General features: G+C 37.5%; 6 protein-coding genes across 8 annotated transcripts in view; 1 reads left to right on the forward strand and 5 right to left on the reverse strand.

The window, feature by feature from the left end:
* Positions 1-423, reverse strand: part of LOC129238657 (uncharacterized) — a 1,655-nt gene extending 1,232 nt beyond the window's left edge. Inside the window, exon 1 of the mRNA XM_054873760.1 lies at positions 1-423. This exon is cut by the window's left edge and continues 574 nt beyond it. Within this exon, the coding sequence (XP_054729735.1) occupies positions 1-252 (252 nt within the window). The 5' untranslated portion in view covers positions 253-423.
* Positions 424-14,769: 14,346 nt separating this feature from the next.
* On the reverse strand, positions 14,770-29,603 carry LOC129238835 (mitochondrial 2-oxodicarboxylate carrier). The gene is made up of 3 exons (XM_054874034.1): positions 28,941-29,603; positions 15,685-15,867; positions 14,770-15,526 (listed from the first exon to the last, which is right to left on the reverse strand). Exons 1-3 carry the CDS (start codon positions 29,181-29,183, stop codon positions 14,957-14,959), a joined length of 996 nt encoding a protein of 331 aa, XP_054730009.1. The 5' UTR covers positions 29,184-29,603; the 3' UTR covers positions 14,770-14,956.
* Positions 29,604-31,620: 2,017 nt separating this feature from the next.
* Positions 31,621-35,427, reverse strand: LOC129237259 (eukaryotic translation initiation factor 3 subunit C). 2 transcript variants are annotated; one of them, XM_054871875.1, is made up of 4 exons: positions 35,320-35,427; positions 34,873-34,996; positions 32,862-34,813; positions 31,621-32,803 (listed from the first exon to the last, which is right to left on the reverse strand). In XM_054871875.1, the coding sequence occupies exons 2-4, from the start codon at positions 34,963-34,965 to the stop codon at positions 32,080-32,082; spliced, it is 2,769 nt and encodes a 922-aa protein (XP_054727850.1). In that variant the 5' UTR covers positions 34,966-34,996; positions 35,320-35,427; the 3' UTR covers positions 31,621-32,079. The 2 variants fall into 2 exon arrangements, with proteins under 2 accessions (XP_054727850.1, XP_054727851.1); XM_054871876.1 differs by having other exon boundaries at positions 34,873-34,993; positions 35,320-35,413.
* A 1,034-nt stretch (positions 35,428-36,461) lies between these two features.
* On the forward strand, positions 36,462-37,981 carry LOC129237614 (chromobox protein homolog 1-like). Of its 2 annotated transcripts, none has more exons than XM_054872465.1 (4): positions 36,462-36,595; positions 36,819-37,009; positions 37,067-37,187; positions 37,298-37,981. In XM_054872465.1, exons 2-4 carry the CDS (start codon positions 36,947-36,949, stop codon positions 37,621-37,623), a joined length of 510 nt encoding a protein of 169 aa, XP_054728440.1. In that variant the 5' UTR covers positions 36,462-36,595; positions 36,819-36,946; the 3' UTR covers positions 37,624-37,981. The 2 variants fall into 2 exon arrangements, with proteins under 2 accessions (XP_054728440.1, XP_054728441.1); XM_054872466.1 differs by having other exon boundaries at positions 36,462-36,575.
* Positions 37,982-38,421: 440 nt separating this feature from the next.
* Positions 38,422-40,421, reverse strand: LOC129237613 (N-acetylglucosamine-6-sulfatase-like). The gene is made up of 4 exons (XM_054872464.1): positions 40,017-40,421; positions 39,442-39,958; positions 38,742-39,385; positions 38,422-38,691 (listed from the first exon to the last, which is right to left on the reverse strand). Exons 1-4 carry the CDS (start codon positions 40,227-40,229, stop codon positions 38,539-38,541), a joined length of 1,527 nt encoding a protein of 508 aa, XP_054728439.1. The 5' UTR covers positions 40,230-40,421; the 3' UTR covers positions 38,422-38,538.
* A 313-nt stretch (positions 40,422-40,734) lies between these two features.
* LOC129239251 (transmembrane emp24 domain-containing protein 2) lies at positions 40,735-41,943 on the reverse strand. The gene is made up of 3 exons (XM_054874618.1): positions 41,659-41,943; positions 41,246-41,580; positions 40,735-41,180 (listed from the first exon to the last, which is right to left on the reverse strand). Exons 1-3 carry the CDS (start codon positions 41,795-41,797, stop codon positions 41,031-41,033), a joined length of 624 nt encoding a protein of 207 aa, XP_054730593.1. The 5' UTR covers positions 41,798-41,943; the 3' UTR covers positions 40,735-41,030.
* Positions 41,944-71,430: the final 29,487 nt, after the last annotated feature.

Raw genomic sequence — 71,430 nt, forward strand, 5'->3', positions numbered from 1 at the left:
AGTAGGCCTTGGGCGCCTAGTTGTGGCTGGTGGGCGCTTAGCCGCGACAACATTGCGTGTGACATTCGCTTTAAGATCACTCGCAGTGGCACTGTTTAGCAGCAGATTGCGCAGCAGTAGGCCGACATCAAAGCTGCGGCGGTCACGAGCCTGAAGCTCAGGACTTGCCAGCGAACCGACGTTCAACTCCTGCGCGTTGCAACAGCAGGCGACAATAAACGCGATGCTAAAAAGGACTTGTGCGGCAAACATAGCGTTTAAACATAAAAAAATACGTTAGCGTAAAATGAAAACAGGCCTTCTCACGCTGCTTTACTAAGTTTGCGAACTCGAAATAATACAATTCAACTTCTCGAACTGTTTTTTTGTTGCGCACGCGCGTTTTAACTCTTTCAACGATTTTCGGCAGCATACAACCGTTTGTTGCGGCATGCAACAAAGAACTGTGCGCAGTGTTCGTTGCGATTTTTAGCAAAAGGTTGATGTTGCAGTTTTGACCAGACACCGAGCGGACATTTACTATGGCGTGCTGCAACTAGTATAACGAGTTCTCAACACAATCGGTTATTATATCATGCGCACGAATAGCACAAAAAGCTTAGGCCGCTACAGCGATAGGTCGTGCAAATCGGCTGCTGACATAGAAGTGGCCATTGGTGCATACAAAGTTATTTGCATTTCCCTGAATCGTTTTTGTGTTGTACTTGCACTGAGCCAATAGCGAGCGTGGCGCACATTTTTTCGGTATTGCATTAGAAGACATAAATTATGTAAAAAAATCAACGTGTGGATAATTATCATAAAAGTTAACATTTACGATGTATTTAATCGTTGTATTTACAATAAATAATAAATATTTTCGAAGAGTTACGATTTATTATGTTTCGGCTAAACTAGGAAACTTTCTGCTTCCTGTCGTTTTTTGATGTGAACTTTCCCATGCTAATAGCAGTAAATAGTGGCTGGTTTAGTCAGCTGCGCTTGCGCTTGGCACTTAAGTCGAAATTTCTGCGTTCAACTCCATTTTTTGTTTGTGTTTTTTATAATAAGGATTACTGAAAGAAAAAAGATGCTTGTAAACAAGACCCAACCACTTCGTAATCTCAACGGCTGATTCTGTTATATTTATTGAGACTCGAGTGGCGGTACTACGGTATGCGCAGCCGGCTTTATTCTCGCAACCATGCAGTTATTATGGAGTCTGAATAGAAGATGTATCGCAGGCAGCAAATACGGTTATTAGCTGCCCTGATCAAGGAAGATAGAATACCAGATTGCGCCTTCCGAATTCGCTGTGTCGTCAGAGCCCATGAATAAACCAACTAAAGGAAGGGGAATCACTTGTTTGTAAAGAGAAAGAGTAGGCGAAATCAATAGAAACAACAAAGCACAGAAATTTTACTAATTTGTGCTTTCACATTTTAACACGTGGCACTTCGATTCCATCAGTTTAAATCTCACAAATCACAAATATCAAGCCATTCACTGAATTTCCACAAACATGTAATTTCTCCTTTTTTGTTTCTTTTGTTTTGGCAAGGGACCGGATGTCAGAGTTATCAAAATCGTGAAAACTAAAGTAAATGTTTTGGGAAAACGCAACCGAAGAAATAAATATTTATTTAAAAAAATATCTTAAATTGCAATTTCTCAAACTACCTCGAAGTATCAAAACATTTAACGTAACTGTGAACGTGTTAGTGCAAACTAACATTGCATCCAGTCTTCATTATTTTTCATTCACAATAGGTATAAACGGTCATTTTTCGGCTTTTTTGCCTTCGAAAATTCTTAATCCGCTTAAATTGTGAGAATTAAGTTTAGTTGTCAGTCCGTATTAGTTGCACTTATTTCCTGAGCTAATTCCGAACTAAGTCGTTAATCCCGATTAACGCCAAGGTCTGTCTAGGCTATTACCCTCCAACTTTCTTAACTTTCATAAGCACATCACAAATTTTATTTCTTCCTTCCCCCAATTCGACAATTTTTCAATGAAAACCTTGAATTTTGCTTTTTCTTCCCTTAAAATTCACTGCACTTTAAAAACCCCCTTCTTCTCCATTAATTGCAGATCATTAAGCGCCTTAAAGTTCAAAGTTATGGTGCCCTCAGCTGCTTAGCCTATCATGCCAGCATACTATATGTTACGATGTATTTCTCTTGGGTATGATATAACGGTACCGGCCACAAGAATCATTAAATGGATTTCAAATGAATTGCAAATGAAAGCAAAAAGCTATAAAATCAACGAAAAACGAAAACATGCAACAGATAGCAATAAAAAATTATAATTTTTCGATCGCGCTAATATGCCCCATTTCAAAGTGGCTTAACAGCATTTTAAGCTATAAAGATTTGATAATACAATTGCATGCGGTTGCGACTACAAACATGTATGTATGTATGTATATGTGTAGGAATTTCTATTATTTCATTTTGATTATTTTTGCTCTTTGTGTCTATCAAGCGGCCCGACCAGCCTGCAAACTCCGCGCAAGTCGACCAGCTTGACTCGTGTCCTTGAGCGTCAACGTCGGCTCTCCGTTGGCTGCAATGGCAGACTAGAAGCAATCACTTCAGCAATTTTCAATTCGTTCACTTTCGAATTTAGCATAAAATACTGGTTTGTTGTGTATCAAATTGAAAAAGCGCTTGTTAGCACTTAAGACAGATGTCATATCTGCTAATAAGTGGATTTTTAAAATGTCTGTAGTTTTTGGTTAATTTTTACATTTGAGCGCGTAAACCCCGAAGGCCAGCTAAGAAATATGATTGACCCTAATATCTTTGGTTGCGCTAGTGGTAAACTAACCTTTGAACAAGAGTTTCACGGCCTTAAAATAACAGTAAAAAAAAATACTTTCAAAAATCTAAGCTTATCTGAAGCAGGCAGTTCAAAAGGCATATTGGTGCAGTTTACGCCTTATTTGAATGAAATTCGGTGCACTTATGAAATATCGCATGCGCAATCATTTTCTGTGTATATTTTCTTTTGCAACACGTTTCTAACCATTGAATCGACTGTAACTTTTTCTCTAGCCAAGGTCTCTTTTTATTCTGACACCTTGCATTTATTCATTTCGTACAAGACTCGTCCGGATATTTTCTATTACATGTAGACTTCGTCAGCGTGAAAAGTATTCGCTTATAGCTTTGTCAGATCAGAGAAACCATTATAAGCCCCATTTCATACGAAAGAGGTAGCTGAAGATGATGAAAGGCTGCGACTACTAAGCTAATGCAAGCTGAGTTTAATAGTCTCAGCCATTATTTGCAATGCAGCAATGTACATACCATCAAAGAGGAGCACAGCCGAGAAAAGGAAGGGCTGTGGGACTTTGCCAAAGTCTTTGCAATCTCAAAGTATTCAGACAATTTATAAATTTCCCTAATAACACAGATCGAAACCGTACTGGCAGCCCCATGGGCCATCGTAGTCATCTGAAGAAGTTCGAGATATAATCAAACGACACTTGTCGGTTCTAAGGCTCGTCCCCAGAGCCACCAAAGCACATTCTGCTCGAATGGGGTACGTCTAAAAAAGAAGAATGAAACATCTCGTTTTGGTAAAGATAAAAGAAATGCGCATACATTTTATTCAGCAGAATACGATCTTAGATTTTATAAGAGAACTAGCGGACCCTCACCCGCTTCGCTGGGCGAAAGAAGAATATAAATGAAAAGTGTTCTTTGTTTTTTTCTTGTTTCATCATTTAATTCATGTCATTATTTTAGTGACTTACTCTAATGATTGTAAACTAACAACTTATTCTAAAGCCTTCTGATACACAAAACACTCGAGAACATCCTACATACAGTTGCCCATGTCCAAAGCATGGATAAGTTAGGTCAATTCCACATAATTAAAGTGTTTGACCTTGAGACTTATTGATTGTAATAGCAAAAGCAAGGCGAATGAGGAATTGAAGTCGCTTAAAATCAAAAGGCAAATCTGTTGAAATCATTGGAATGCGCGGAATCAAAACATCTTCACCTTTAAATTTGCCTTTCAAAATTGTTGCTTCAATTATATTGTTCATTGTCCGTTTCACTGCTAATCTTGTCCCATTGCATAGTTTCGGCTGATTGATATTTCGCAACATAATGATCACTGCCCCGACTTTCAATTGCAAACGATGTGGTGGCAAGCCAGGCAAATTAAGTGAATTCAAAAATTCAATTGGATAATTCACTACATCGTCGGGATTAGTGATTGAATCAATTGATTTATAGGTGACAACTTCACCTGGAATTTGAGTCAAAATACTGGCATTGATTTCATTGACATCGAAATTTTTGGCAGCTAATATAGCTCTCTCGCTTAGCCAATCTTGATTTCGATAGTTTTGTGCAATATTTGGGAATACATTTTGCACTAATTGTACTCTTGATTATGTTACGGTACCAAAATTAGTTGGAAGTGTGATCATGCCTGTATTCTTATCAATTGGCTTTCGTCCATTTCCAATTTGCAACAAATGTTCGGAAAAAATTCAGCAGCTGTTAGATCATTCTGTAACTGCACACGAACATTAGTAGTTAATGTGAGTTTTTGAACATATCTCCGCAGATTAGAAGATTTAAGGCACGCTCTCAATTCATCAGCTGCTGTTGATTTGGGATTAACAGGCAAAATTTGTCGAAAATCACCGGCCAATAGAATTAGTGCACCACCAAATATGTTTGTGTTATTTCGAAAATCTTTCAGTGTTCTATTTAAGGCTTCCAGTGATTTTTTATGAGCCATCGTACATTCATCCCATACAATAATTCTACATGTTTGTAAAACTTTTGCCATTCCAGAATTTTTAGAAATGTTGCAAGTTGATTCTTCATTTACTTGCATATTTAATGGTAACTTTAATGCAGAATGTGCAGTGCGACCGCCGTCCAATAAAGTTGCCGCTATTCCAGATGATGCCAAAGCCAATGCAATATTATTCTGTGATCGAATGGTGGCTAAAATTAACGACAACAAAAACGTTTTTCCAGTCCCACCTGGTGCATCTAAGAAGAATATTCCTCCTCTTTCATTTGCAACATTGTCTATAATTGTGTCATATGCCTGCCTTTGTTGTGTGTTTAATTTTGGTAGGTTTGTTGTTACAAATGTGTTCAGATCATTTCGATCATATTCTTTTTCACGTCTTAATTCTGCATTGTATGCATCATGCATCGGCCGATTTGGTGCGTTCATACCTAACTCACTCAGAGTTTTATTTGCAACCATCAGGCAAAAGTATTCGATTTTAATTAATGCCTCATTATATAATTCATCTGTATAATTCAAATTTGGATTTGCAGTAATGCGACGTACTTGATGTAGGATATCTTCTGTCATGTATTCTTGGTAAGTACTTCACAATTCTTTTGGGTTTGCTGGGAAACATGTAGCAATAATGATGGCAAATAGTGTTCTTATAGTTAGTGTGGAGAACTTGTTGCACATGCATCCATAAGAGTTGCATCCCACTGATTATCATTTTCAAGCAAATTCAATTCTTTGCATGCTTGCTGATAAGTACAACAAAGATGACCATTAACTCGTTTCAAACTTTCGAATGATCTTGGGCCGGGAATATCAACCAAGAGTAAACGTAAATAGAAACATTCCACTTTACTTGAATGCACAGTGTAAAGTCGTCCGATTGCATCATCCAAATGAACACCTGGATATCCATCTACAGGTATTCCTCGTTACCTTCGTACCCAGGACCTTCATGATGCATTCCAAGTATAATATTTAGGAACATTTGAATAAAGCAATGTTCTTGCAAATGAATCTGTTTCACATAAGTTGAAAAATGCAGCTAGTGTTGTTGCTGGTGGTCGTTCGGCCATTTGTTGAGCAGTATTTTCAGTGACATAAACACTTTGTTCATTTTCTAAATGGACTGACAAATGAATAACAGCTGGATGGCGATCATGAATCGGAAGTGATAATATTCTCCAAACTGCTTCGTTGCTACTAATGTATCTTCCCATTTGGTAATTAGTAATTTCATCATTTCGATTTACAACTCCAAATCTGCCATGTCACTTCCTTTATTGATATATTTGCATATGTATTTGATGGATTTTACGGAGTTACAATATTCAACATTTATATCGCACCCTAAATACAAAAGGGTCACAACTCAAAATGAGCAGAAGCTCAAATATGAACGAGACGTTATCAATAAAACGGTCCGCGGATGACATATGGCAAAAATAAATTTTTTGTTTTTTGGTAGGACTGTTATAAGCTTACATGGCAAATTTCAGCGTGAGTCAAGCTCGAGTGTGGAAAATTTTGAGTTGTGCCCCTTTTGTATTTAGGGTGCGATATGTGCGTTAAATGTTTTCGATAATAATTTGGAATACGGAACTATCCAACGGTTATCGATCTCCACATCTTGATTATTTATTTTCACAGTGACTGTTTTTCCATTATCTTCTGGTGATCTTCTACGGTACAATGGATATCCATCATTTCCAGTCATTGTTTCAGCAATTAATTGCCTTGGGTAGTTTTTTGAACATTTACCATCAACCATACATGGAGAATTTTGATTTAACGTACCACACGGTCCATGAATCATGTTTTTGGTTACAGTAGTATGTAATTCTGGATCTTCATTTATATCTGGAATTTCAGCACATATATATTAATATGATCAATTTTATCTGTGGTTAGTTTTTGTCTTAACCAAATCAAAATATGCGCATGAGGCAAGCCTCTTTTTTGCCATTCCACAGAATACATGAAACATCGTACATCTCCGTAAACTTTATGTTTTACAATGAAATCCATTAGAGACTGTAGCTTTCGTCTAAACACTCTTGCAGTAATGTCATTCCTATCAGTAGCTGATTGCCCAGTATATAAATGATTCTTAATATCATCCCATTTCGGATTGCATGTGAAAGTTATGAATAAGTCGGGTCGACCATAATTTCTGACATAACACATTGCATCTTGGGCGTATTCATGCATATGCCTTGGACTGCCTGTATACGATGAAGGTAATATTACCATTTGGCCAATGTTATTAACTTTGGTATCGTTGTTAATTGCATCTCGTAAATGTATGTATTCGTCACAGCGTAATTTTCTTTGGTTGAATCTAATGTAATTCAATCGTTCTGTTTCTATTTTCGCATACATGTCAACAATATACTGATGAAATAATTTACGACATTTTAAATTGTGATTCTCTTGATTTTCTCTTATCATGATTCTGTATGCATAATAATTCATTGCGCTTACTGTTTTATTTGTTTCTTTACCATTTGCTGGATTTATTTGTTTTGTATCAATCGAATAACCATCTTCACCACGACAGAACATAAGAGGATATTGTAATGCAACATATTTTCGATGCTTTCATTAACACGTTGCAGTGTATCATTTCTTCTTTGCAAAACAATATCTCTTGGCTGAAATTCATCTCCAGATATAACATTTGCAACCTCGTTGTTTGAAGTTGGTTGAGTGTATCTTCCCCGATGTTCGCCGGCAGGCGTTTTATTTGCATCAATTTTAATTTTATGATTATCAGATGACAATCTTTCGATTGTTGTTTTAAAAATTTGCACCAAAACATTGTGTGTGTGTAATAAATCTTGTAACTCTCTCATAATGACTCTGTTTATATTTCTGGAAAATGCACACCGTTCTTCAAGTTCATCATCGTTGTCATTAATGAAATAAATTTGCAAAAATTTTTACTCTTGATCGGGTAGTGGTAGTAATGAACCTATTAAGTGATATGCTTGCCCTTGAATCTGAAAAAAACCATAATTTGTGTACATAAAATCTAATGATTCATTAGATGTGTCACCGAATGTTGTTGAACGTTGAAGTATATGTATTACCTTGAACGTTCCAGCACCAAAAGATGTCATTTGAAAACAAGAATTATATGTGGAAATTTTTTCAAGAAAATGTTTGGAATCGGGTGATGTTCCCGATAATAATGTAGCTAATGGTTCGGGCGGATATTGTATGTCTGGTAAACGAACTTTTCCTGCAGTGCAGCACATGCCTGGTGTTTCAGTTTTGAATTTCAATGCTTGACAAAATCCGCAAATTTTATCCATACTTCCAATGACAACGTATTTGTGAGATGAATAATCAAGTTGTGGATTATATTGAAATACTGCAGCATTCAAATTTACAGAATTGATATTTATTGGCCGATTTTGAGAACGTGACCCAGTACGATCTCTTTGTTGACTTAATCTATCAGCATGATTTTCCTCACTTTCATTTTGTCTGTGATTTTGCACATTTCTATTGTGACGTGTACTACGTCCGATGTTAGCATGTCTTCTACCTCTTGGCATTTCTTTTAGCGAATCAAAGTGGTCTTCTTTATGTCACTCTGAGCTCTTGATTGCTACTTTTCTTGTTTTTAAACTGGAATTCAAATTAACATACTGTTAGCGCCATCTTTTAAAAATATACTTTATAATATATATTTTTGAAATTTTTCTTGAAAATATCTACGGAAAGTGTGAAAACAATCTCTTTTCTTAAATATCTTAAGTAAAAACTTCTAAAATATTTATTTTTGCCGATTTCTGTTGTGTATATTTTTCACACCATTTATTCACTGTTTCACTTGTTATCAATCATTTGCAAAATTAATATATATTTTGTAAATTTTTCGTGAAAATATCGTTGGAAAATGTGAAAACAATCTCTTCTCTTAAATATTTCTGACGCACTTTTTGTATCTCTTTGGTTGATGCCTGGAAACTGCTTCACTTGAACACTTGAACATACTTGAACGACTGGTGGAACTGCGCATACGTCAGAAGTCGCTGAAGGCTCACCCTCTGTCTCTATTTCAGCATGCCTATCAGAGTGGAAAATCCTGCGAGTCGGCACTGCAAAACCTTGTTGCTAGGGTAGAGCTGGCCATCGACAGGAGGGACTACGCTATGGGTATCTTTTTAGACATAGAGGAGGCGTTTGATAATGCCACTTTTGATAGTATGTGTAACTCTGCTAGTAGGCACGGCGTAGACCGGGTGCTAGTAAATTGGATTCGTTCGATGCTGGCTCAAAGAATCGTTTCGGTGCGAGCAGAGGAAGATCTGCTGGTGTCATCTGGGGTTAACAGAGGCTGCCCCAAGGCGGTGTGCTGTCTCCATTACTCTGGTGCATGGTAATCGATCCTCTACTCACCACCTTAAACGATTCGGGAGTCTACGCACAAGCATATGCGGACGATGTTGCTTGTTTGGTAACAGGCTCTTCGCTTATGAACATCTGCAGGAAAGTGCAGAAAACTCTGGATCGGATTGACACTTGGTGCTGTGCGAACGGGCTGTCGGCAAATCCCGCCAAGACTGGTATTGTCCTCTTTACCAGAAGGAGGAAGCTTGATGGACTCGTTCTGCCAAAGCTAAAAGGAGTCACAATCTAGCTATCCAAGGAAATTAAATATCTTGGAGTAATCCTCGATAGTAAGCTCCTATGGAAATCACACGTTGAAACAAAGGCATCCAAAGCGCTGACAGCTTTCTGGCAGTGCAAAGGCGTCTTTGGGAAAACGTGGGGTCTCTCTCCTAGCAAGGTCCTATGGATCTACACGGCTATGATAAGACCCATTATCACCTATGCATCAGTGGTCTGGATGAGCAGACTTTCCCTAGTGGGAGTCAGGAGGACCTTATCGAGACTACAACGCACTGTGGCCATCTGTTGCACCGGAGCTTTTCCGACTACTTCAGGCCCGGCACTAGATGCTCTGATTGGTTTACCACCACTTGATGCTTTCATCCGAGGAGAGGCCTTGAAGGCCATCTGCAGACTGAAACACAGTGGGAACTGGTACGGCCCTTGCCCGGCATTGGAACACAGAGAAGGCATGGACATCGATCCAACGATTCTCTCCATCCCCTTGACTCCATGTCATCAAGGGTCGTACTTGAAAAGAGATACAGTGTAGTGCTACCAGAGGCTCAGTTGTGGAGAGACTCAGAAAATGAGCCCGGCAAACACTGTTTTCGCATTTTTACGGATGGCTCCAGGACCGGCTCTGTGTGGACTATACGGCGGGTGGGGTAACACTTCCCAGCCAAGCGTTCCAAGGTATTTTTTGACAGGTTGAGCAACATGCGGCCGAGCGTTGTCATGTTGCAAAATAACCTTGTCGTGCCTTTTTACCGTTTCCGGCCGTTTTTCTTTCAATGCCCGGCTTAAACGCATCAATTGCAGTCGGTAACGATCCCCCGTGATTGTTTCGCCCGGTTGGAGCAGCTCAAAATATACGACGCCGACCTGATCCCACCAAATGCAGAGCATGATTTTCTTGCGGTGAATATTCTGCTTGGCCGTCGACGTTGATGCGTGGCCGGGCAAACCCCATGATTTTTTGCGTTTTGGGTTATCGTAGTGGATCCATTTTTCGTCGCCAGTCACCACCCGATGCAAAAAACCCTTCCGATTTTGTCGCTCGATCAGCAATTCGCACGTAAAAAATCGCCGTTCGACGTCGCGCAGCTTCAACTCGTACGGGACGCAATGTCCTTGCTTTTGGATCATTCCCATCGCTTTTAGACGCTTGCAAACGGTTGATTTATCAACGCCCAATGATTCAGCAAGCTCTTTTTGGGTTTGGCACGAGTCCTCGTTTACCAATTCCCCCAATTCCGCGTCCTCGAACTTTTTGGGCTGGCCAAGACGCTCCTTGTCTTCGGTGTGAAAATCACCACTTTTGAATCGTCGAAACCAGTACTCACATGTTGAAATCGACGGAGTATGGTCTGGGTAGGCCTCCTGCAGCAATTCACGGGCTTGGGCTGTATTTTTTTTCAAATTGAAGCAGAAAAGCAAAGCTTCCCGCAAATTGCGTTTCGACGGCACGAAAGTTGACATACTCGGAGTACGAAAACACTGCGTTGTTTATACTTCAGCGAAATGACAGATACTGATAAACAAAGCCTAGGGATGAGGCTTTGTCATGAATATATATTCAGTATTGCCAACGCGATAAAGTGATAAATAGCACCATCTGTGTGTCACCTTTAAAACTAATTCAACCTCCTATACTACCCACAAGCGAGCTTGGCAGGCTGAGAGAGGCTGCAGATGGACAAAACTGATGTTACCGGTCATGTCCGATCGAGTGTCGCAATCCATTCTGTCATTAAGCAGAGGGGAGTGCAGACGGCTGGTTGGACTGATGACGGGCCACTTTCTGTGGGCAAAGAACATGGAAAGGTTGGGCATCTCAGACAGTGTACTCTGCCCAGCTTGTGAAGAGGAGGATGAGGCGGCGGACCACTTCCTGTGTGTCTGCCCCGCCTTCGCTCGAATCAGGTTTGAGGTCTTTGGCACTGATGTGTTAAGAAGCGACCATCTTGGCTCCTTGGCACCACAAGATCTACTCAGATTTCTTCGGAGATCGGGCAGATTTAAAGAAAATTAAAAGGGAATGCAAGTGTAGTACAATGGACTCAATTAATGTCTCAGTGCTGCACTTGCTAGTTGTCCCGACAAAAAAAAAAAAAAAAAAAACACTTTACCAAATAAAACACTTTCTTGTTAGTTTTAACACTTACTTTCACTATGCACTATTACTGATAACCTTTGGTAATCTTCTAAGAAAACGGCCTTGCTTAAATACTTTTTTAGCGACGACCTGTTCAGGTTCGTTTAGCTAATGGTTTTGCTTCGGTTATCCCGGTGGGTGTAAAGAAGAAGTATTTAAGCAAAGTGTTAAGTTAGTCACAGCAGCATTGTGTTACGATTAATTATTGCAGGCGGTCAGCTACAGCTGTGCCTGCTAATTTGTATGTTTCTATTCTATGCGAATGCAGGCGTGCAGCCACTGCTGTATGAATATATGTTTATGTATGTATGTTTGCATTCCATTGAAATGTATGTAATGGAATGAAAATTTAGGCATAAATACTGCTGCGTTAACTTGTACATATGTGAGTAAAATGTACGCTCCATGCAACCGTTTACAATAACAACCACACGCGTAAAAAGAACGCTGCCTCGTGTATACCGTGTGTTGACGAAGAAGTAAAGGAGATTTTAACCAAACATATTTACAAACCTTCTCCACATGTGTCTCTTCAATGTGGCAAAGTTTGGTTAAAATCGGTTGAGCCATTCTCCGTAAAGTTCATCACAACGCGAAAAACGGCTGAATTTTTATATATATAGATGTGATTGAATATACCATTTTAACTGGTTGTGGTACATAAGACTACAATCTCTTAACCTAAAGGCGAGTTCCCAAGTGGTATATATTTGGAGTCCTTAGTTACACAGCGAAAAGAAAAGTCCTCTTTTCATTAGCATTTATCAACAACTTACAATGGATACTCATGTGGTTCAAACACATCCTAGGGTATCCAGGTCCACGTTTTGATCTATATCTCGAGACCCTAGTTACGGAGGGGCATTAAAAATACTCTATACTATAGCAATCATCAACACCTCCCATTTGCTACCCATATTGTACAAACACATCTTAGGGTTACCCGGGTCCACGTTTTGGCCTATATCTCGAGACCCTAGTCACGGAACGGTATGAAAAATACTCTATACTATAGAAATCATCAACAGCTTCCATTTGCTACCCATATTGTACAAACACATCCTAGGGTTACCCGGGTCCACGTTTTGGCCTATTTCTGGAGACCCTGGTATCCGATTCTTAAAATTTCAAAACACAAACAAAGTCTAAAAGTTTGGTTAAAATCGGTTGAGCCATTCTCCGTAAAGTTCATCACAACGCGAAAAACGGCTGAATTTTTATATATATAGATTGTGTCTGTCAGTAAAGTTCTCTCTGGGCAAGTGGGCGTATTATAACCGTCCTAATGTATGATATATCGCCGATAAGACAGCTCTTCGATTTCTCAAACTAAAAGTTCAGCGAAAAAATTCGTGCATTTGCGTTTGCAAAGCCACAAAGCGTGGAGCTATTGGCTGAGATAGTTTTATGTCTCCTAGGTGAGTTTGGGTATTAGCTGGGAATGGATGCAAGGAGTGCAACACTAAATAGACTCACTTAGCCGTACATCCTTTGCTGAGCATTTGGACAACTTAGAGTTTTACGCCGTGTTCGAATGGGTGATAGTTTTTTATGAGGAGCTTTTTCATGATAGAAATATACTCGGATCACTATTGGAAAAAAAAAAAAATTTTCTAGTACGCATATATCCATTCAGCAGCTCATTCGTATATATATATAGGCGCTTAAACCTTTTATCGGGAGTTGGCTGAGCTAATCCTTCTATTTGCGATGTGTGTCTTGATGTTGTTCCACAGATGGAGGTACCTACAGTTTTAAGCCGACTCTTAACGGCAAACGTTAAAAAAAGAATTTTTTATGTCACTTAATCTTCATGCCCGGGGTAACCAACCCATGTGCTTCCGAATGGTAGTCACGTACCAACCCTTTTAGCTACGATGGCCGCCAGATACTTGTTAATTTGTGGCTGAGTTTAGACAAATTGTAAATTATGCAAAATGGTAAGCTCTCTTCATCATAGAAGCTTGTCGTATCTGCGTTAGTTCTACAGTTCTACTTACGCCGAAGTGGCAAACTAGAGCCTTTATTGGGTTCTTGCCTGTTATTGTTAGATATAAAGCTCAAGAAGTGATTGACTGTGACATCGTGACTGTCACCTCATCGGACGTATTTCATCAAACTCGAAGCTAGATCGGAAGGATCGTCAAATAGAATATTTTTAAGTTATCTAATGCAGCTAAGGGGTAAGGTGCGGTGCACAAGACAGGGCTAGTTTATTGGGGCGACAACCCTTGGTCGGAAAAAACCCGAGTCATTCCGGTAACGTAGAAACAGCTTAGTCTACTGTAAGCTCTGGAGTGGTGCGGTACTTTAACCAAATCTTTAACAGAGCTTCAGGCGTTCGCCAAAGAATATTTTAAAAATATTGAATAAACTTCACTTAGCGTTACAGGTACCTCTTATCAACTCTCCGAGCTCTCTACGTCAACAAGGAATATTTGCAACTCGCCGAGAAAGAGACATCGCTGATACGGACCTGCACATTTAAATTGACGAATCAAGCACTAACCCCGGAAGGCTGATGTCGAAACTATCCACATCCTGCAGTCAAAGTATACATTTTCTTAATAGCTACATGCGTTCTGGAAATCTGTATCAATTGACGCCAGTTAGGCGGGGTGTTGCATAAATCAAAATTAAGCGATTTTTCAACAAAATTACGAACTATATAATAACAAGTATTTGGAATTTTTACACAATATTAAATATCCCAGCGTATCCGTAATTGCATACATCTGCTCTAACCTAAGTGTAGTGCATATGAAAATTGCTCATGCTGCGCAAACCTCTGAGCAGCCAGCAGCAGAATTTCATGAATTTCAATTCGTTTGCGGCTTAGTGCAACAACAACGTCAACATCACAAATAGTTAAGTGTACAGGTAACCTATCCGTCACCGAAGTCTCCGACGTGTCTAAAGAGCGACCAAATAACCAAGCGGCCAACCGAAATAACGAGCCATGGGTCCGCCCATTTGCCGCTGTGGCCATTTAAACCTGTTTCGATTTTTAATAACTGGGGACAGGGTTTTTAAAAAAGAAAAAAATAGATTTATTAAAAGGCAACAACGTCATTGGAAAAAAACGAAATCGCAGCAATTTGTTAATTATACACAGCTTTGCTCCAAATTTGACGCTACAATACTTGTACGAGTAGCAACCACAAAAGTCATAAAAAGTTAACAGGAAAAATGAAAATTGGCAAATTAAGTTCATCCATAAAAATTACCAAAAATAAAAACATTACTTTTTATTACATTTCTTAGGTTTGTATGTATGTATGGCATAACAATAAAAATTAAACAATTTATCGAATAATTAATATAAAAATCACATTTGTATGTACATATGTGTGTATTATTTGTGGGCAGTAATTACAAATGTTTTCACAAATACTTATTGAGTCTACTCATTACAAGTTGGCCTGTAGAAATTCGTAAGCATACTCGAAGACCAAAAGCATGATGGCACCACCGGGACCCAAGCGCATCACCTTCGGCACGAGTCCCTTGTAGAGTGCACGGAAGCCCTCCTCTCTGTACACAATGCCAATGGAACGGAAAGTGCCCTTGTACTTGATGCTGCCCACTTGTGGCTGGGGACCCTGTATGCGCGATTTCGCCACATCGAATGGTATGTTTACGAAGCAGGCCAGCGTGCCGGATGTGAAGCCGATCAGCACTTTGCGGAAGAATTCGTGCGTGCTGTCCTCGAAGGCGGGCACATAATTCCTGACGCTGTGGTAGAAACCGAAATAGACCATGTTGAAGACACCGTTGCGGCCCATTGTCGCGGTAACGCCTTTGTTGAGGCCACGAAAGCCTAAACCATCCGTTTGTACGATGCGACGCGCCACCGACCAAGTACTGGCAGCCTCCATCATTTTCGTGCGATCGGCTTGTTGAGCCACTTTAACCACCTCGAAGGGATTGACGGCAATAGCTTCAATAAGACCGGCTGTAAGACCAGCAAGCGAGAATGTCTGTTGGAGAGACATGGAGAGGTGATGAAAATAAGGCACACAATTTGATATAATTTTTAAATAAAACTAAACAAGAAAGTGACGATGTTCATGGAGCTCATTTTATTACTCTTGATTATTTTTTGTTTAATTTTTTAGTTATGTGAAAATACACTCACCAGTGGTGTAGGCGCTGATGCTCCAAAGAGGAATAGCGGCTTCGTTTGTTCGAAACAGACAAATTTAATGGCGCGCTTCGGTGTCTCGGCTATAACAGGCGGCAGTATACCCTTCCAGAAAGAGAAAAGACCTTCTTGACGGTACATTTTGGCAAAGCAGTCGAAAACGCCATTGTAGTGGGTCTACAAAGAGAATAGAAAACGAGAGCTATATTAAATAAAATAAATACTTTTATTTAACGATAAATGAAGTACTGTTAGCGTCAAAAGAAAGCTTACATCCCAATTGACAAATTCTGATCATTTATTCTTCTTTTATTTCTTTTTTACAGAAATATAGTTTATAAAGGGTCTTTCACAAGACGCGTCTACAATTTGCTTTAAAATAAAACATGTACAAATTTAGGTTCTCTCAGGTCTCACTATTTTTGTTCAAAATACAACTCTTAACATTTTAAGTTGAAAAAGTATATAACTTAAATGTCCATCAAGAGCGGATTACGGATAAAATCCGTCAAATCGTCGATTCATGAATGCCTAATTGTTAATAACGTCGAGATATCCATGTTGAAGGTTGTTTAGCAACTATTTGCGCTACAGCAGAAATATTCTTAACAGAACGTCCACTTTTTGAATTGTCGACTCCTTCGGACGATTATTTTCTCTAAAAATAATCACGTATTTTGCGATTTGTTGCTCTTAAAGATCGGCCATTTTCATAGTAAGTTCCAATAATTTTAACGGGTTGCTCTATCGCGAAAAATTGTACATCTGGCTACTTGACAAATGTCAAAGACGACATCAGAAAAAGGTACCTTCTAGGATTTATTCACTACTGACATCTAGGCGCCCTTTACTACAACAAAGCCCATAGCACGCAAAGTTTCAAACTTTGTACAAAATTTGTAAAAATTTGGCGCCTTTACTTTAAACATTTTAGTCACAATTTTTAGATAAATTCAGGTTAAACTGCATAACCATATGGGCCATTAAATTTTGATATAACGAAGTGCAAGTTTCTAGTGGTTCAGAATTCTCGTTGATTTTCGAAAATATTTTCGCTGAGGAATTGCGCAGTTTCTGCCACATAAAAAAATATCGCGTGTTATTACTATTTTGTTGTTGCTAATTTTATTCAATTTGAAGACAAAGTAAACAACTGCATTAGTTAGTATCCATATATTTATCACAAACCAGGCCTCTGACTTTTCCATAATTTTTTTTAATACCCAATTTTTTTATTATTATGTGACGTTTACACCAACGTTGTAATTATGTGACATTTATTCAATTAGAAGGCAAAGTAAAGAGTTGAATATATGTATTAGCTTACGTCCCTCCTCCCCTTTCCCTATATTTTAATTTTATACACGATCGTTGTTATTATCTCATAATATTAAGTGATGTTCACACCGTCTTATTCTTATTGTATGAATCGAGGAAAACGTAAACAACTGAATTAGTTAGCACGAAATCACACATCCAACTGGAAATAAATCACTTTCAAATGTACTTCGTTGGGCTGCCCTCATTTCGCTTGTATTGCAACAATCAAGAACGCACAGCAAACCATCGACATGGGCCAATCCTCTTTAGAAATGTAAATAAAGACATACATATATACATATATAGTTGAAAATAGAAAAAAATTTGTTTTGCATATGGACGAGTGTGCATCGGAAGTATCACCACTTTCGATTGAAAAATATTTTTAGACCAGTGAGAAGACATACACTATAAATAAACACATAGTACATACTATATGAGATATTCATTAAGCAAAATTTATTGCGATGAATAATGGCGACGAAGCATTAATTAATGAAAAAAAACCAAGTGCATGATTTCAAAAAGTAAATAAAAGAACACTTTTTGAAAATATTTCCAAAAACGAAAAAAGACGTATGGCTATGTGACGAATACCTCCTACAATTTCACCACTCTACGGCAGTATTATAGGCAGAACAGTAGCATATATGACAAATTTCTTCTCGGTAAAAAAAATTGAGCTCAAAAATTAAATTTGGAATGAGCCCGAACTTCGAAATACTGGCGTGCTTGTCTCCAAGATCGACTGTGATGCCGGCCATACTAATATTTTACGCCAGCAAGAATGTTCCCCCTCAGAACTTTGTCTCTGGTTGTCCTCAAGGACTTTCTAGGCGAATTTGAGAAGAAATAGACAGAGAAGAGAAGAGAAAAGATATCAAACACTTCTTAACCTTACCAGACATGCGACTTGACTAGTCAGAGATTGGTCACTGCAGAGTAAGGTCATAGACACATTTTGATTTATGAGAGCTCTGCTTACGGAGAAAAATTAAAACAACAGAACAGATTTGAGTTCCTGTAAACCTCTTACTAACTCCGGTCTTTAGGTCTAAGGATCGGCTTACCTGCAAACACATTACAAAAAAGGAAAATTCTTGCCAATAATGAGTCAAAATCTTCAACTAAGTAACGTTGAGTCACAATATATCCACATTGACCACCATGACTAAGACCAGACTAGATTCAACCACTAATGTCAAACTAATCCAATCTAATACATAGAACACATCGCATGCCTGCCTCAAACCTGATCGTACATTTAATATCGACAATTTGCCTACAAATTACTTGCCGTCTTCGTTGAGCACATTCGTAATTAGCCAAAACACAAAAGCACAGAGAAAGAGGAAATGTAAGAGAGCGGCATGTAATGGCATTTGTTAATGAATGGGATAATCTCTAAGATGTCATGGGATTATTTATACGCGATTTTTCATGTCCCAGTGACACGAAGAGTAAATAGCGTTTAACCCGTCACTTACATGAGTGAAAATGCAGCCATGAATAATAAAGATATAATAACGATAATAAATATATTATTGTGCATATGTATGTGTACTTATTTGATCCTGCTGGCACTTCAATGAAATTATTTTCTTTCGAACGAATTAGTGAATGATCTTAATCATACTACGATTACGCTTAAGATTAAATCTTAAGCATGTACAATCTGGATAATGGGCCAAAATAGTATAATTTTTTTTTTGTTTCAATCAGAAGAAAATTGCGTGATATTTGCCGAGACCCCCCCCCCCCCCCCCCCTCTCTCCAACGTAAGATTAGATGAGATTTGACTCGACCCCCTTCCCCCTTAAACATCTCACGTAATTTATGGACGCCCCCTTAGGAGAATCCCGAAAGTCAGACTGAGACTCCCTTCTAAAGCAGCAGGATTCACAGAGGTGGCGGTTCAGCCCCGCTTGCAGAATACAGGAAATCAGACGGGATTACCACGTCAAAGCGCAAACGTGCAAAGTCGCGAGATCTTTTTGTCCAAGACTAGATCGAGCGAAGTTCTAAGGCTAACAAAGCCACAGCTCTCGAATTTGTTGGGTATCCTTACCGGGCACAGTTCGTTGGTTGTCCATGCGGTGAGACTTGGTATTGTTTCAAGTCCTTTCTTTAAAAGCTGTCTGGGGGATGAGGTGGAATCATCTCAGCACCTTCTCCTCAATTGTCCTGCTTTCATCGGGCTAAGATTCAGACATCTTGGCTGCCGCTTTATGCGGATATAAGAGGCTTAAATATCACACACCTGGCGAATTTCAGCTTGAAGTGGTTAACGCACTTGTAATTGGTCACCGATTGTCCATCATCTTCGTCTAATACAAAGGTTCCTCTTCCTTTTTCTCCCTTCGGTTCTTCTCCCTCTTTCTTGACCGATTTTTTTAATCGATTTTTGAGTTTTTGCATATTTTGTTCCGTAGTTTTGAGTCAAAATTTCAAGCAAATCAGAGGAAAACTGAAGGAGTTGTAGAAGTTTGACTGTAAGAATTTAACAAGGGCAACTTGGTACTAGTCAGGCTTTAGGCTCATTTGGCCGATATTTTTATTGTCAAATGAGAAGAAACGTCAAATTCAAGAGCATCGTTCCAAAAGCAATTGGCAAATTTTGGTAAGTAAAAGTAAATAAATTAATATATAAGTACATATATGTATGTATGTATATTGACACAAAAATATAAAGAGAAGATCTAATTACACTCTTTGCGAAGACATTCCGCTTAAAAATGCCATATCTTCGGAGTATAACTCAAGCACTTCACTTGTAAACGAACTATGAGTTTTCGCTCAATTTTAAATAGGTGTGAAAAAATGTTTCTGTCACTGTTGCGCGGTGTTTTCGCGGCGTGAACTGAGTGCTACAATATTTTGCCGTGAGATACATATGGAATCTCATGCATATTTCACGGCAATGCAATTTGTATGGATTTTTACTGTCATTTCACATGAAACGAGAACTTAGTACTATGCTTATTTTGGTATTTACAATAAAAAAAGACAATCATTTTTTATCAGCAAAAAGTTAATATTTTTGAAGCGAGAACCTCCATTCCCGCTTGTCGTCTCCTAATCATTTAATTTCGTATTCTAATGCATTACTAATCCATTATTTTTACTTACATTCATACATACATACATACAAAGCTTAGTAGAAAAGTGAGAGAAGAGACAAAATTCGAGCAAAATATCCAAGTATTTTTTGTTTTGTTTATTAAATCGCACGCGTGTCGAGTTCTAAGTGGGCTGGCTGGAGGTTCGCAGTGAAAAGGGGAGCGACTGAGGCAGCAAATTGTCGAAATCATGGTTAGCGTTACAAAAGCATTCACATGCAATTGTACATATGTTTGTGTGAATATTTTTTTCAATATATTTTTAGCATTTTTATTGAAGCATTTTGACTATTGCGCCTTGTTTGCGTTGCGTTGGCTCGTTGAAGCTTCTGATAGCAAACATGCGAATACTCGTTGAACTGATAACGAAATAATAAATGCATATCTGTATGTAAATATTTTTTAACTAGCGGACCCTCTGCCTGCTTCGCTAGGCATATCAAAATTAAGAATGAATAATGGACACTCGATTTAAATTCACTCTATGTGTATTTATTCTTTTTTTAGAATATAAAATTAATGTTAATTTTAAACTTAAACTAACGCAAAGCCTTTTCGTAAACTACATTTTTTGTTTTGCCCTGAGTTGTGGTATAAATAAACAGAACTGATGGTTTTCCTACACGTGAACATGATACATATAATTGTCCGTGGGAGAAGCATGGACATTCTAAGTCAATTCCGCATAATTCTAGCGATTGTCCTTGTGCTTTGTTTATTGTGTTTATTTTAATCTATCTTGCTCATTACGTTGTATACGTTCTTCAGGTGAATGGCCTGAACGTGATCTGGCTATACGTTCCCTTTGATTTTGGTTTTGAATTTCTCGCTCTTCTTGTGATTGATTTTGCCTTTCATTTGATCTATTTTGCGTTCTACGCGACCGACGGCCGATATCATTTATTCGCATTTGAATTTAATCAAAAAAACATGAAAAACTCACAATGTGCATTACAATCGCTAACAACAACAACGAAACCACCGTTTTTTTATTTTCACTGATTATTAAAATTTTACGCACAATATATTTTATTTTTATACATTTTTTCCCAAAAAAAAAACAACAATGAAAAACGCACTTTAAAATTGTTGACCACTCATCAAATGGTTTTGATTCAGTATATCCAGTAAACAAACTGTGGTGAAAGTCCTTTATAAGGACCAAGTTTATAGTGGTGAAGTTTTAGGTACAACACAATTTTCTGTACGCAAGGTTGCTCTTGGGCAAAAATAAAGTAATCTTTAGAAATCATAAAAAAAAAGTTGCAAATTTTAGATTAATTTCTTAAAGAAAAACTAATACATGCATTTACTTGAATAAGTAAACACCAAAAGTATACTAAAATGACTATTTAATGCGTTGTTTGATACAAATTTATATTATTGCTCAAAACCCTCTGCGCGCTGTCGCTGTCTTTTTGTTTCTGTATCGCATCGCGGTGAATTCACGTTTTTCAGAAAGTTGGCAACAGAAGAAAGTTGAAGAAAGTACATATTTTGCTCATATTGGTTATTTTAGTTGTTAAATGAAAATGTGTTTCAGCAATTTTTTAATGTTGCAACTATTCTTTGGCTTTGAAACCGCTTACACTCACAAAATAATCCAACTCTTTTAAACACACATACAAATATTATATAATTATTTATTTTGGTTTTTCCACTCGTCAAAGCAGAACATAAGGTTGCATTATTTAATTATTACCTAATACAAACTTGTTCTCTTTTAACAATGATAATATTACTATGTGAAATATGCATTTTTGTACTATATCCTGAGCATTTGTCTTCAGTGCTATACCTTTATCTCGTAAACGTACGTTTGCCCATATAAAATTGACTACCTAAATGCATGAAAAAAGTGTTAGCATAACTTTTTCGAGTATATATACATACATACAGGAGGATTTATTTTTTACATTTTGCTCGTCGGCTTTGAACTTCGAAAAATACAGTCTTATGGTTATTAATGGAATCAAATATATTTAACGAATTTTTACTTTATCTAAATCATAAAACGTTCAAATGAAGCTCAAAATATTTTTCCAGTTTAAAAAAAAGCAATGTGCTTTGATGCCGTGTCACGCATGCATAAAAGGGAAACAAAAGAGAGAACAACTATTGCGTTACGAATAATACAGTCCCATACGTCACTCGACATCGAAGCAATGTTATTCATGTCTGTGTATATTCTATTCATTCGCGTGTATTTTCATTCCGTATACCTAATGTCCGTATAAGGGAAACACGCAAATATTGCATTTTTCACACTTACACAACGCACGCATACTTTTACCGATTTCTTTAAAACTTCACATAAACCATCTATGGACCAATACCAATGATCTGTGAAAGTTTGATTGAAATCGGTGAATGCGTTTAGGCGTGAATCGGCGACTAACGAACACAAAAAAACGTCTCCATTTTTATATATAAGACTAGCAAACCCGGCCCCCTTCGCTGGGCACACTAAAATAGAATAGATATGGTTTAGAACAGAAAATATATGGTTTTCATATTATTTATTTCTTTATTCTTTATTCAAGCGCTTTGTTTTTGAGTAAATATAAAATATAAATTGAAAATCAGGAAAAAGGAAGATTGTTTTTAAATTTCAAATCAACGCATATGAATAAACAATCGTCTTTTTTCCTGATCATCCATGCATTTTTCGTTTCAATTTATATGTTTTATTAAGCATTGGAGCTTTTTTAACCATTATCCATTTATATTTTTCAAAAAAAAAAAAAAAAAACGAAAAAAATTGTTTTTACCACGAACACATAATTTCATTCGGATTTCACATTAAATTCTCAAATTTCGTAAGAAATTATTCACTGTTCCAAAATCCACTCCAAAAAAATTCACAAACAATTTTTACATGTTGCACTTACGTTTTTTCCTTATGGCATCCAAATCAGAAAGAAATATTGACACATTGTAACTCACACTGTCAATTTGACAGTTCAGTTCCGCCCCAAGCGTTAAAAAAGTAAGCAACATTATGGCTGGTTCAAAAGAACGCTGTACCCGTTGCCACTGCTCCGAATTACAACCAAACTTTACGAAACCCATTTTCAATACTTACTTAACAATGTGTGTAAGTTTGGTTTAATTCGGTACAAAGACACGGCGGGTCCACGTTTTGGCATATATTTCGAGACCCTAGTCATCAATAGGTATGAAAATTACCCCGTATTAAAGCACTTATCAACAGCTTTCGTTTGATACCCATATTGTACATACACAACCAAAGGTTATCCGGGTCCACGTTTTGACCTATATCTCGAGACCCCAGTCACGGAGCGGCATGAAAAATACTCTGTACTAAAGCATTCACCAACAGCTTCAATTTGATATCCATATTGTACAAACACATTCTAGGGTCCACGTTTTGGTCTCTATCTCGAGACCCTAGTCACGGAGCGGATGGAAATACTCTGAACTAAAGCATTCACCAACAGCTTCCATTTGATACCCATATTGTACATACACGTCCGAAGGTTACCCGGGTCCACGTTTTGACCTATATCTCGAGCCCTATCCACCAATAGGTATCCAAACTATACGGAAACCATCTTCAATACCTCCTTAACAATGTGTGTAAGTTTGGTTTAATTCGGTGCAAAGACACGGCGGGTCCACGTTTTGGCATATATTTCCAGACCCTAGTCATCAATAGGTATGAAAATTACCCCGTATTAAAGCACTTATCAACAGATTTCATTTGATACCCATATTGTACATACACAACCAAAGGTTACCCGGGTCCACGTTTTGACCTATATCTCGAGACCCCAGTCACGGAGCGGCATGAAAAATACTCTGTACTAAAGCATTCACCAACAGCTTCAATTTGATACCCATATTGTACATACACATCCGAAGGTTACCCGGGTCCACGTTTTGACCTATATCTCGAGCCCTATCCACCAATAGGTATCCAAACTATACGGAAACCATCTTCAATACCTTCTTAACAATGTGTGTAAGTTTGGTTTAAGTCGGTGCAGACACGCCCGGTTAGCGAACACACACAAAAAGTTGACTTTATTTTATATATAAGATTTTTTTCAGTTTGTGTCCTAAAAATCCAAATATCTTAAGGAACCCTATTTTTTTCCAAAATAAAATGTAATCCGTGTTACTCGTGGATAATGTAGTTTTCGAATGGTGAAAGAATTTTTAAAATCGGTCCAGTAGTTTTTGAGCCTATTCGTTACAAACAAACAAACAAACAAAGTTTTCCTCTTTATAATATTAGTATAGATAAGCGCTCAACAAGTATTTTGAATGGAATCCACACGAGAGTGGCTGGCTAACTGCGCTGAATAAAAGTTTTTTGGAGTGGAATTTGCTAGATCAAAGAGCGAAAAAAGTTCTACCCCACTAATTGCGTTGTTCCGCTGGCAAATGTATAAATAAATAAAGCTACATACCCACATACGTAAATGTATCATACACATAATTTCAACAGCAGTCCCTTTCGCTTTTACCTATTGTTCGATTGATTATACATACACACATGTGTACATATCTCCCTGCATCTCCACTGATTTCTTATTGGTTACACCAAAATCGCTTAAATTTACAAAAAGGCTGTTTAATTGTTGGCTTTTATAAATATTCTTTTTAAATAATAATTAATAACTTCAAGCTTTTGACCTTGACATGCCCTTTGGCGAAAATGTATGCATTGGTTGATAAAAGCAAAACAAAAATGGAAAGTAGTCCATTACCAGCACACACACATACACACTGACAGGGCGATTGCTTTAACCAGCGTAAAGTTCAAATAATTGAATAAAATAATTCAACCTTTAATTAAACTTATTAGGAAATGCATTTTGAAAGGCGAAAACGTTTACAATTAATAGGGAACCTCCCCTCCGTCTTGAGCAGTCGATTGTTAATGAAGAAAAATATTTACAAATTTTCATGATCTACACAAATATGTAATAGGCAAATAATTTACAACAAATATAGGTCGAATTTAATTTCATTTAAATTTAATTATTATCCGACCCAAAGCTTAGTACGAAAATCTTGACTGGTTGCTTACTCTGTAACTGGAATTTTATAGAACTGAACGAAGCAAAGTGAATATGTTATATGGAAAATTTCGATATCTCTATTCGAACTAAGGTTATTGACGTGATAACGTCTTATAATTCGATTTTACTGGCTGCACGCACGAAAAAATGTGTCGTTACCTTACTCATTAGTGTTACCTTACTCATTTGTCGTTACCTTGCTCATTGCCGTTACCGTGAATGAACTGCAAGCGAATTTGTTAATAATACCTGTTGTTTTAATGTTATTATTATTTTTTGGCGTGATAACGTCTTAAAATTCTATGTAGCCGGCTGCACGCATCAAAAAATGCGTCGTTATCTTGCTCATGCGTCGTTACCTTGCTTGAACAGCATGTTATGTTATGTTATGTTATGTTATGTTATGTTATGTTATGTTATGTTATGTTATGTTATGTTATGTTATGTTAAAGTATATTATGTTATGTTAATGTTACCTCATTCTCTATATCCATACAAAATATCTATCAAACAAATAAAATTAAAATTTTTTTTTGAAAAATGCAACCATTCAATCAGTATTTTCTTATGACGTTATCACGTTAAACTATCGTCAGTAAACCGACTTTACAGACAACCTCTTTTTTATAAAAAATTTAGTATTTTTTTATAAAAATTGTTTTATTATTAACAATTAATTTTTCTTTTTATAAAAATAAAAATAAAATATGTAGGTAAAGGGTGTTTTTTTTAGAGGTTAGGTTTTCAAGATGAAATAAAACGTATATAATTTAATGTTATGGCCAAGAATTTAGCTTTATTATAAAGATAAGGGTTTGCCATTATGTTTTAAAAATGATTTCGGGCAAGTGGCCGCCGCGGCTGGCTCGAATAAATTCCAGCCGAGAGGCCCAATTTTCTACCACTTTTTGCAGCAATTGGGGCCATATGTCAGCAATAACGCGCCGAATATTCTCTTCCAAGACGTCAATCGTCTCGGGCTTATCTGCGTAGACAAGCGACTTCACATAGCCCCACAAGAAATAGTCCAGCGGTGTTATATCGCACGATCTTGGAGGCCACGCCACAGGTCCACGGCGCGAGATAATGCGCTCACCAAAAGTTTCCTTCAATAAATCGATTGTTGCGTTGGCTGTATGGCATGTAGCGCCGTCTTGTTGGAACCAAAGGTCGTCCACATCAACATCGTCCAATTCAGGCACGAAAAAGTCATTAATCATGGCTCTATAGCGCTCTCCATTGACTGTAACATTATGGCCGGCTTCATTTTTAAAGAAATATGGACCAATGATTCCCTCTGCCCATAGAGCACACCAAACAGTGACTTTTTGAGGATGTAACGGCGTCTCAGCAATGGCTTGTGGATTATGTTCACTCCAAATGCGACAATTTTGCTTATTGACATACCCATTCAACCAAAAGTGAGCTTCAGCGCTGAACAAAATTTTCTTCGATGCGTCGCGCGAACCGAACCATTATTTTCGTAATAAATTTGCACGATTTGCAAACGTTGTTCAGGTGTAAGTCTATTCATTATGAAATGGCAAACCAAACTGAGCATAAATCAAGTGACAGCTGTCACTAAGACCATCTACGAAAAAAGTAGTGCCAACTTGAAAACCTAACCTCTAAAAAAACACCCTTTATATAAAATACAAAATGAAAATATTTTTTTTAAAAATAAAAATAAAAATATATTTATAAAAAATAAATTAAAATAAAATAATAAATAATAAAATAAATAAAAACTAAAATTTTTATTTTAATTTATATTTTATTTTTTAATTGCAGGTTAATTTTTTAAGGAGACACAAGCGTATAAATTTTTTCAAACAAAAAATATTAAAAAAAAATTTTTCAATGCTTAAAAAATATTGTAAATATCCATATTAAGACTAAATACTTGAAAAATATAAGACTAACAATTTGATCTCCATTTTTCTTCTAATAGGCGAAAACTTGTATAATAAATAAAACGAAACGATCAATCAATTACAATTTTTACTCCAAAAAATCATATCAATATTAGTTTAAATGTGTACTATTTATGTGTCCATAGCTGTAGGTACCTAGATATGTACATTAGATTAAATTATATTTGATTTGAGGTTTGCACCTCGACCTCATGGTCTTTTGTGCCCTCTACTCATCACAGTACCTCATCCAAACTCAGTTTCTTGGGTTACATACATATATAGTATATGTATACACATACTTTTTAGGGAAAAATGTTTTAATATTTTCTTATAGGCAATTTGTCAAATTATTTTATAAAAAGTGTATTTATTTTTTTTATAAAAACTATTCTTAATGATTTTTTGGTTAAATTAAAATTAAAAATTTAACGATTTCTTTTATACAATTTTTTTACAAAACATTTTTATAAATTTATTTCGGTAGATTTTTTGATGAAAAAATGGTTTTAATGATTTTTAAAAGTGGTTTATTTTATAAAAAGCTGCGCACTTTTTGGTAAGATTTTTTTTTATTTACGAAATATTTTTATAAATTCCTCTGTGCATATTTGTACGTCCATAGCTTTTAAGGAAAACACATTTTTTGGTACTTCTTATAATTTATTTAATTATTTTATACAAATTTGTACATACATATGTATGTGTACATATATATTTTTTGTTTTCTGTTTTTATATATAATATATAGATAAAATATGCCACCGATAAGAATTTTCAGCTTATTTTGTACAATATTTCATTTTAATAACCTGAAAAACTTTTTAATTTGTTTTGATCGCAAATTGCCTCTAATTGTGTGTGGGATCGATAAGACATAACTTTTTCCACTTTAAAAATGAACACAAATGATAAAAAGAAACACACCACTATACAGACATGCCAAAACAACTGAGATCGCGCTTCTCCCCCTTTACTCCCTTTAACTAGCAAACCCAAAAAACCGGCTCGTCTGCCTTTCGCCTTATCAACCAACAAATAAGATTAAGCGAATTGGCTGAAAGTGCCACGCGGTGGCGTCATAAAAGTCTTATTACGTTTATACGTGCAAGCTTTCCGCCCACACACATACATACATATCTACATATTCGTACGTACGCAGCCAATTTGCTCTCTCTTTGACTTAAGCATTTGCTCATTGCTTTGTGCCCATTGTTGTTGCTATTGACGATTAAGGACAATGTCAATGCTGACAACAATGATGGACAGCTAAGTAGGAAGATAAAAATGCAAAGAAAATCGAATGCTGGGTGGAGAGTAAAGGAAAAGGGGTGTAAAAGTGCAAGTGGGAGGATATCGAGGCTATTCGATGTGGGTATTGAGGATTTATTTTTTTTTCTCTGAGGTGATTTATTTGTACATACATTCAAAGTTGTTACGGTGTACAAACTTTTCGTACAAATTGTCATAATTTCTATATTACTTTTGTAGACAAATTAATATTTTGAAATTCAACCACGACCACACCATTACATAAGACACCTTTCGGAGCACAAGCGTCAATATGATGATGGAAATATTTATCTTATCAGCAAAACTCTAGAAGTGAGCGTTTGCCTTAAATCTCTTAGAAAAGCCAACCAAATAAACAAATCACACCACTTAAATATGTATATATGTATGTATGTATTTAAATACAGTCATTAACTTTCATATGGACGTACACATAAATTTCAAACACACACACACAATCCTAGACTGCTTTACCTCCAATACTGACTTTCTTACACAGTCGATCTTCGCGCTCATTCTCTCTCCACACACTCGCTCTTTGGTATTTTACCCACCTCTCCGATCGCTTTGGTCGTATTCTGCAACTGCATGCGCGTCTTTACCACATCCAGTGGCTGCATAATGCAAACCTCCACAAAACCAGCCGATCCGCCAGCCATCACTTGCAAGGCGGCGCGTTTCAGCGCGGGAATCTCTTTCGGTGATGCTTGTTGGTGTTGTTGTACCAGCGCAGCGGGTGGCGCTGGCGACACCGCATTCGTGCCTATTGTTGATTGCTGCGTGGGCGCGTTCGACATTTTTCCTTTGTATTAAATTTGTAAACCTTTAATTGAACTAAATATTTTTCTAGTTAACTTAATTTTTCTAGTCTTATGTTGCCTTCTCTTGCACTGTGAACCGCGTGCGCAATTTCCTATTTTCTTTTTAGATTTTCGCACTCAATTAAATATTCAGAGGTCTACACCGTATACTTGCTGACGCGTCGAGCTCAACCGTAGAACTGCCGGCGGGTGATAGCTATTTTGCTGGCTGCCGCTACGTTAAATGGACGTGAATTGACATCATTTGGTGAGCGCGTGCAAAGAAAGTACATACGGAGAATTCCAATATGCCAAGCGTTTTAGGAGAATCTTCAACCATACACACATTCAAACGAGTGGCCAGAATTTACCGGCCGGCCTTGCGTCGCGCAGGGCAATATGAACCGCGCGCATTCAGCGGATGTTACAGAAATTACCGAGTACATATTTGTGTATTTACGATAACGGGGGTTTTTTATGTACTATATTTTCTGCCTTCAAACTGACATTTAATGTGTCTATATTTCGAGCGTGACTGCTTGCATCGTGACTTATCGGTCGCGCCAATTTTGTATAATTTTTTTCAGTAATCATAGACAAATGACTTTACATATCCAAAGTAATCATAGGCATGTATGTACTTTATTTGAAATGATTCGAACGACAAAAGTGCGCTCCCGAAAAATAATGAAAATGACGGCCACCACCCTAGTAAACTAAACAGCAATTATTTTACCCATTAAAAAATGTTTTTTTGCTTATATTAATTTATTTCGGGAATCAAAATACTTAAAACTATTATTTTCCGTAGAACTGAATTTTTTAAACATTTTTCAAAAAATTTTGTTCCATAACTCTCATTTCACTTACAATCTCAAAACCCAAAATTTACGTAATTAATAGTTAAAAATGGTATAATAGTTTGCCTGGGCAGCTGATTTGCAGATACGTCCGTTGAAAATTCTGTGGATCTAAAGAATAACCCGTTACTTAATAAGTACATGCCTATTGGAGAATTTACAGAATTTGGCGCAGCTGCGCAATACATAAATATTCTACTACTTACTTATTCGACTTTTTAGCTTTTGCTTCTGTTCCTCGTTATTCAATTTCTTAGGCTCTTGGTTTTGGAGCTAAAGTAGACGCATGAAAAGAAGCGGCGAGGGTTTCTGCCTCAAATTAAATTACTGCACTCTTTAAAGTGTTTGTGTTTGGCAAAGAATGTGCTCTTTTCGCTTGTAGTATAAAGAGAAAGCGTTTGTCCACCCCACCGGAACACACACATATTTACAAATATCAACACTTAATGGCAGAGTGCAAGAAGGCAAGAAGCAATTATTGTTACAGCAATAAAACAAAAACTAATCTGATAAGTTACCGATTCTCTCTGTAGATTTTACAAATCCGTATACACATACACACATATTTATATACGCACAAGAAGAACAGCTACGGTCTTTACACTGTGGGTCTTTAGTCGGCTAATACATACTGTGCCCAGCCATAGCCTGAATGATCTGAGCAAGATTATCATTGTAACTGTTTGTAATATTCATGCGCGCAGATCTTTGCCGCTTGAAATAAAAATTTAAATTGAATTGAACAATAATATGAAATGGAACATCTTCCCCATACCGCTCCCTTTGTTCGCATTACAAACATCATTTCATTTACTGCTGACTTTTATTACTACCGGGTAGTGAGTGCTCCTGTCAGTTTAAGATTTTCTTTATTTTAACTACATTGTCCTCATCGACTTTATCTTCCTGGTAGATGTATATGCGTCCATCAGCTGGTGTAGTCCAGTGGAAGTCTGAAGTGGTGCTATGTAACCGTTGAGACAACTGCCCCATCTTAAGAGGAGCTGGGTTTGGGTAAAGGTAGTGCTCCACTGTATTCCTGTATTTCATTATTTTTCCTTTTGCTCTTTTTCAAATAAGACATGAAGGACTACAACTTAACTCAAGATATAAAGAGACATGCAGTTATCGTCGCCATATGTGCAAATCACAGCGATTTAGATATCTTTAATTTTTTTAAGTGCGCTCGTTCATTCATTCGTAAGATTCGCTGTGAATTGAAAGCATCAAAACACCTTCTAAACAAAATGAAACACCCTGAAGCGCCTGAGCAAACCGAATTTATGACCGCCTAACTCTCCATAATTTAATCCCTTGTATTACTACGTATGGGGCCTAGTGGAACGTGAAACCATTGAGCATCCTCATAACACCATTCCTTCTCTGAAGACTGCAATTAATACTAAAGAATTTCTTGCTCGTCACTTGCTAAATTTTACTGTGGTGTTTTCGATAAACAAAGGCCCTAAAACGCGGTAAAACGACTATTTAAAACAGAAGCCTCAGATTCTGTGCACTTTTGTGGGTTTTAATATCGCTTACTAAACAATTTTTTTGATCAGATTTTTCCAATATTTCAATGTCTTGCATATATGTATTTCATCTTGTCGATTGCAACATTATTTTCATTAGTATTTTATTCTTTACATTTCAAGCAGTTACCTTAAAACACAAATTCGGTATGTCATCAGGAAGAAATAAACAATTTGATTTACTTAGAATGCACATCTGCATTGTGTAAAAACAGATATTTAAATAATAAAAATATACTATAGAAAATGTGTGAGTTTATGCACTCAAAATATTTTATGTGGCGCACTCCCGCCTCAATTGGCATACGTTGGTACGAACGCCTCGCCACGGGAGTGCGCCAATAGCAGCTTAAGCTACTAGTTTCTTTGTTGTTAATTTCTTCGCCTTTCACATTTGTTCTCATCATTTAAGTTTTTAGTAATAATTAATTTATTCTTTTGAGTTTCTCTTCCGCACTCTCTGCTTGATGTGTCACGGGTGTGCCGTAATTGCGCAACGGCTTACTCTTCCTCGATAATGTGCTGTTGCTGGTTTTGTTGGTCGTGGTGTTGCTGTTGTTGCTGATGTTGCTGCTTATGATGATGGTGCTGATTGCGTTGGTTGCGATTGCGCTGATTACGATTGTCGCGACGTTGGCCGCCCCAATTGCCACCCTGGTTGTTCTGGTTGCGGTTGTAGCCGCGATCACGATTGCCCATATTGCCTCGTTGGAAGAAATTACCCAGTTTCATATCGAAGACCTTCTCATTCACATCAACCAAATTGGTGACTTTATCAACGAATTGCATAGCGAGCGCTTGAAGGCGCGATGGCTCTGAACGGTGCATTACAACAGTTTCGGAGGGATCATCCAAACTGGCCATGAGCTCTTCATTAATAATCATTTTGCTGATGAGTGAATGCACCTTTTGTACAGGCAGTTCGTACATTTGAGCCAATGATGGAATACTCAGTGAGGTATACACGTTGGAGTAGGTGAAGAGATAAGTGCGTAGCGACTCTTCCTTGATGAATTTCACCAACATTTCACGCACGCGATCAGCTTCGTAGAAAAGATCCCACACTTTGGTATTCATTTTCTTGTTGACAATGAAGTTGGCACAAGCTTGCCAGTTGCCGCAACGCATGGCTTTGGCCGCAGCGACGACGTGCTCACGCATCGATTCAGGTGGGCCTACCAGTGATTGACGCTCGGAAGAACGTAATTGTTGATAGAACGTTTTGCTAGAAAAGTATATTCATTAGAAAAACTGTTGCAACTGATACATGAAAAATTAAATACCTAATCATGCGACGACGCGCATCGAACTCATGCGCAGCAATGTAGGGAATTTCCAGAAGCATAGCCGATACCAAATAGACGCATTCGAGGAGCTCCAAATTGATGTGCATGTGGAATGGCATTTGACGCTGCTTTTCGATCTTCTCCTGCTCGGCGGAGCGTTCATGTTGGCGCTGCGGCAGCAAACCTTGTGCCAACAATTCCTTAGGTTTGCCAGTTACCATCAAATCCACCAGACAGTGATGCGCGTCCTTGATGTTCTCCTGACGGAAAGCACATAGCCCCAAATTGGCCATCATGCGATTGTAGAGGATACGGGTTGAGGGATCGGCCGCATCGATGGTGTCTTGCAAATGCGACATGAGAACCAAATCACGTGCCTGGAACCAGTTGTCGTGCATGGCATGATGGTAGATGTGCGCCAGTATAGCGCGCGTACGTATACGATCAGTGTCGTCATTAGTGTAGATGAACTTACAGAGACGATCCATCACCTCAACTGAGGTGACAGTATTTGGTGGCAGCTCACCGCGTTTCTTCTTGAGTACTTCCGGATCGAACTTGTAATACAAGTGTTCGATTTTGCGCAAATAGACACGGCAGCGCTCCTTATTGCTGCCAACATGTTCGAAGTACTCAAGCACAGACTCGATGATACGCGTAACGGTAACTTCGTCCTTCAAACGTGACACGTAATCATTCGTGTGGGGATCACACTCCTTTAGGAGCTTGGTGAACTCATCATCCAGACGTTCAACGGCGGCTAGTGAACAACCGCGTATGGCATACGGGGGGTTGGTAAACTCTTCGTTTTCTTCTTGCACCTCTTCGCTCATACGGATTTCGTCATTAGCTAACAATATCTTCATCATACTTTGCATGACGTCAAGCAATTTGCTCCAGTGCTCCAATTTCATAGGTTCAGAGATTTTCTGGTTGTAGTCGAAAATGGCCGAGATAATGCTGAAGTGTATTTTCACTGCAACAGGATTACCCAACTGATGTTGTTCGGCAATATCACGCAGTTCAAACAAAAGCTCGATTTGCATGCGACGATCCGTACGTTTTTTGCCGCGTGCCGCCATAATCTCGGACAATTTCTGTAGCGTCAGGGGCACATCGATTTCGGCATCCTTGTCGAACATCTTCGGCTTCTCAACAGTGTGTGGGAACACAGTTTCCCATTCACCTTCTTCATCGGCATCTTCTTCAACACGCTTGCGACGCGATTTGGCCTCTTTAGCGCGTTTCTCCTTCTTGCGATCATCACGATCCTCCTTTTCTTCTTTATCTACAGTAGTGCGCTTCAAAAAACGTTCGCGCATGGTTTGATATTGGTTCTCATCATCCGACGATTCAGATTCCGACTCCGAATCAGTTCCCCAGTCAATGGAATCATCCGAATCATCATCCTGTTCAGCAGATTTAGACGGCACAGCCGCTTTAGCTGACTTTGGTTCAGATGGTTGCTTCAAGTCTCGAAAGACATCTTCTGAACCAATATCGTTCTTGTCCTGGTCGGAGTCATAGGCTTCCTCCTCTTCGACATCACTTTCTTGATCGGGTGCTTCACGGAAACGTGTCAAGTCCTCCTCAAAATCTTTAATGTACTTGCGCACTTTCTGACGCAATGTACCCAACGACTTCGAATTGTTCTTTGACAAGTTCTTACGTCCATCACGATCTTCCCACACCTCGTTGATGAAGTCTTCCAACTCAGCAAGACAACGAATGTAGAAGCGTGGCGTTACACCCTTCTCCTCCTTGGTAATAACCGGTAATGCCTTTGTATAAGCACGTGTCAAGTCTTCAAAACTTGACAAAATGCTTGACATATCCTTAATTTTTTTGTGATTGCGGATGCTCTTAATAATAGCGGTTAAATTTTCATAGCGCTTCTCCTTAGTGGAGCGTACAATACGCTTCACTTCCTCTTCATCGTCACTAAATTGCTGAAAATGTATAGTCAAATAAAAACATTTTCTCTTTTTTTAAATTCATATTTGCTCACAAAATTGGGCGCTTTGCTGTACGCTTGTACTGGAACCTCCTCATCACTGGATTCGGTCTCAGAATCGGAACCGGTCGCAAAAAAACGTGACATGTTTTGATTTTAGTAGTCCTCCGATAACCTGCTTTTTCGAAAAACAAGAAATTCAGATTAATATTCATTCAATATGACCAACTTATAATAAGTAACCAAAAATAATCATTATTCTGTGCAGTGTCTTGCTATTTGAGGTTAGATTTTATTGAATGCAATTGCGAATGGCCAACATGGCGCTGTCATTCTGCCACACCACACACGAAATGTACAACCCATTATTCACGAGACATTTTCCAAATTAATTACTTAACTCAAGTTACAATTTTTATTATAATTGGATGACACAAACTCTCTTCTGTGCAAAGAGCGAAATTGAACTCAATTTATTGCTAATAAATGAAGAAAACTTACAATTTAAACGGCGAAGCAGATTTTCACCGTAGATGAATATACCTAGGAGCTGTTTGAAAGACGTTGCCAACAGTGAATTGCGAACGTTTGGTGTGTAGACAAGGGTAAAAATGTATTTTATACATAATAATATGCTTCCACGCAAACACAATTTGGAAAACGAAGCTTAAGACAAATAAAACTATGTATTTATTAGCTATCAAAAAGCAGAAACATTGTAAGGCAAATTAATCGTGTCAGATTACGGGAACGTTGTAATGTGGCTTGCCGTGAGTTGGAATATTCATGACCATTAGTCTCCCTTCCTATTCAATATTGTCCGCCCAAGAAACATATAAGTCAGACTTTAAGCAATCAAAACAAGGCCAATTAATAAGTCCCACAAATAAAAAGTAGAATGCGAAGTCCACGTTTTTCGATCCCTCGCCTGAAGAAGCGACTGATATGATATGAATGCTGATGTGTTGGAAACGTTGGGATACTATTTCAAAAATTTCTCGAAATATATACACAATTGCATTGATCTTATAACAAGTTTTCCTATAGCTAGATTATCTTCTTTTTCGAGCTTAACTCTCAATTATGAAATAATCTTAGAAAATAAAAATATTTTGTTCAGTGCATCTCTGAGTTATCGATTATTTTTGCTATAAATGTAAGGAGAAGTGTCAAAGTAAAATCAAAATAAAATGACCGCCGTCAAAGAAAAGAGATTTGTGGACACACTTCTAATAAAATTTTTGTAAGATATTATTAATTATGCATTTATATTACAGATAAAAGCGTGTGTCCATAGACGCTTTGGCCTATTATTGCTTATTTTAAAAAGCAATATCGAATTTCGCATGCATATTGCTGCCATAATTTTTTGTGACCTCAGTTGACGTCATTTACGGCGTCTCTCCTTAATAGGAAATATTTTGATGAATATGAAGAATTATGGAGGCAGGAACACTCGTATCTGATCCCATTATTTAGATCTGTACTCTTTCTGTTACTTTCAAAATAGAATTATTTAGTATAGCATGTTAAAAATATAGTTATTTAGGAAAGCCTCTGAAAGAATAACATATCAGTTTTACGTCCTAGTCATTACGTTTTGGTTTTGTCTATGTTTCACATTTGCTAAAAAGCGCCTATTTCAACAAACACAGCTAACTTCAAGTTAGAAAAACGGAATTTAAGAAAAGGATAGTGAAAAAGACGCACTCAAATAGCGATTTGGAAAATTTTGTGCGAAAACCTGCCTATTTCTTGTAAGAAATATATAGAAGAGGTGAAAAAATACATTTGAAATGAAATACAGTTACCGTTCCTTAGAAACATAAGATAACCCTTCACCACATGGTCATATGTAATATCCATGTAGAATGCGTTTGGTTGGCGATTACGGTGCTGCCGCTTCGTGTTTCTATAGCGAATGGGACTGGATTGTATTTTTAAAATTTTAACAGAGCATGTAAGAAGCGGTCTTAAAAATAATACTTTTTACTTTTTAGAAGTAGGTGTCTGTAAAAGAAACATTCACTTTTTAATAGAAAGTGAATTTTGTCGAAGCACGTTAATTCGGTAAAGCAAGTGTAACAGCATCGGCAGCATCAAAATCGCCAGCAACGACAACAACACTATGTCCGAGGCGGGCGAGTACTCTGTGGAACGCATTGAGGATAAGCGTATTTGCAATGGCAGAGTAAGCTGGGCCAGTATCAAGGCAATAAAAAATAGTAATAATTTGTGTACTTTGTAGACCGAGTACTTTTTAAAATGGAAAGGATACCCGCGCAGCGAAAATTCATGGGAACCCGTAGAGAACCTTGATTGCCCTGATCTGATCGCAGCATTCGAGGAGTCACTGAAAACAAAAAAAGGTAAGGGGTTTTATTGACCAAGAGTAGACATAATTGAGTGTTATGGGAATTTCGATTAAATTAACAGCAGTTTTTACATAAATGTCTTACTTTTTATTCAACTGCAATAGAGAGCAAAAAACGCTCTTCCACAACACCAGTAAATGATACAAAAGTCAAACGAAAAACTGTTGAAGAAGAGAGAGAAAACCGCCGCACAATGGGCTTCGATAGAGGTCTAGAGCCATCTAAAATACTTGGAGCTACCGATTCGTCAGGTGAACTGATGTTTCTCATGAAATGGAAGGGCAGCGACGAAGCCGACTTGGTGCCGGCAAAGCAGGCCAATGTAAAATGCCCACAAATAGTCATACAATTCTATGAGGAGCGTCTCACTTGGCACACGGCTAATGCAGAGGAGGATAAAAATTCCACTAGCAAAGAACCGACCGAGTAAGACAGTAGTGTAAGAACAAGTTAAGTGCAAACGGCGGAGAAATTAATATGAAATGCAAAATCAAATAATCTAGGTACTGCAATGGAATATTCAGGATGCACATTAACTGAAGAAATTGCAATACGAATAACAAGGCGCGAAAGCGCCAAAAATCAATACAGATGTAGTGTTAAAATAAAAATAAGATTTTTTTTTTAATGAAATAAAACAAAACTTTCGAGCTGCAATTTAATTAAAAATACATACTGATATGTAGTAATTTCCTCGATTTTTTCTAAACGAGCTCATATAGTAATGTACTTTTTTAATTAGCTACGGCGAAATTTGAATCAAAAATATAAATTGAGTTGGTACTTTATCTTTTTCTATTTCTTTTTATAATGATAACCTTCAGAAAAATGGTTTTAAAAACCTAAAGTAATGAATACAAGTATATCCATGAACCATTAAATTTAAATACAATTAATTTAAATATAAAAAATAAAGTTCAGTTTATAAGGACTTAAATAAAATGATGTGAGATAATAAATCCCATGAAGCGAAGTCCAACATAAATATTACAATTAATAAAATTACATAATTTTAATCAAATTGTTTATTGTTTTATGGTCAACCGTGAGCGTAGTAGTGTGCGCCAGGATAAATACTTGGGCACAGAAACATCGTCTAAAAATTGCAAAAACGAAAAAAATTCACTAGCTAATTGACTATTTTCATCCTTTCGTCCCTAATTTAAATTTGAAAATTTGGTTCTTTATAACATTATTTGAGCGATTGCAACTGAAATTTTAAATGGGGTAGGTTTTTTACTAAAGTACATTCTTATTGGCTTTTGAAACCATTACATATTCTAAGAAAATATTGTATTTAATCACAATTCGAGATCATTCTACGTATCCCATCAGTGCTGATACTTTAAATGTTAATATCATTGCAACTGCTCCCTGCGCAGCGCGTCAAATTGGCCAACGCCAAACCATAAAAGGCATGTTCGATGGGCAGCAGATCATAGCCGATATTGTTTATTTGGTGCGGATCGTCGATAACGTCATACGCTTCCACGAAATTCTAAAGCAAATAATAAATTATATATGCCTACCATTTTGGATGCTACTCACCTCCTTATCATCAAATTCGCAATATAATCGATCTGTTGTGCCCCTAAAATGCCTCACACAGGCGTATGTATTATTCCAAGCATCTTGGCAGTGGCAATCTGCCTCTGGTGTGCATTGCGATAAGCGATCCGCCCGTGACCATGGGCAGCCTGCATTGTAAGTGTTGGTGTTACCTTCTCCCCAATACTGCACTAGCAAGCTGCGTCGATATTCTCTTATCCATTTACCTTCGCTTAAATTTTGCAACCCTACTTGGATGGGCAGGCCATCCATTTCCGAATGCGCATGCAGTCCCGTCCATTGCAATATTGATGGCAATAAGTCAAGCAGCAGGATTGGTTGTGGTACAAAGGCGCCTATTGGTATGTCAGGTCCACGCAAAAGCAGCGGCACGTGTATATCGGTCTCATAAGGCTGGCGTTTGTCCCAGGGTTGGGCATTTTGGCCCATATGATACCCATTATCCGATGTGTAAATGATGTAAGTGTTGTCCAATTGTTGCTGCTCCTCTAACATCTCAACAATTGCCGCTACCATTTCGTCTACAGCTAGTAGGGTTTCCCAACGTTGCTGGTAGAAATTATCAAGTAACTTGATGGTCTCACTGGGCATAGATCGTGTGGCGGCCACAAGCCAATGCTTCTCTATAAATATTATTAATAAATAAATTGTATTAACAACGAACCCCGATAGCGCTCACCTTGTGGTAGAGGTACGCGGTTGAAGTTGGGCGTGCGCAAAGCCTTGAGGTTCGCGAAAGCACCACGATGTCGCTCGGCCGGTGTATAGGGCGCATGCGGTGCCGGTGGAGCGACCATGGCGAAAAAAGGTTGCTGCTTATTGCGCCCTTTCAAAAAACCCAACGTTTTATCGCGCAGTAGATCAGTTAAATAAGTGTCCGTGTAGCTAACATTGTGTTCGTTCTCACGCAGCGTATAATTGTAGTAACGTGAATTGCCATGCAAGCCGTAGAATTGCGTCCAACCCGGCGGTACGCGTTCTCCTTGAAACTCATTCAAGTATTTACCGGCAAAGAAGGTCTCGTAGCCACCATCGGCCTGCAACAGCACAGGCAAGGCTAGTGGTTCAATTTGTGTGCGCCAACGGTGACCGTTACAACCGCCACTTATCGAGTTATTGGTAGTGCCGTGATTATGTGCGTACATCCCGGAGAACAGACTAGCGCGCGAAGGGCAGCAAAGTGGCGAACTTGTGTACTAATCAGACAACAAAGTTTTACTCTAAAATATATTTTTTATCATACTCCATACCCACCGCATGGCCGAATGTAGCGCCAGCATTACCAATAAGCTGCTGCACATGCCGCAGCGGTGTCATACCCTCCAAAGTCAGGTCTTGGTCATCGCTTAGTATTAGCAGAATGTTTGGTTTTGTAGTTACCTCGCCGGCTTTGGCAGGCGTCAAGGACACCAGCAGTATGTAAATGACAATAGTCAAGGTCAGCATTGAGAACTGTGTGCGCTGCATAGCAACTTCTCTTCTTTGCCCAGGATTGCTTTAAATACTCGCGACGATTTAGAAAACCTTTGAATTTTAATCGTTTTCTTTGGCGTTAATTTTTTAACTGCATCCAATTGAAGTCGTAATATATCTACACCGTTTAAATGCTATATTAATGATTTGGCAAAACAAAGCCAAAAAGCAAGAGTAGTATGACATTCAAATATAAGAGGAAAGCTTTTTCAAAAGAGAGTGCTGTATGAAAGAGATTTGAAACAGAAAGTTGCCAGATGAACGCAAATTATTTTCGAATGAAAGACGATAATTTCTCCACATATATTTTTTACCAGAAAGAGAAATAGAAGAACGCAATGTATTCAAAATTTCATCGATTTTACGACGCTTAAACATTTTTCGGAGATGTTTAGTTATTTCCATACTCATATAGTTTTAAAATTTTCAATACTGGCCCCGTATTGGGGCAATTTCTTTAATCTAACCATACCACATTATCCCCATTATATAAAAACAGTTTTTTATAGTTTTTATAAGTCTTAAATTTATTTTGTCTAAAAAGTTTACGGAGTTACATATTTTATTCAAGTAAGAATGAGGCAAATTTAAGTTTGACATTTGAGAAGAATGTACGGTATGAGTGGAGTTGATGTATAACATAAACCGCATTGTGTAGAGGATGAATTTGTTGAAATTCCCACGACCATGCAGGAATATAAGTTTTTTTACAACAAAATGGCAAACTAAAATGTTTGTTATTAGAGGTAAAGTGCAACGCTTTCCGCCACCGCCGATTTGACAGTCAAAATCAATTTATACAACACGTTTTACTTCGAAGAAGCGTTTCAGGTAGTACACTTGCCCGATGGTCATTAGCACTAACACCAGCGCCTCGAAAGTTGACCACAAGACAACACGCGAGTTTGTACTCTCGTTAATTGAGCGATGGATTTTGTCACGCACCTGGAAAACATTATTGAACTCATTTGAAACATGACCACTTAAAATTGTCTAATTATTGCACTTACATGCATGTATTCTTGCTCATGCTTGACACCCGTCAGCGTGCCTGACAATTGCTGAATCATATCCTCCAATTTGGTGTGACCCACCTCTTCTTCGCTGGGCGCACCCGCTGCTCGATGCTGTGATTCGCTTACCTCGATCGAGAACATGACCAATTTTGGTGTCATGCTGCTGCGCTCATTGTTGAAGCAGGCACGATAAATACCTGTTGAGACGGCGGAAAAAGTATATTTCCCAGAAGATTCTTTTTCACTCTCATGTATAATATTATCATCTGGCCCAGTAATTTTGATGTCAATATCGAGGAAGCCGCCTTCGATTACTTCGAATGTAACTCCTGCAGATAGAGATTAAATTTGTATTTTAGCACTGGATGTGTTTAGATTGAGACTGTGGAAAATCAAAAATTATTTACCGAATTTGGTACCGCCTTCCACCTTCTCGAAGAAGCACTCTTCATTGTGTGCGTCAACCGTCACAATGAAGGCCTCGCTGGCACGTAGAAATTGCAGTACAATTAGCGCACACAAAGTGCCGAGCGTTTTGCAGTTCATAATCGTTTCGTAATATACAACACCAAATTGTAATTATTTAATCTATAAATTAAGAAAACTCTTCAAGATTTTTCGCTTGCAACAAATACTAACTCAGAGGGCCACGTATAAAAGCACCTTTACGGCAGAAGAAGTAGAAAAAACAAAGCAAATGTCAAAATGACGTGAGTTGTTAAGAGTTAAGTTGGTAGCACTGTCGTCGAATGGTGAGTCGAAATAGAACTACTTGTGGTTAGAAATGAAAATTGATAAATATGTAACTATCACGAAAAAATTAATAAATAAAAAAATAAAAGTACTTGAGCTTCGTCATTTATGTAAAAATTCCCAAAGACAAATGAATGTTTACAAAAACCAAATAAATATTGAAAAGTATTTCGACCTGATAAAATTGGCATACAAAATTTGGGATTATATTTCTTGTATTTAACATTTACTATCTTTTGTAAAATAAGAGTTACATTAATACATTTTTTGACTGAGAACAATATTGAAATAAATGAACAATTTCAAAAATTTTTCTTGGGTCAATTTTATTAAAATGCATCGATTTGCATACAAAGCGAATTTATACAAGGCTACTTTTGAGGGGCAAAAACAGCATTTACATGCATTTTGCTTTTGTAATTTGGTGCTTTAGCTGCCGCCGTAACCGAATAGGAGTATGCATGACTACCACTCCCTACGCAGTGGGCACGAAACTCCAAAATGATGGAAAAGGTGTGTTCTAATAGTGGTCGCTCCTCGGTATTCAGTGGCAGACCTCCGAGTATATTTTTGTCGTGAAAAAGCTTCTCATAAAAACATTTGTCGTTCGGAAGCGAAATAAAACTGTAGAGCCCTCCATTTGTGTAAAACCATCAAGACGCACGCCAGGCAGCGCACTTGACATTCAACCCACCAAGAAAAACAGATCAGCTGATATATTGCCTTGTGTGCATATGTACATATATCCTTGTGGCTGCCCTTGTTGCATTATAGATATTTTGATAGGTTTGGAGTTTTGTCCACTGCGAATCACTAGTACCAGGCAACCAGACGGGCGCAGCATAATTCAGAATCGGCTGCCCAAAGGCTTTCAACATTTTTTTGTCTTTGCCTTACCGGCAACCGGCAATGATTTGAGGACCTTGTTGCGGTTTTGGAGCTTGGACCACTTTTAGCTGCAGTTTGACCTCCTTCGCCCTGGTGGTAAAGAGGGTCGCCGTGGATTTACGGGGGAATGTTGGAGACTCCTCGCAATGGAAAGGCGAGAAAACGCTCACTTTGGATCACAAATCATCGATGTTATTTCCTGACGCCATTAACGAGGAATCGAAAAATAAAAAGACACAACCCTTGCTTTTCATCCTCTGATTTGAGCCTGGATCTCAAAAGATGACTGACGAATGCCGACCAGTCACATAGTTCGCGGACCACCTTTTCAGTCCCGACGGGAGTGTCGACTGTTGAATATCGTCTAGTAGTGTGGAGCGGCCGAATGTATTGAAAGATTTCGACAAGTCCAACAATACTAGGACAGTCCTATAGCAGCAGTTTTGTTAAATCCGCGATTGACATGGCTGGTTTATGGCGATTAGCGCAAAGGTGGTACTGTGCATTCTGCGGAGCCATTCTGATGCATAGCTGGTGTCAGGTGATTCTTGTAGAGTGGGGTAGAGGGACTCAAGTGTCTTCAATCTTGGTGAAAGGTGAGTTATCGGACGATAGGACTCGCCTTAGTTGGCGGGTTTTCCAGGTTTCATTTCCCTTCTCTCCACTCTCCAAACTATGAGAGGGGCCATGGGCAAATTGAAGACCGTTGTGAGACATCCTACTCCCAATGGACTTAGGTTTTTCAGTATCAGCATGTTAAGTCCATCAGGAACTATGGGTTTTGAAGGTTTTGCTTCCTTGATGACTACCTGAACGTCATCAACCATAGAGATTGTGAGTGGCGTAGAGTTGTTCAACAGCTTGTGTAACCTTCTGGTTGGACTTATCGACCGGAGAATGCAGAATAATTTCGAGGTTCGACGAAGTCCAAGAACTAAAGGTCATTACCACTTTGTGATTTTTCGGCTTCGATAGAGACTATACGGTGGATCAGAGCTTCCTCACACCAGAGATGAAGTTGCAGGTCTTCAAGTGCTTTGTTGTTGTTGTTGTAGCAGTATCTTTGCCCTGTCAGTGTAGTGTAATCACTGACCGGACAGCTATACCTTGACATTCTAAGGTGCTGTCCCTGCGGTCGATGTGTGATGTTGTCTACGTTGGTCCTGTTGTGCGTTCCGCAAAATTTGTTGTGGCCTGACGTTGACGGGCGGCCGCGCCACTGGGGGCGATTGCGGGTGCAGAGCTCTGCAGCAGGGGGCCGCCTGAGGACCACTCCCTGTGAGTCTTAAGGCCTGAGCAGGACTTAAGATGGCACCACCCGTTGCACTTATTATACCCAACCAAGGTGGAGTTCGGGTGGAGCCGTTTGTGGCAGATGCAGCAGTAAAATACTTCAAGTCCGGGGTTGGGTTCGACGCCAGGTCTGAAGAGAAGTATTTGGAGCAAACGTGCTGCAATGGATTGCTCCTGTGACGAAATATTGGTGGCGGGATACGGTACACTAGACAGGGCTAGTTTACTGGGGCGGCAGCCCTTGGTCGGGAAAAACCCGAGTCATTCCGGTAACGTAGAACCGGCTGCCACGGGATAGCAATTTCCAAGTGCTTTGTTCATTTGGTCCGCTTATGCTGGGTGGCCAGTTCCCGAATGTCCAAGTTGAGATCTCTTATTTGGGGATTCCCGGGATTGGCTTGGTGTAGGAGGTCACGCTCGTTAGCTAGAACGGCTGCTTCTGCAGGGTTAATTCCACAAAGCCGGCCCGATTGGCTTTGTTAAAGGTAACGAAGGATCGTGATTCACTGAAACTAAGTCGGAAGGTCTCTCAATAGAGACGATGATAAGATGGCATAAGTCGCCAGGATATGCTATTGATCAGACCAGCCCTAGCAGTTGTTATGTTACCCTCTATCCTGGAAAGTCGAATCGTCTATCATCTCTGCCAGAAGCTGTGCCCTACGATCGTTTTGTGAGCAGAAAATTAGTGACTTCCTCCTTGTAACGTCAGAGATACAAAGGCAAAATATATTTACATACATACATATATATGTATTGCTTCATTTTCTTATAGAGAACTTTTTATTCCACCCTACTTTCTGCAAAAATTGATTTGGAAAATTTGCTTACCTTTCAATACAATTTTTTTCATCTTTAACGGTTATATTTTCTAGATTAAGGAATTTTTTCTTACTGATTTATTCGGAAGGGACTCTTTTAGAAGTCTACTATTAGAAGTGGTCAGTGCACTTCATTCATTCGCCTAACACGAATACGCGCCCGTGACCCCATTTTCTGCTGTAGCATCACAATTAAAATAACCACTTTGAAGCTTATTGCACCCTCAACAACAAACGATACACATATCAGCTGTTTGCACACACACACAGAGAATTAGAATTATAGCGAAACCCAGCACACTCATTCCGATGGGAGAGTAGTGTATAGTGTGAATAGAAAATGACAAAAGAAGCAGAAGGAGAGAAATGGCCACAACGGGCGACTACTACGGTAGCTGCGCATTGACGGTTTTCTGTGGATGCAGCAAACGTTGATAACTGGTCCATGACATTTTTATGTGGAGTATCAGCGTTCATCCGGTTTGTGTGTTGACTGGAAAGTCTCCACCGCATGGCAGAAGCGAGCGCAATATGCTGCGTGTAAATGTGTATGTGTTACAATACAGAACAACAGACTACAGCGGATACCCTTCGCTTGGCCAACATCCAGTGGCTGGCAGTCGTGGATATTCATTCAAGTTTGCTAGTCTTTAGAGAGGACCAAGAAAATATAAAAGAAACTGTAAATAAGATTTATATATTAAAAAAACTCTGAAAGCAAAGTGTATAGTGACGAAAGTTAAGGTGTGTATCGTAAAAAAGAGTGGCGTGCGAAAAGCCATAAATCGGAAGTGAAAATTTAAATCATCAGAAATCAGAACATGCAAATTGTTTTCGCAACTTTCCGTAATTTGCGACCAGCTATTAAATTCGACTCTTGACATTTAGTTGGAAAGCTTGCAGTTAAAGTGCTGCAGAAAGTGCGAATGTCTGTGAAAAAATGTAAAATATAAATCATATCAGTGGAAGCGAATCCTTCACAGAATTCCGCCTACTTGCAATCCACTTGCGTGCCAGTTCAACCATTCAAGCACACGAAATACTTGTATTTGCACCAAAAATCGGAAATCGGAAATCGCAGCATCTGTGTGTGGTGGCGTAGCGCAGGTGTGTACTGAAGCGAAATCCTTATTAATTGCACACAATCACAACAATAAACCACAATGTGTATAGCAATAATAACAGAAGCAACAACATTAATAACGTATAGTTAAACTCTATTAAGCATAACAAATAACTGCGGGTAAAATTGATTGCAGTCGTTGGATTAACGAACGCATTTGTTGTTGCTGCTACATACAATAAACGAGTAGTTGGAACGGCATAAGTGTGGTGCGCGTGAAGCATTTCTCTTCTTCCCATTGCGTGACTAGTGAGATTTGGGTGTGAAGCCCGCAAAATGCTGCTTCGAATTCCATTTACGTGTGCATTCACAGAAAATGTGAATTATAAAAATGCAACGCCTGAAAAAGCATGAGATATACTAAAAAAATGCGAAAAGCATGCCACTGAAGTTAAGTGAAAAACGAAATTGCTGCGAAAAAAGTTAGGTTAAGTGTTGTGTACATAACTACTCGTATGCGCTGCAAAGGAAAGAATTGAGTCAATGAAGTGAAGCGAGCGAACGAGTGAATTGGTAAATAAAAACGTTTAAAATGAAGTTAAACCAAGCAAGTGCAAAAGTTGAAACGTACAAAATGTAAAAAGTTGAAGCACAAAACAATATTACGCATCCGAAGCGAGTGGAAGTGTAGAGGAAGCAAATTTCTTCTGTACGCTTTACGTATCAACTTCCGGTGTGGTCGACCCTTTTCTTCCATTCCGCCTTCCCTTAGTCACCTGCTGGCGCGGTGCGCCTAGTGTTTGTGCTGCAATGGGTGCAATGCCATTAAAATGCATGAATTGGCAAAAACAAAGAGTTCGTAGCTGGTGAATTGTAAAAACAAAAAGGATGAGAATAAAAACGAAAGCTTAGTACTATATAGGAAAGGACAGTATGTGTCAAAGTGCTAGCGTTTTTTATGCGTAAAACTTGTGTGGGCATTTGACGCTGCAAATAATAGAAAATAGCTTGCAAGTTTAAAGGGGAAGCAAAAGTCGTACAATTATGCGCTGAAACTAAAGCTAACAAAAGTAAGTAAAAAAATATTTGAACTAAAAAATGGAAAACTATGCACCACGGAGAGAAAAATATTTATAACTCAACGATTTCTGAGCGCTAAATTTATTAGTACTCGAGAGCTTCAGAAACTATTAGGAAATATCAAATGAGTTTGAGGAAAGTAAAAGAAAAAGAAATTAAAATCATGTATCGGAAAGACACACCTGTAAGACACTTGGAAAGACACACAAGACCGCTGTAACTCATGTGTGTATGTGTATGTTTGTTTATAAATTTGCAGATCAAATTAGATTTGGCAGAAGAGTTAACAGTAATTTTTACATAATGCTTTCAAAGCAACGCCTTTGTTAGCTTTACAAAAAAAAAATTATGTATTCTTTTTCACAAAACAGTTTTACTTATTCTATACGAAAATATATTAAATTATGGAACGAGATTTTAAAATTTAAAAGCTCTTTTGGTAAATATCTAGGGGTGATAGGGGTGCCAATAGATGCGCATTGGTCCTAGTATTAATAAACCGGAAGAGTGAACTTTTTTCCACCGTTCAAAAGTTATTCACAGTAAATACATGAAATTAAATACATTTACAGTTCAAATTTCACTTCTTTTCATGCCTGGTAATATAATATATTTAAATATTGCCAATAACTCAAATATATTGTTAATAAAAAACTCCTTTCAATTTTTCAATGTAACCCATAAACAAGGTAATTACCGGGTTTTCCAGGAATCAAACATATCGATTGAGAACTTCATTCATAGGATAAATATGTTAGTGACAAAGTTCAATATCTCGAGTCGAAAGTTTTCGTTTTGAGTCTTTACAGAAATTAGCGGATGGGCTATTATTATTATTATTATTATTATTATTAGGCTACTGCGACCAAAAAAGAACTATTGTGCTAACGGATGAACTAAGTAAAGAAGAGAAAGAAATTAAAAAACTTTACCGGCTTTATAGTGTCGGAAAATGCCAGACAAACTACTAGCTGAGGTCGTTCAATTCAATTTCCAAGTTCGTAACTGTGTTTACTGGTCATTGGACGATTGGTACACATGTAGAAATCTAGGTTTATCATTTAATTCCCATTGCAAAAGTTGTGTGGACCTTTCAGAGAGAGAAAGAGAGAAGGAGATTGTTGAGCATTTTCTCTGTAAATGTACGGGCTTGGCAGCTAGGATACTGGCTGCTCCTTTCTTCCACAGCCTGGGGTAGTGCTCCAACCTAAATTCCATCAACCCTCTATGTTACATTAACAGCTCTGGTTGGCTGTAGATATCTGCTCGTTGGAGGTCTCAAAATGGTATCAAAATGGGCCTTTGTGCTACTTGGGGAGAGCCAGACTGGTACTTCAGCCATTCCACCTACCCACCTCCTAGTTGAGGTAGTACGAACTGAAGATGCTCCAACTCTCCAAAAATACCTTCAGAATGCTTAGAGCCATTGCCACAAGTCATTGAGGGCTGTGAAGTCAATTGCATAAGATCGGAATATAGTAGGACGAATTATTCGTTTCTGCGACTTAATACCAAAGAAATCGCTACTCTTGCTTTTCGAGTGCTACGCCAACTGGGAAAAGTTTCGAAAAATACATCGCCTCGTTGTGGTCAGAGGCGTAGGATAGGTCCAATCCCCACGCCGGACATTTCCGTGGAAAAGTATCTATCTAGAAAATCTGTTCTGATTTTAGCTAAGGCTGGACAATTGCAGAGGAAGTGCTCAACTGTTTCCTTCTCTTCTTCATCTCTATAACTTCTACAATATTAATGGGAGAAAACTCGTAGTCTCAAGGTAAGCCTGCCAAATAGCCAATAACCGATAATATAAGCCACGACCTTCGAAATATTCTCTCTTGAAAGGCTAAGCAGTCCCTTTGTATTTTTCCTATTTATTTGCAGCCACAGTAGCCTAGCTGTTTCATCACCCCCTGTTCATAGGAGCTTATCAGTTGTTATAAAGTATAGGAATATTATAGAAAAAAAAAAAATCAGAGAATTATAGTCTAGAAGCTGGTTTATTTTAACCAACTCGTAAGAAAGGCTGCACATTATAAGCAATACTTTAGGAGTGGCTATACAATTTTTAAGCAAAAATTATGTATTGTGTTAGAGAAATATATTTCAATGCATAATTCTTTTGTTTAAAAGACGCAACGTTTCGAAAATGTATTGAAACTGACCCTTCGCAGCGCGGCTAACGGCTCAACTATTTTTATTGTCTCATACAGCTGGTGGCATCATTATAAGTTACAGTAACAGTAAATGAAAAAAATTCCAAAAACAAACTGGAGTAAAAACAGTAAAGTGAGAGCTTACAAACGGTGAGAAAGCCAGCAAATAAATAAACACAAAAGCTGTGCCATGTAGAAGGCCCACAAAAAAAGAGTTGTCAGCGCTGCGGAAAAAAATGAGAACTTTACACCAACGAAACTGAATACGGGTACGGAAAAAGTTAGTATAATTATGTTCAACGTATTCACTGACACCCTTCTGCCAGTTACGTGGACTCATGTACATACATGCCATGCGACGCACAATCTAGTTACGCGTGCACGTCAAGGGACCGTGCAACAATAAAAACTCAAAGCCGAAACTTTCGTGTTGAACATGTGCAAGTTGGACATAAAATAAAGGATAAAAACAAATAAAAAATAATGTCGCACTACACCACTCATGTCACATCCGCTTTGAAAGTTATGTGCACACCTGTTGTTGGCCTAATTTGTATGTGGAGCGCGTGCAAATCCTTGCGGCTGTAACTTCAGGTGAGTTAAAATAATGCAAACACATAAAGGGAAGGCTTAATGTTGGACCTTTATTTTATATGTGCGTTGATTGTTTTACATACCATTTCTTATTGTGGAATATTTTTACCAACAAGTTTGTATTATTTTTCTCTTTTTTATCGAATGACAGTGCAGGGAAAATAACCGACGAGATTTCGTAGGAAGCCTTAAATATCAATTTGTGTAGCATTTAATTTTCTCCGTCATCACTTACTGCCGAATGTCATGTTCGGTGAGTTTCCACTTGTTATGTAGGTTAAATAATACGAATATTGGCGGGCTTCACTATAATCAATCTTCTTGTCAACAATGGCAAGTGTCAATTTCTACTTACAAATACAAGACTCCAACAAGAGCAAAAACAAGCAATCAAACAACCAATTCCACCAGGATTGACACTAATTTATGCATTGAAAATCGAGACGGCGCACAGAGTGTGTGGTGGGCGTAAGGCATGTAACGTACAAGAAACGCTATAAAAAAGGAAATGAAAATGTTAAGTATGTGCATTAAAAATGAGCAAACCCATGTAATGTTCCTTGGCGATTTATGGCAACGCAGCAGTAACCAGGTCGTGTGTGTTTTCAAATAGGTGAAATGTGTGACGCGGGCTTGCCTTATAGGATTGAAATGAAAATAAATGTAATAAAAAGAAAAACGAATGCGCGCATTTTCTACGGAAGCCATGCGTTTCTCCTACTAATGGCTGCTTCCGTCATTTGCGTATTGGCAATCAATGCAAATTACTTCAGGATGTCGACTTGCGGCAAAGAAAGCCTATTGATAGTCAAACGCCGCTTATGCTAAATAGTTAAGAGAAAATAATATAATTGAAGTATAGTAGCTTATTGCCTGCAACACGACTTCTCTGTTGGCGCACTTAAATAATACGCAAAAGGCTAATTCAACGCAAATTTCTTCACGTAAAGGATAAGGAGTGAACGAAAAAGTTGTATTTGTGCATGCAGGTAGAAAAGGCAAATGGAAGGTAGATTAATTCAGAGCTGTGTGACAGCTTTGGAGGAAAATCGTAATGAAACAGGTTCTTAACCTTGCGTGGAAGTTTATTATACAGCTTTTCTGTAAGTGAATCCATTTTCTTAAAAAAGTCAGTCAGAATACTTTGAGGAAGTGGGTCTTCTTATTTTTTATGCTAGAAGGAGAGTTTTAATATATATTTTTTAATATTTGTTTGCTGCATTTATGAATAGTTCTTAATTCTCAGCAACTATTTGTATACTTTGACTACTTTTTTCTAATTCAGCAATTCTAAAGTTTCCCAATGTATGACCTCCTTAACAATATTATACACAGAATTTGCAATAAGGTGCTAAGGGATTTAAAATTTGTTTCTCATTCAAATGTTTGATCATTCCTATATTTTATTCAATTGATTTTTGTTTAAATTATTTTTAATGAAAAACTGCACTTTTTAGAAGTTTTCCGGTCTTTAATTCTTATTAAGCCTTTCTCTACCTTTTCTAGCCGCACTCGCAAATTTCGTTCACTTTCCGACTGCTTTAAGAAATGTACTGAGCAAAGATGGCGCCAGGTTGGTGCATGACTACCATTCAGAAGCGCACAGGGTCGAATTTTCGTGTATGAAACATCAAATGATAGAAAAAACCTTTCCTAATTGCGGTTGTCCCTCGGCAGGCAATGACAAAGCTCCGAGTGTATTTCTGCCATGAAAAAGCTTCTCATAAAACCCATTTGCCGCTCGGAGTCGGCTTAAAACTGTAGGTTCTTCCATCTGTTTAATAAGGTGCATATCCCGAATAGGAGGAAGAGCTCGTCCACACACATCCTATTAAAGCTGTAACAGCCAATTATATACACAAAATTTCACAATATGTCAAAACTGGACTAGTACGAGGACTGCCTTTTATATATTGCGCCCAATAATGAAAACACAGTAAAATAATAACAAAAATGACTTATTTATTCGCTTGAACAAATTTTCAAAGCACTTTTGCTACTCAGAAGTGGATACCTCTTAAACGAGCTGTTTAACGGTAACAGCTTCTTTAGGCCTTGAGAAACAATGACCTTCCATTTTATTTTTGATGTTCGGGAACAAAAAGAAATCTTTAGGTGCCAAATCAGGGCTGTAAGGCGGATATCCCATTAATTGGATCACTTCAGTGCTCGAAAACTCTCTTCTGTGAGCCGATACGTGACAGCTTCGGGAAGAATGATTCGTCTTCGGCGAATGGTTTTCCTTAATTCTCCGAAAACTTTCGGCAAACGAATGGTTGTGTAACACTCAGAGTTGACAGTTTTAAGTTTCCTTTGAGGTACAGTTCCGACATGACTAGATTTCCGAAAAAACAGGCGATCATTTTCCCTGAAGCTCGTCTTGGAACACCCAAACTGTCGTTTGCGTTTTTATTTCCAACTCATCAAAGTCAACTGTTACAACATATTAGACGCGTTTTGATCCATTGCGGCTGCATTTCTTAAACTCCTTTATTTCTCCTTTAGACACAAGTCCTTTTTTAGATAGTTGAAAAATTTTGCGGTATCCAACGAGAACAAATCTTCTTGACGACCACATGCTTATGCAATATTGAATGTATGCCGATCCCTCTAACTCCAAAGGATGCCTCTATCTCGTGATATGTCACATGACGATCTTGCGTTATCAATTGACGCACAACTCTGACTGCTTTTGGCACAACCAGTTTTCAGTTTTTTTGACAGTTTTCATGAAATTCATCCTACAAGCATCGACGGCCACATTGGAATTCATTGTACCAGCATTTCATAATAGCTAAATGTGGTTCTTCAACGCCAAAAGTCGAAGTTAGTTGATCAATGCAATGCTGTCTCGTTCCATAATCCACGCCTAAAATCGTAATAAATCATCGCACGAAATTTTTTTTTAGTCAACTCCATATTTAGGGGCGAGATGAGTATTGGAACTCACTGAAAAAGAACAAATAAAGCTTGTAAGTGAAAACGTTACATGTAAGTTTATGCTAAAAAATACCAAATTTTTCGCTAAAAATATCAAGTTACAGCTCATCAGTTGCATATACGCGAAATATAAAAGGTAACCCTTGTATAGCGCATTCAGAAATTTATTATATTATATAATAATATAAAAAGTTTGAGTTTCTTTAGGAATACGGGGTGGAGGTTTACCTTTTACCCCTGGGCTTTTTATCTACCATTTGATATATGCATACTTTCAACTCTCAGTCGCTACTTCCCAAATCAAAACTCAGAATCCACAACATACATACGCATATCTAACTTCTAGCTTCTGGTCTCCCTATTGCCTTCGCACACTTCTTTGCCATTTCGCTATCAGTGACAGCCGCCCACACAGCCTTTGGAGCACTGATTAGTGGAAAAGATGTGTTTGAATAACAAACTGTTAAGGTTTTACCTACACTTACCCGGTTTCCTTACCGCCACGATATACACAACCAAATTTTCTCTCTATCAACAAACCAGCATCACCTTTCCACACGTATGCTCACATATTGGCCGCTGTGTAACGCGAAATAGCCCACAGCCATTTTGCACCGCTAGGGAGAAGCACATTGTTTCATGAGTTTTTAACCATTTATTGTTTATTTTTCTTCTTCGAGTGAAATTCCAAGTTAAGTTCTGCGTAGCGCTAACACGTCTGCCATGTTATGTGGAGCACGGTGAGAGCGCGGTGATTACGGTGGTTGGCGATAACTAAAACTCATAAATTTTTATATTGTAACATATTTGCTTTTATTGTGCGTTGCCACCTGGCTTGAAAGAAAGATGGAAAGCGTATAGGTGCTTAGGTCAGGCATCCAATAAATTTCTTCGCAAATAGCTGTGTTTACCATACAAAAATTCTAATGGTATACGCATTAATAGTTTTAGCACTTTTCAGACAACTCGCTCTGCTCCTGCATTTTTACTCACACTTCGTTTAACTAATATGTGCCTGGATGTTTGTGTAATTTGACAAATGAGACGAGCTTAATGCGGTCAATTTAATGCGCTGGCAAAGCGTAAGATTTTCTGAGAGGTTAAACAAGATGGTTTACCAAGATGAAATCCCAATTCGCACACCATTCATTGCACACACCAACACTTGATTTATGTCAAAAATTCCTCAATAAAATTAAATTTATTAATTTGCGGCACACAACGGAAGTGAAATATCGAATACATAAGGCTTGACGGGCGGAGGCATGTGGAATTGGCAAGACGGCCGAGTCATTATCATAAATCGCTATGCAATCTTTATAAATCGTCTGTGTTGTGGGGCCATAAAAAAGTTTTGCAAGCATTTGCGAGATTACTTTATTCTTCTTCTCGTTAGGAGGAAATGCGTTTTATTTTTGAATAAGTTATGTGGCTGCTTAATGTCATTGGGAATGTGAATGCTGAGAGAATTATATTTCGTTGAAGTGAAAGGAAAGGGATCGAAGGAATCAAATGCAAATACAAACAAACAAATGGCGCGAAAGAAATGATGTGTTGTAAAATAAAATGTGGTCGTTTAAGATGAAATAGCAAGAAGTTATAGTAGATAATATAATGTGTATATAAAAAATAAGGAGCGGCAGCTTGCAATATTTTTCTCAAGGGGAGAGAGCAAATAAAATAAATGAAATAAAAAGAAAACAACCAGGATCTGAAAAAAGTAAATTATGTGCCATTAGCATTAAATAAAAAGTAGCGGCATTTAACGCTTTTTTAATTTTCCAACTTCTTAATGCTCAAATTTAGAGCACAAAACATACACTCATATGAGCAGAGCGCGTCTGAAAAGAAATCTATGTTAAATTGTCCTAAATAGAGGTAAATCTGGTAAACTTTTAAGGAGGCAGTGACACTGGCAGTGACAAGGGATATAGTTTTGGCGCATTGTTAACTGATAGATAGTGGAGTGTGGTAGTGAGCGCCAGAGTGCAGACTAGAAGAGCTGCGATGTTGGAATCTCTTATAGGCCCGTCACAATTGGTCCAATCCGTCCGTTGCGGCAATGAATTTGACTGACAGCAAAATAAGTTATGTGTATTTAAGTCGAAGGCGCCACATACGTGCCGTACGCCATGCCGGAATGCACAAAAACTGGCAACTTTCTATTTTGCCTTTCGGCAAATGCGGCGAAAATGACAACTGTTTAAAGAAGATCAATTTTGTATCGCGTAAATTTTTATTTTTTTATATCAAATTAAATGCAGAAAATTAATGGAATTTAAATGAATTGAGCCAATTCAAATGCACCCTTACCTTTTCGATAAAAGCGTGAAAGGGTAGAGAAAAGGCTAACCTTAACCCTGTTGCCCTTAAAAAATGAATGTCTGTCCCGATCTCGAAGTTATGATCGCGGCCGCCGTCGACGAATACCATAAATTCCATTAAAACCCCCTTTCGCTTCAATAAACAATATTTTTCTGATATAATGTATTTCACGCCCAACAAAAATCTGTTTATACATACGAAATATGATATTTACTTTCACGACAAGAACAACTGTTGCTTTTTTTGTTGCGGCAATACTTTGATTGTCCGCTTTACTTGTCACGCCAGTCAAATACGTTGCCGCAACGGATGCAAAGGACCTATTGTGACAGCCCTAGTAGCCTTAAGTTGCTATTGAGTGCATTGGCTATAAAAAAATAAATAAAAAATTATGACATTGTGAAAGATTTCAGGGAAAGAAAACGTGTTTCAGCAGGACCCCACATTTTCCCAGAAGGCAAGGTGGACTCAGACATGGTTACACAACCACCTTCCTCCCCACAGATAGCCAGATTTGTTGCCTCCTTCGTGGCCGAACTTCAATGCCATTGATTAATAGGTGAAACAAATGATAATATCTTCCTAGAATGGAACGACATACGGAATGCAAGATAATTACATCTGTGGTATAAAATATGTTGAAGTATTTTACGTGGTATATTGACGGGAAAATTTCTCTAGAACATATTAACAAGAAACGGGAAAAGGCGTTTAAAGAGAACCCGACCAAGCGACCTAGTATGATAAATACTAAAAAACCATAAATATGTAAAAAAAAAATAATTAAAAATAGTTGTAAAATGTAATCATGTAAAGTGAAACTTGTATTGTATTATTGTATATTATTTAATTGCTATTATTTCGTTTATTTTAATTTTATCGCTTTTTGACACTGGCCATTAAGCGATGTATATAAATCCTGACCAAATTGTTAAACAACATACTTAATGTCAAAGGACAGATGTATAAAATAAATGGGGAATAAAAAAAAAATATAAAAAATACCAGTCTAACGGTTAGACGCGATAGAAGTGAAACCTTCCGTAAAACAAACTGAGAGAGAATGAGACGAAAGCAGCATTAGGAGCGGGATAATTATAGGTTCATTATAATATTGCTATAAAGTTCATATTTTATTTTCTTCATTTTATTGTTATTCATCCTCAATGTTTTCAATTTCAACAAATGATACGAGTGGCTTATGTTTAGTTTTATTTTCTTTTTTTCTTTTTGTTTTTTTTTCTGTCGAAATTCACGACACTTTTCTGCATTATTTTTCGGCATAATTGCGGTAAATATTTAAAAATGAAAATATTTACGAATATAAAAATACGGACGCAATACAGCACACGCGGTTGCTATTATGAGCGTCGTAACGCGTATAATACACAGGCGTACTAACATACACGCAAACATTCGTAGGACGCTTGGTTTGAATTTTTTATACATATGTAAGTATGCTATACTATGGCCTAGCCTATGTACGTACATACATATTTGTGTTCTGAACTTCCAGCAAAACAATGCTTATTAATATACACATATGCATCTACATACAACCGCACACACAGGCCACTCACTTTATTCCTGTAAATGCGTATGTCGTCCAAAGCTAAAATTCTATGCCTAGCGACTACAAGAACAAAATGCATTAATAGGCGCAGGCGTAGCGGCCATCATCCTAGTTGCCATAGCGCTGAACAGTCGCGGCGGCGCCGAACAGTTTCAACTATTGTACTGTGCAACAAAAACTCATCATCAAAAAATTGATTTATAAATTCGAGCTCATAGTTCTAAGAGCAAGTACTTTCATTCATAAAACGAGCCGCCCATATGCTAATTTTCTCGACAATTCGAAAATAGTGAATATTGGAATATTTCGCGTAGAATTATTTGCCAATATTCAATTTTTGTCAAGTCGAGTGCCCGCGGCTCCGTAAATATGTTTGCACCCATATATGTATGTAAATATATGTTTCTAAATGCTCGACAACCGCAGCTGCCTGTTCAAGGTTACTGTACATTAGGCCGGGTCGATTTGTGGGAAGACAAAAAAATCGCCCATTGCTCTGTGAAAATCATATTCTAGGGATCAGAATAAGAAATTTTGCCGAAGGAACCATACCTCTAAAACGATTTCTGATGTCCCCCAATATGGGTCGAACTTTTTTAGTTTCTTTTCTATAACTCACATTCATTCATTTACATATGTTCTGACTAAATAAATTTCTTAAGAGAAAAAATAGATAATATTATAAATAAATAAAAATAAAGAAAAAACATAGGCATTTAGCTGAGTTTTTCATGTAAAGGCCAAAAATGGTGATATTTTGAAATTGGGGGACATCAGAATTCGTTTTAGAGGTATGGTTCCTTCGGCAAAGTTTCTTATTTTGATCCCTAGAATACGATTTTCATAGAGCAATGAGCGATTTTTAAATCGACCCGCCCTACTGTACATGCAATGCTGTGCCTATGAATGCGCGCTGGATATCTTGAGAAATTTTACCGTATGTTTTGCTGTGGCGAGGCACATATGTACATACACACAACATATATCCATATATTCGCATGTATACATACATATATAAATTCACAAATTTAAATTTCCTTATGCCATCCTTCTGTGTGCCTGGTAATGAAGCATTTTCTATACATACATATATATACGTATATCTTTTTTCTTCTTCTTTTTGGTGTCGCTTTTTTGTTTCATTGAGTCTCAAATCACTCCCAACGATTCTAAAGAAGTTTTCACTTCAAAAAAAATATTAACCCTCTACCTCTTTCACAAATAGGTATTTTTTGTTCTTTTCATAGAAAATAGAAAAAGTACATAAACTGGCATAGTAGGGCTTTAAATATGGTATATGATATATAAAATTACATCGAGAATGAATGATTTTCACACATACAAAACCACTCAGCTGCGGCGTCTGCCGTGGGGACACCATTTTAAAGCAGCTTACAACAAATATCAAGTGTGGAGATGAGTAAGTGTGCTGATGCACGAAAACCACGCCAGGGTCATTGGACAGTTCAAGAAAGTGTTTGTTATTGGATTTGTGATCCATTCCTAATATTCATATTTTTAGTTCTGGCAGTAGCCATATCCACTTATTGAACGAACATTCATTGCGAGGAAAAAGCTCGGCTAGCTGATTTCTCATTGGCTCTATAATAATTATAAGCATTAACAATAATTTTATAATAATCTTATTAAAAAGGGAAGCTTTTTTGATACTAATACCTTCATACTGAAAACATGTTTATCTAATTGAATTTTTTTTTAACAAAACGGTACAGAACAACTTTTTAATAGCGAATAAATTCAAGCCAAACTTTTGCCATGCTTGCTCTCATTCTAACAGCGCTTAAATGTCGCATACAAATAACCAAAATGTTGATAAATGTCGCTTTCAGATTTAAATATGCAAAATACGCAGACATATCTATTACCCAACCCAAGTACCCGCTGCAGCAAGCTGAGAAGCTGATGGATTACCTATTAAAAAGTTTCGTTGCTAGAGTTAAGCTTTGCGTCTAGGCAACGAACGAAAAAAATAGGCAACGCATTTAACGGTTGGATAACTGTCCACCGTCGACCGCCGACCTTCGTTAGATGTTTTTTGGCACTGTCGTTTCCTTAGAGTCTGTGCGGTAATGCCAGAAAATCTAATCAACTCCCATTTGTATGATAACAACTTGCAGATTACTTTTGGTAGAATTTTCTGCTTTTTTGTTTTGTTTCATGTAAATTCATACTTGTTTTTGTTTCATGTAAATTTATACTTATTGCTGTTCATATTTTGCTTGACGCGCTTCAAGTTTAAGCGCATTACCACAGTCGCCTACCACTTAGATGGTGAATCAGGTTGGTTGGTTGGTTGTTTGGCCGTGCTTGAGGTATGATTTGAGTACAATACATTTTTTGGTTTGAGCTGAGTGTGGCTTGGTGTGTTCTATGCACAACATCTATAACTGAGAGATCGTTTAAAAATTCCGTGAAAAAATAAAAACTACTTAAAAATTTGGGGTAAACTTTTTTATTTTTCGAGAGGAGACTATCTCCTTTTCTTCTTTCTTCTCCTTAATTGACCCGATAGGCGCTTACGCGTTTTTGGCCGAGAAAACGCAAAGTCATATCTTAGGATATCCAGCTAGACACACCAAATGAAGCCAAGTCCTTCTCCAGGAGCCGGAGCGTTTGTATCCATTCCGACGATATGACCCAGCTAACAAAGCCGCTGGATCTTTATTCGCTAAGCTATGTCTAGGCCGCCATAAAGCTCATTCAGCTCATTGTTCCATCGCCTATGATACATGCAATGATCCAAAAATCTTCCGCAGAATCTTTCTTTCAAACACTCCAAGTGACGCTTCATCGGATATTGTCATCGGCTAAGCTTCTGCGCCATTCGTTAGGACGGGCATGATGAGCATGATTGTAGACTGTTAGTCTTGTTTGTCGAGAGAGGACTTTACTACTCAATTGCTTACTTAGCTCAAAGTAGCACTTGTTGGCAAGGGAGATTCTCCTTGGGATTTCAATGTGACATTGTTATCGGTGTTGATGCTGGTTGCTAGAAAAACGAAGTCCCTTACAACCTCGGAATCATAACTGTCAACAGTGACATCGACGCTTATAAAAAATTGTGGCTGAAAAATTGTAGTCTCTTAGTCTTGAGGGATCCGAGAAGCCAAGTCTAAAGAAAGCGCAGATGTGAGATGATGTGCTGAGCCGTGAGTTGGTGCGTTATTGTGATGGAAAAAGACTTTCTCGATTCAAATGAATGTAAACCGCAAAGAAATATACCGATCTGGCTTCAACTAGGTGTATGTTCTTCCAAGAGATGCTAGTAACAAAACATAACCTCAATTGTGCCATTACTCTGACTTTGCACGGACTTTTCAAATGGCCCTCGCATGCGCGAGCGATTAAAATGGCGTGAAATTTAAATCAAGCATAAAGAAAAAAAAAAAAGCGCAAAATGAAAGGGTATACAGTGCATAGAAATGAACCCAAGTGAAGCAAATATTTAGTCCTTTTACAAAACAACGCTGTGGAATAATTGCCACCGAATTTCAACATTCGTAACTACCAAGTTAAGTAACTGCGAGTATTGAATATCAAATTATTACTGCCTCGAGTGTAACTGAAACTCATCCCTTGTCACTTCACTCACTTTCTACGACCTGATTTACTTCCTCTTTCTTGGATGCCCGCATTCGCATTCGGTAGTGGTTTTTTACTATTTGTTGCTACCATTTGCCTGACAACACGCTTATGCTATGCAATATCGCTGAAAATCCTTTTTTGTGCTGTTATTATTATTTTCCTCTCCTCCAACGTCTAATTCAAGTTTTGGTTTTTAATACCTAAGTAGTTCAACCTTCATATATTTATATGTAAGTTGCTATATATGTAATTTTGTTAAAAACTTCCTTTGGCCAGATTTGGTGCTTAGATAAATCTTTTAGTTAAAAGTCTGAGTTGCAGTAGAAACCATGTCAAAAAGCTAATAAAGCGAATATGGACAGTATATGAATGGGATGAATGGGTTAATTTGAGAACTTGAAAGGGTCGAAAGAGATACACGTGGACAAATTGCCTAAAATATGCACAAACGGCAATTGATTTTAAGTATCATTCAAAGATATATGAAAAGAATTACTAAAAATTATAAAAACTTTACCGCTTATTTGCCCACGATACTCGAATGCTTTTCGCAAATATTTACAAATAGTAACCTTAATAAAAAGTTCCCGTTGGTAACTATTGATGCCTGATAACCGAAAATCATGATTTTTGCTTCTCTTTTGATACCAAGCACATGATGCGTAATTAATACAATGAAAATAACAAAGTTTCTACATTTTAAGAATGACTGATGGCGATTGACTGCGTTAAATGATTACTAAAGATGCTTTTCGTGATCGTCAGTCATTAGAGGCATTTTAAAACATTTCAGTAACATAACTGATGCTGACTAATGATTTTGAGGGTATTTACTGCTCCCAAGCGTACGTAATGTTACTTCAATCAATTATTTACGTCAATTAATTTCCCAACTACATCAATAGCCATACTTCTAACTTTGATTTCTATATAGTCTTGGAATAATGCATAGTCTGTAAGAGACTTCAAATAAATAAATAACACAATGAAATTGGCAAAAATGTTAAATTTAAACATGATTGACGGCGATTGAATGCGTTAAATGATTAGTAAAAGATCCTTTCTTTTACTTTTTGTCATTGACTGCAATCATATAAATCTTAAGGCTGTCAAGCGCTATTTTAGTTAGACTTGGTATTCAAACATGCCATGCTTAACATTACAGCATACGACTTTTCCGGCCATACTGGCCAAACATTAATGATCTTTGAATGTAAAATTTACTACCCGAGTTTTGCAAACTTTTTACAGCGTACATTTTTCATTACATATAATATATTTTCGGCAAATATTTTTTATTTGTATTAGCTACAGCTTTATGCTGTCAATCAACCAGGATGTTTTACTTTATTAAGTGGCTTATTTTGTGCAGGTTGAACTTGCACCAGTTTTTCCTCTACTCGCAAATGACAAGTGATGAGAAGAGAGTGCTGAACAAAAGCCATAGTTTTATTTGCATATCTTTGTGGACAACGCAGTGCGTAGGTAAGTGAGCACGTGGGTCAAAATACCTTAAACATCTTTAATCGGAATTTAGTAGTTTAGGCCGAGCCGGCAGGAGGTTGTTATGACAATTTAATAAGCTGAAAAACGAGAAAACATCAAACGGAGTACCCGATTAGGTAAAGGTGAGGGAATTTGGAGACGGATTTGGTTAAATTCATTTGGCAAAAAAGGAAAAGAAAAAGAGGCAAAAACAACAATGTTTTTTGTATAATCGAAAAGTTATTATGCCCAATGGATATATTCTGCCAGCTGTCAAAATGGCGTGTAAACGTGAGATAAGCGGCCAAAGCACAGCGCGCAGATGAAAAGTAGTAAAAGAAAAGTTGTAAACAAAATAGAAACTAAGAGAAACCAACTAACTCGAAAGTAGGAAAAGTGCTAGCTCTATGTGTGGCATAACAAATGGTGCCCATTACCGTTTCACAAACAGGCATAAATACTCAAATATATATACAAAAGTACATAAGCATATATAACTGTATCCATGACTACTTAATGCTGCTGCGAACCCGCTAAGCACACAATAATGATTGGTAGCCTTTGTAGCTGTGTTGTCGGATGTTGGCCAGCCCCCGTCCTGAGCGAGCTGCTTGTTTATTTAGCTTTACTTTAGATTGTTGTTTTTGTGGTTGGTCGCTTCATGTTTTCATGTCCGAAAACTTTGCCACTTGCGACCATAAATGCCGTAATTTTTGACGGTAGTTGTAATTCATTTGGCCTTAATTGGATTGGAGTGCCACTAATTTCGTACTTTGAATGACGTTTACAATATATTCGGTGAGCGCTGGTTGATGGGCATACTCAAGCAGGCGAACAATCATAAACACCCAACTTATAGGCACACTTTAAATATAATAATAGAAGCAGGAAAGTTGAGGAAAATTGAGCTTCTGTTGCGAATTATTTCTGCTTATGATTAAGAGTGATTTTGATGATGATTTTAACGACTGCTGCATACTTCGCTGGCGTAGGTAAATTGAATGTATAAAAATGGATTAGAAAAAAAAATGTGATAAAAATAAGAATATGCATATTTAAATTTGCAAAAACCAGGAAAGCTATAAAAAGTTTACATAAAGCAATAATCACGAGTTGGAATAAGTTTTCTCGATGAATTGCAAACTTTTCATTAAAATTATGCATGATTGATGAAGCTTGAATGAAATTACGCCCTTTAATTGAGAGTTGTTCTTTAATTTCATTGAATTTGTATATTTTTATACTAATAAAAATAACTTTCGCGCCCGATTGAATATAATTGAACGCTATATCCGCATGATTGAAGCCGATGTTTGATCTATTATTCTCGGATAGAAAAGTTGTGAAGTGTAAACGCATTTGCCAGTATACTACGACTCATAATTGTTGATAAAACCTGACGCCACTGAATTGACGTTTATTGGTTGAAAATATTTCTATACAAAGTAGAAAGTTCTTTGTCACAATTTCCGATTGGGTGTCAACATAAATGCAGATTACTAGGTAACCAAACTTATAAGCATTAACCCTAGAACACACACCCAGAAAATACCACGTAAACACACACCCGGGATACGTTTGTACCGGGGACCTTATTTTGCGGTTTTTTTAATGCTTATTCAACCGATTTCTATGATTTTTTTTTGGAATGTATATTTTGATATATAACAAGTATTTTGTCTTTTGTTTCATTCGAATATTCCTACTGGCTCTAGCGATATGGGCAAATAAAGTCAGGACATGCAACAGTGGATTTTTGTTTTTGTTGTTTTCCTGATAAATGCAAAACAAAATAATATAATTTATAATAATATACTTGTAGAGTAACAACGAATATACATTTTGGTTTTTATTTCATTGAAATATTCTACCTGGTTCAAAAGATATGTGCAAAAAGGTCGCGCAAGGTATGGGTACGTAGGTAGCAAATACACTGGTATAACTGGTTTTTGTATTTTATATGCAGCTGCAAGGGTTGTTTTCACACGAGGTGTTGTTATAAATGCTGCCTGTTGATATTTTCATTATTGTTTTGGTGCTCAAAAGTGTAAGAAGTGAAAATATAAGTGAAAATAAATATAACTGAAACTATAAATAACTGGATACGAAATGACTTCAAGAAGAAACGAATATTTATCAAGTACAGCATATAGAAGGTAAAAAATGTAAAATAAGCAACAATGTAAACATATACTAATTTTTTTTATTATGCAGGCTAACTGAGCAACAGCGAGAATCATATATACAATCTTTATTTGATGAAATTTGTGACGATGACGCTCCCTATGACTTTCACTCAGAAGATGAAGAAGAAATTCAATTCAATGACATTGAAATTGCTGATGACGATGCTGAAGTTTCGCAAAGTGCCGCAGAAGTATTACCTGATTATGCGGACTATGAGGATGATGAAGAAGACGATGAAGAAGAAGAAGTAGAAGAAAATAATGAATTACCTGCTAGTGGCGAAAAATTTGTTGCACGTGATGGTACTGAGTGGATGAAAGAACCAAATGGAAGTCGTCAGGTACTCAGACAAAATATTATAAGAGAACGTTCTGGACCAGCTAGATGCACTGAAGTGTTGTCAATAGAGCAAACATTCAAATGTTTCATGAACGTTGAAATGGCTGATATAATTATGCGCCACACAAATAAGTTAGCAAAAGAAACTTATAATGCTTAAAACAATGCGCATCCAAACACAACTCCTAAGTCATGGACGCCTGTGTCAATAACAGAGCTGTATGCATTTTTTGGCATACTTATTATGACTGGTGCGAACCATAGCAATGGAGAACATGTTCGAGATTTATGGGGCGTCAAAAACTATCCTTTATATCGCGCCACAATGGAAGTCAACCGTTTCTGTTCGATATTGCGGTTCCTAAGATTTGACGATAAAAACACTCGTGCAACACGCTTACTAACTGATAAAGCAGCACCGATCAGTGAGTTGTGGACGATGATGAACAATAATCTTGCTGCACATTACAAGCCCAGCTCATGCTTGACGATTGATGAACAATTATTTTCTTACCGTGGACGCACACGGTTTACGCAGTACATACCGTCAAAACCTGCTAAATATGGTGTCAAGGTTTGGTGGATTTGCGATGCCACAAATGCATATCCACTGCATGGACAAATATATACTGGCCAAGCAGAAACTGGTAGGGAAACGAACCAAGGCGAACGAGTAGTGAAGAATTTGTCTGCTAAATACCAAGGAAGTGGCTGAAACATTACAATGGACAATTTTTTTACGACCTTGCCAGTTGCAGAACTGCTTCTCACCTGGAAACTCACGATCGTTGGAACTTTGCGCAAAAACAAATCATATATTCCTCAAAAAATGAAGCAGAACAAAAACAGAACAATTGGTTCAACGACATTTGGCTTCAAAAATAATGTGACAATGTGCTCTTATGTTCCAAAAAAAAAAAATAAAGCAGTAATTTTGCTTTCGACCATGCATAATGATGCTGAAATAGCTTACAGTGGGAAACCTGAAATAATTGAATATTATAATCGTACCAAAGGTGGTGTTGATCGAATGGACCAAATGTTTGCGGAATATCCAACACAAAGACAAACAAAACGATGGCCACTAGCGATGTTCTTCAACATGTTGGACATTACAGCTCTTGCAGCCTACATTGTCTACGATTTGAATAACCCTATGTTGCCTTGGACAACAAACAACAAGCGTAAGCAGATCCTGCGCAGCTTGGCTGAAGCATTATGTATGCCCATTATTGAAGCCAGAGCCATAAATCGTCAAGTGACGCGAAATTTTTCGACTAAAATTGCTATTGAAGCATATTTCAACTGACCGCTGGAATCAATGGTGTCAACAGCAGCATCAACATCTGCCGCAGCGCGCACGCCAAAACCTGTGTCCGGATCTTGCTATTTATGTTACGCACAAGAGGAAAAACGCCGTAGAAAAACCAGAAAGCTGTGCACCAAATGTAAGAAGCCAATGTGTCTTGAACATTCGGTCACATTGCTCTATTTGCCATGATTTTCCTTAGATATAAGATGCATTTTTATAATTTTTATAATAAAAGTCAATAATATAATGTGTGAAATGAATATTTTTAATTTTTCAAATAAAAAAATAATATAAAAAATGTTTTTTTTTTATTATTATGAGGATTTTTAGTATTGGGGTACAAACGTATCCCGGGTGTGTGTTTACGTATATAATGTGTTTGGAAGGCTGTAGCTCCTGAATCAATGGTCCGATCTGGTTCAAATTTGGAATTTGAACTCAAATAATCTTCCTAGATCCGAAGTTAGCGGTATAGAGGTAAAGCGGTTCAAAAGTTACAACACTTCAAAGTTGAAGTGGATACATTTGTACCCGGGTGTGTGTTCTAGAGTTAAATAAATACTAATTGAACCTTTGCATTTGCCAAAAGGTCAGTTTATTTGAGCTGCTACAATGCCATTGTTCAATTATTAATCACTGACGTTATCGCTCTTCTGACTTCCCTTGCATTTTATGGAATGAGCTAAGGTATTATTGTTGCTTATCCATATCACTTTGAACACACATAATAAAATTAGAAATTAATGAAAATGCCTGTTGTCATTAATATTAAAATGTGTGTATGTGGCTGGTAGGTGGATTCAATTCGGTTATCACGGTGTTGGTCGCCCAGAGGTGAGAGGGGATGGCTGTAGATGCTGTTGTGTTAAAAATTAATCACATCTAGCTTTTTATGCAATGACAGCTCAAATGGAGTCAAATCTATAAAACGCAATGGGAGTTAAATCTATAAAAATGTAGTAGGGAGAAACGCAAACTATTATTCAAATTAATAATTCAGAAAAAGAGCAAAGGCGCGAGGAGCAGGCCACAATTATTAAAATAAAAAATGTGATATGAATGTCTCTTTAAGTTTTAATATGAGTTTATTGTACAATAAATCGTTGGCGATCACTTTTAATCATATCCCAACAACTATTTTTGAATATTACGCAAATCTATTTAAACGAAAAATATTCAGAAAAGTGAATTGAATCTATCCATCATCCTTAATAAGTCGTAATATTCAATAATCGGGATCTGAGCTAGCTGCGCATCTGTGCTTGAAGTTGCATGAATTAGAACTGGCTGAAAGTAAGCTATAAAGTATGCTCCATTATGTTGCTTTACGAGAGTCGTTTGAAACGTCCGTGTAAAGTCAGAGACCCAGCTCTGTCGCGTATCGAGGCTATGTTAAGTTAGTAGCAAAGTTTCTACCAGATCGCCCCATTTCTTTGTGTTTGCCATTCATTGGAGGAAGTCGAGTGATTTTCCTTTTGCACCACCACAACACACCAGTTAACACCTCAGCAGTTGTGGTCGCAAAATTAATGAAAATAAGTTTTCAACTCCTTTCACGTCCCCTCTATTCTTCAGGCTTGGCTATTTGTTCCCCAATTCGACACTACATCGAAAAATAAAACAGGTTTTGCACGGAATTTTCAAACAACCCTCGTACTTTAATCAATAATTCAAGCAATTACTGCAATTGCATTTTTCCATAATTTTAAAAAGGATGTAAGCTACGGAATCCTGAATTTCATTCAATCATTCAAATATATGTAGTATCAATCATGACAATTTACAGCTCAATATCACCCGCAAATTTCTGCATGAAAATTTGGACTATTAATAAAAACAAGCTTCCGTTAACTTTTTAACGCAAGTCAATCCTTAGTAAAGGGCATCAATCATAGGTTATTATGCTGAATTTACGCTTCTTAATCGCTTTTTTGAAAAACTACACTGAATCCAGTATAATTTTGGCGCTTGTAACTTTAACAACGGCGAATCAATCTTAAATTGCTTTAAAGTGACAAAAGAAATCCAATAAAGAAATCCACATCAGTCAGTCATTAAAATACCAATACCAATTTACATTTTCACTCTATTTTTTGAAAATTGTATATCAGAAATTTACTCAATCACTGTCAATCATATCACTGCATTAAAATTTTATGCACTAAAACGCAGTTGAAACCACTTCTTAATATCAATGGAAAGCACTGTTAGAAAATTAAAAATATTGAAATAGTAATCAATCATCAACAATCGCAGGCACTAACATTTATTACAATAACATTTTAGTTATGGCTGAAAGTTATCTTTTTAATTTACTCGTAAGGGCACTCGCGTGATATTAAGGCGGTTTTTATGATGGGTACTTAGGTTGAAGCGATGGCCCACGGTGGGAAACACTCAGGTTCTTAGCCCATTGTGATGATGATGGGTACTTAGTGGCACTTTATAATTGATTACTAGGACACCATAAACTGCAACCTGCACTAAAAAACAACAGTGTCAAAAACTGCGTAAACTATTTATGTAGTAGAAATCGGTAAAACACAAACTGGGTACAGAATTAAGAAAAAAGTAATATCAGGAAAAAATCGCTCATTAACAGGGATTCAATATTTAAATGGCGTCGCCAATTTGGTGTTTAATAATTAGTACGTAGTAATCTCGTGTAATCATTTATTCGCCTTTACGTGCTTCACATAAGCTTAAACACATTTTTTATGATATTTTTTCATAACTGTAAGCAAGTAGCCGCAAAAACTGGAAATTGTCATTAATGAATTTTTATGAGCGGCCATTAGCATGATTGAATTCAGATGGCGGAACACCTAAAGAAAAAAGCCAGCACAAAGGTGGCGCGTATCACTAGATGCAAATTGAAATTAAAATTAATTTAAAAATTTATAAATATTTCGCGCAATCAACGAGCCATACCAGCGCTGACTGACATGCCGTTAATATTAATGTGCGGTCATTATGTAAATTTTTTAATAAATTTAATTTCCATAATAAGTTCACTTTAGCTGTATTTTCCACACACACGCCAATTATTGGCACTAAAGCAATACTACTCGTTTTAAAATTTGCTTCGTTACTTTGGAAGTCGTTTTTGTGTTCGTGAAAAGCAAAATTTCTAATTGTTTCTTCTAATTTCCCAAATGATTTCTGTTCAATCTCAGCAAGCTGTCATAAACAAGCTTTGCATTGAATAATTGGCGCAAATTGCAAATAGTTCGTAGTGCTTGCTTAAAGTGTCCGCAATAAATCAAATTAATTGCCCTTTAAATTTCTCAAACCGTTTTAGCTAAATTCAGTTCCATGTCCAGCAACTGCAATTGATGCGAACCTTTGGATCTTTGTGATTGCTTGAAGCACCAAAAATAGCTATTCAGCGAAGTGTAAATAACTACGATGCCACTAATAGACTTTCGCCGCTTCTTTTGGGTTTTTTTGAAGTTGTAAGCTTTCTTCCGCTCCGCAGCCATAATTCAAATTCACAATTTCTATCTACTCCTTCCTGACTGTTTTCTAATTATAAATGCCTTCTTCTGCAGTGGTGCTGCGTGCCAGTTTTTGTCAATGCCAGTGTTTTCATGCGATTGACGACTGTGACATTGACATCTCTAACGGTTGTATTCCACCACAATGAAAAGGCACCAATAATTGTAAGTTTATTTTGCAGGTTGAAAATTACATTTGTCGCAGTGCAAAACATCCAAAGTATTTTTGGAAATTAATCCAAAAACAAAAATGCCTTCCATCTGCAAACAGAATAATAAGGAATGAATGGAATAAAATAGAATACAAAATGATCATATGAATAATCGTTTTCTTTATTAAGATCGAAGTTTAGAAAATTTACCTAAAGCAGCGTTCCTCAAGCATGTTCAAACATCAGATTTTCAAAGTATTAGTAATTCGACAGTCGTTACTAGAGCGAAGTTCTACGACAGTCGGTTACGGCAGTATCTTCTGTACATGCATGGAGAATGTTTATGCTGCTGCAACAACAACAGCAACAAAAACAACAACCAGATTATATAATTATTAGTTGATTTTTGTAGTGCTAATAAGCTGTCGTGAAAGAAATAAAAAGTCAGAAGAATATACCAAAAAAAAAAAGAAAAAATAGGACTCATAGAGATGTGTAATTACTTAGTTGTTTCTTCAATCTGAACGAGATCTAACGCAATTCAACTAAAAATGGTTTTAATCAATATTCAAGACAATCATTGTCAAGTAGGATAAATATGCGTACTAGAATATTTACTATCCTGGTGGTGGTGGTTGTGACACAGCCCAGACCCAATTAGCACAAAAGATGCCATTTTGATGCACTACTTATAGAACCACTGCTTTTTATTAGTCGAACCATCTTGATTTTACTAAGAACCGGCCTATATCGTCTATTTTCTTTTCTGCAATTTCTTTCGAGTTAACCATCGAGAAATCCCCAGCATTCTATGTCGTAGAGCACCCAGACTTGGACACTTACACAAATAGTGAAATACTGTTTTCTAAAATTCTTCTTGAGTGCAGCTTTCTACATGTATCTATCGTTTTACGGTCACTCCATCTTCCTGGCATGGTCTCGCAAATGTCAGTTCTGGATTTATTGAAATTGGGCCACGTTTGTATAGTCATTTTGCAGGTATCCGTGTTAGTTCATCTATCAACGGTTTGCTTTTGGAATAGCGAGAAGATCTCCCTTTTGCGCAAGCCTTCGGGACCGCGTATTTCTGCCGCTTCGGATCCATTATAGGATGAGGGGGCATCTTGACGGTTGCCAGTTGATCAGCTTTCTCATTTCCTTCTATGTTTCTATGACCAGGGACCCAGATGAGTTACTATTCTATTTCAGAGAAAAATTAAATCACTGCACTACTGATTGTCATCACTCATACATGAAGCATTATAGATGTGTACAACAACTATTGCATATTTCAGACTACTATAAGCTAAGAAATGTTTTTAAATTGAAACTGGTAGCGAATTTTAAATACCACTTCTCACCAATCACAAGTTAATTTTATGAAACATGATTAAAAATAATTTAAGATTACTCTAAAGCTTAGTTTGCATATCGTTTTGAACGCTCTTGATCATCACTAATTCTATAAAATTTTAACAAAGTTATGTTTAAATCCAAATTAAGACGTAATTCGAAATCGGTCATTGTCGAGTAGCGTGACCTAAACAAATATTGCAACCATTTTTTTGTATTAAAATTTTTCACTCTCTGGCATGCTATCCATTCTATTCAGCGTTCAGCTGGTAGCTTTCCTTTTACTAAATAACTAAATATCCCATCAATGTCAGCGTTTATGCCCAGTCACGCTCAAATGCTCCCAGCTACGTTGAGTGCGTGTGAGCGTCAAGCAGGTCGACTCTGGTCGATAATGATTACATTCAAGGAATTTATGTCGCATAGTTAATTGAATTTCTAACAGGAAACCCAACTATCACAGCAAAGTTAAGTAAGGCGAAGAGACGAGGAATGTTAACAAAAGAAGAGTAGAGAGCATGGCATGCGAAGGGGCGATTGATTTGCTGAATAGCAACCAAATTGACATTGGCATTAGTAGTTATTTAGTTGCTACTTGACCCCGCCAAGTTTTGCTAAGTGCTGCAGCCCAGGAGAAAATATTTGAAAGGAAGTGAGTGCAAAGCTCGCACAACTGTATGCTTCAAAAATCACTCTTTCTTTTTCTGCACTACACTTTTATCTTCCTCCAAAGTCGGTACTCGTTGTCTCGCCAAAGCTCACTAC

The sequence above is a fragment of the Anastrepha obliqua genome, chromosome 2 (assembly GCF_027943255.1).
Source record: "Anastrepha obliqua isolate idAnaObli1 chromosome 2, idAnaObli1_1.0, whole genome shotgun sequence".
Classification (NCBI taxonomy): domain Eukaryota; kingdom Metazoa; phylum Arthropoda; class Insecta; order Diptera; family Tephritidae; genus Anastrepha; species Anastrepha obliqua.

Excerpts from the sequence above, each read along its gene's own strand:
- LOC129238835 (XM_054874034.1), bottom strand. The coding sequence starts at position 29,183 with ATGTCGAACGCGCCCACGCAGCAATCAACAATAGGCACGAATGCGGTG. Across the intron at positions 15,868-28,940 it reads CGACCAAAGCGATCGGAGAG|ACCCACTACAATGGCGTTTT; the intron begins GTGGGTAAAATA and ends TTCTCTTTGTAG. Across the intron at positions 15,527-15,684 it reads CATCAGCGCCTACACCACTG|ACATTCTCGCTTGCTGGTCT; the intron begins GTGAGTGTATTT and ends TCTCTCCAACAG.
- LOC129237259 (XM_054871875.1), bottom strand. The coding sequence starts at position 34,965 with ATGTCACGTTTTTTTGCGACCGGTTCCGATTCTGAGACCGAATCCAGT. Across the intron at positions 34,814-34,872 it reads ACAGCAAAGCGCCCAATTTT|CAATTTAGTGACGATGAAGA; the intron begins GTGAGCAAATAT and ends ATACATTTTCAG. Across the intron at positions 32,804-32,861 it reads GCGCGTCGTCGCATGATTAG|CAAAACGTTCTATCAACAAT; the intron begins GTATTTAATTTT and ends ATACTTTTCTAG.
- LOC129237614 (XM_054872465.1), top strand. The coding sequence starts at position 36,947 with ATGTCCGAGGCGGGCGAGTACTCTGTGGAACGCATTGAGGATAAGCGT. Across the intron at positions 37,010-37,066 it reads AGCGTATTTGCAATGGCAGA|ACCGAGTACTTTTTAAAATG; the intron begins GTAAGCTGGGCC and ends TGTACTTTGTAG. Across the intron at positions 37,188-37,297 it reads GTCACTGAAAACAAAAAAAG|AGAGCAAAAAACGCTCTTCC; the intron begins GTAAGGGGTTTT and ends CAACTGCAATAG.
- LOC129237613 (XM_054872464.1), bottom strand. The coding sequence starts at position 40,229 with ATGCAGCGCACACAGTTCTCAATGCTGACCTTGACTATTGTCATTTAC. Across the intron at positions 39,386-39,441 it reads CCGCGTACCTCTACCACAAG|AGAAGCATTGGCTTGTGGCC; the intron begins GTGAGCGCTATC and ends TAATATTTATAG. Across the intron at positions 38,692-38,741 it reads GCGAATTTGATGATAAGGAG|AATTTCGTGGAAGCGTATGA; the intron begins GTGAGTAGCATC and ends TATTTGCTTTAG.
- LOC129239251 (XM_054874618.1), bottom strand. The coding sequence starts at position 41,797 with ATGAACTGCAAAACGCTCGGCACTTTGTGTGCGCTAATTGTACTGCAA. Across the intron at positions 41,581-41,658 it reads GGAAGGCGGTACCAAATTCG|GAGTTACATTCGAAGTAATC; the intron begins GTAAATAATTTT and ends CTCTATCTGCAG. Across the intron at positions 41,181-41,245 it reads ATGAGCAAGAATACATGCAT|GTGCGTGACAAAATCCATCG; the intron begins GTAAGTGCAATA and ends AATGTTTTCCAG.